Source organism: Cariama cristata, unplaced genomic scaffold, assembly GCF_000690535.1.
Source record: "Cariama cristata isolate BGI_N322 unplaced genomic scaffold, ASM69053v1 scaffold16243, whole genome shotgun sequence".
Classification (NCBI taxonomy): Eukaryota; Metazoa; Chordata; class Aves; order Cariamiformes; family Cariamidae; genus Cariama; species Cariama cristata.
Window position 1 is genome coordinate 1 of NW_009610278.1, and position 55,496 is coordinate 55,496.

At 37.5% G+C, this 55,496-nt stretch overlaps 2 protein-coding genes across 2 annotated transcripts; one reads left to right on the forward strand and one right to left on the reverse strand.

Annotated features, from left to right (window-relative positions):
- The first annotated feature begins 648 nt into the window (after positions 1-648).
- Positions 649-44,365, forward strand: CEP162 (centrosomal protein 162kDa). Its single transcript, XM_009697835.1, has 27 exons — positions 649-694; positions 1,541-1,644; positions 6,724-6,862; positions 15,561-15,713; positions 15,979-16,165; positions 17,113-17,165; positions 19,329-19,444; positions 20,419-20,449; positions 20,849-20,971; positions 21,704-21,892; positions 22,052-22,133; positions 22,993-23,257; positions 24,439-24,706; positions 26,441-26,583; positions 27,341-27,568; positions 28,234-28,371; positions 28,973-29,085; positions 29,883-29,988; positions 31,581-31,707; positions 32,625-32,788; positions 34,274-34,378; positions 35,451-35,675; positions 36,862-37,532; positions 38,379-38,520; positions 39,929-40,027; positions 41,785-41,919; positions 44,114-44,365. The coding sequence occupies exons 2-27, from the start codon at positions 1,585-1,587 to the stop codon at positions 44,330-44,332; spliced, it is 4,281 nt and encodes a 1,426-aa protein (XP_009696137.1). The 5' UTR covers positions 649-694; positions 1,541-1,584; the 3' UTR covers positions 44,333-44,365.
- Positions 44,366-51,317: 6,952 nt separating this feature from the next.
- MRAP2 (melanocortin 2 receptor accessory protein 2) lies at positions 51,318-51,788 on the reverse strand. Its single transcript, XM_009697836.1, has one exon. It carries the CDS (start codon positions 51,786-51,788, stop codon positions 51,318-51,320), a length of 471 nt encoding a protein of 156 aa, XP_009696138.1.
- Positions 51,789-55,496: the final 3,708 nt, after the last annotated feature.

Here is a 55,496-nt window from a genome sequence, read left to right on the forward strand (position 1 = left end):
GAGGGCTGGCGTGATTAAAAGATTACGTGAAATGTGTTAGGCTGTATAAGCTTGCCTTCATCCCTGTGGTTTAGCCGTACCTTCCCAAAACTGTGTTACAGCGTATATGCGAGCAAGTGACTTCGTTGTTTTGTGTACAAAGTCATTTGTGAGCCTCCAGTTCTAACAGCATGGCTGTAAAGTATATTTGCTAAGGGTACTGTTTGTAATCGTCTGTTACGGACAGTGACATGTTTGTTGTCCTTTTGAAAAATAAAGTTTTATATTGTTAGTTTTTATAAAAGCTGTCATTATAAGGTAGAAGTACAGATAATGTCAGAAGAATCAGTTTGTTTTTCTGGCAAGGCTGTAATTAAGTGTTCTCCACTTGCTGAAGTAGTTGGCACAGCTAGTAAATTGTAAAAGCATCTAATGTTTAGCATCTAGTGTTATTTGATGTAAAAGTGTAAAAGGATACTGGATTATGTGTGTCGTGAGAGATAACATTCTTAATCTTCTTACCATGTTTTCGGAGATATTGTCCAAGTGCTTACATAAGGTTATCTTATTCCATTCAAAGCCTGGGCGGTCTGCTATAACTTTTTTTTTTCTTTTTCTGACAGCCAAAGCCAAAGTCTCCGGTGGTCTGTGGATGAATAAGGAGTGAAAGCAGGAAGCAGTTGTCACGACTCGCCTGTCAAAGTCAGTTTACTGCGTAGGTAACAATCCTGTGTACTGAGAGGGCTCCATATTGGGAGAAGTTTTATTTAATGGTAAAAGCATTTCTGCAAATGTTTAGCCCTTTTATGTTTACATAGCACTTCTCAGCCTGGAAGATGCTAGGGTAGTTTAATGCTGCTATACATATGCAGTTTTGAAGGTAACCATATGTATTGAGCAGTGAGATGTACAAAAGCTTTGTAGCATTTTGATTATGGGGCATATTTTATACCTGAGAAGTCAACAGAGACTTGGGAATGGCAGGGGCAAGTGCCGTTGGTTTTCTGTGTCAGGGCAGATCAAACCAAATGTCATGCTCTAGTCTTGAGACTTTAGTGTATTTATTGTTTACTAAGCACAGCAGAGATGATGAAACAAAACTTACAATGCCAGATGTCTCCAGTTTTGGAGAAGAAACGTAGAAGGGAATTAAAAACCCTTAAAATGGATGGGAAGTATTATTGCAGTGGAATCTCTTTTGATCATTGGCACTATGCTTAATTGTGGGTAGCTAAGATTGCTGTCTTTTGAAGAAAAATGTAAAGATGGCGAAGATAATCATGTTTTATTTATCTCTCAAAGTTTAAATGCTGAAACTGTTATTTTGGAAATTAGTCTTTTGATTATAAGGAATTTGGGTAATCCAATATTTGCATTGATTGTCTCATTCAGTGAATAATTTAGATTAGGTGTGGGAGGAATGAAATTCAGCATCTCGATTTTTTTTTTTAATTTTTTTTTTTTTTTTTTGCTTATAGCTCTCTATGAAAGCAGCAAATCACTACGTTAACTCTAATTTCAGAATGCTTTTAATTAACTTTATTTTTATTTTAAATCTTAGTTTTTAAACTCAGTTGTTTGGAAGGTAACAGCCAGTTGCAGATTATGGCTCATCGATTTTCAAAAGAAGAATTAGACGAGCAGTTTGAAGAGTTTCTGAAGGAGGTATGTTTCAGAGCAAGGTCACGTCTCTTTTCTCTATTAAAATACAGAAGGAAAATTGAGTGTGGAAGAATATGAAATGGAAGGTGCAGCTGTGCTTTTGTCATATAATTCACATAGCTGTCCTATGTGTGGGTCTTTGCAAGTTCTTAACTTCATTGCTAAACTTAATTCATACTATTTTGCTGTATTGAACTCAAGAGAACAGTTTTGTGATTAAATAAATATGTTGTCACTGCTAGGCTGTATCTTCAGAAAGAGCTCTCACTTCTTGATTTTTGTTTCAGTTTAATTGTGTGTGTTATTTAGTAGCAGAAGCTTCAAATTGATACATAATTGAAAATGAGAGGAAAAACTTTTCCTGTATGTAGGCACAAGCTACGTTTTAAGAATTTCCTTATTTTTCTGTGCAATACCTAATTTCACTGAATTCTATTTAAAAATTCTTGTATTAATCCTAACAAAATGAAGTATGTTGTAGTGATTAGAAAATTTTAATTTGATTCCTTGTATTCCTCATGGTGCTTGATGATTTTGAGTACAGGTAAAATCATGCAAGTCTGTGGGTTATGACTTCAGCTAACAGTTTTTGGACGTGGTCAAAATGCCCTGACTCAGTATGGTTTTTTCACTGCAGTAGATCTGTAATTTCAGAATTTGCGCTCTGATCTATCGGACACACAGCGTGGTAATCCTAAGATATAAATACCACATACATAAGGCCTTTACTAGATTCTGTTACTGTACATAAGTGTAGCTTATGGCAGAGAATATTCTTGGGTTCTCTGTTATATGTAATGTACACTTAAAGGATTTTTTTGACTTAGATGCTGCGCTACGATTTAATTACTTGTGAAAAATATAGGTGCTAGATTCTATAAAAATCGCACTTTTTTTTCTATCAAAATTGTACTATGTAGTAAAGATCTGTAGTAAAGATCTATAGTAACCAGAGGCTTCTTTTCCAAGAACATTTTAGCTTTCCCAGCTAAGTCTGTAACTCTGCCTTAACCAAGCAGCTTGTGAGGTGTTTTTAGAGATACCGAATAAATGTAACTTCACCGAGCAATACTAAATTGAGAGAACAGAAAACAGAAATGCCATCTGAAAATGAAGATTCACAAATAACTTAAAAGTAGATTTTGGCCTTTAATTTGATGATGTAATTGAGTTAACATTCTTGAATTCACTGAAATTATTAATGTTAGTAAAAATAGAAAATTAGGCTCTGCACTTCTGTCAAAATTTCTTTACTTACTATTTTTATGAAGTGAGTTGCTCTGGGGAAGGGAAAGGAGGTTTATTCTTTTATTTATTTTGCGCATCTGTCAAAACTCTGCATATGATTACTTCTAGTATTTTGTCCCTCATTTGACGTGCTCTTCTTGCTCCTCAGCTATTGCCCGCATTGAGAATGCTCAAGTAAGAAAAAAGTCAAAATGGCTCTATTGAATTATTTTAAGTGGTTTTTGACATGTTCCAGAGAACGTAACTTTTAACAACTCATGTCTTAATTGTTTTTTATCATTTCAAGCGAAAATGTTTGTACAGTGTTTAAGCTTGCTTAAACACATATACTGCCAATCCAGTCATTAAAAATATGCATTGTTTATGTTTTGCCAGCTAGATACAGACCCAAATAACAATGACATTGTCCACTCTCTGCTACTATGTATGCATGCATCTTCTGTTATGTCCCTCCCTTTGCTTTTGCTTTTTATAAAAAGTGTGCAACCTTTTAATGTTAGAAAGATGAGAAACAGGTGAGCTCCATTATTTGAAATTGCTGTGTAGGTGATGTTTGTTTTGAGAATATAACTGGGGGAGCAAATAACAAAAACTGTTTCTTAGTAGTTTGAGGAAGACTTAATACTGTTTAAGCAAATCTTTTGGAGGAGAAATGGAGCAAGATGGTTTTTCTCTTTAACTCATAGTTACTAAAACCGCCTTTGTTGGGAGGAGGTGCTGGTTGTATGTATATTTGCGATTAAAATGAATAAAGTTAAAAGAAAGACTACATACAGTTGGGTGATGCAGGTCTAATATGAGAATTAAACTAAAGTCTTTTGGTGTATGCACTGAACTTTAAAAGCTGTCAGTGAAGAGGATTTTCTAGGCTTTTGTCATTATACAGAAGGAAACACAAATGTGTAATAACAATTACTGCATGTAGGATAGGTCTTTAATGATTCCCTCTGCCTAGTCACGCTTATTCCCAGCCCCTGGCTAGAATGGCCTGTTGTCATCCATGATTTTTCTCTTCCTCCATCATTGTCTGTGTGCCTGTGACCCTTCTGCTCCCCAGCACCAGTATCTTGCTGTAGCGTGCTTCCCCTATTGTCACTTTAATTTCCCTTAAGCATCATCTGTCATTGGTATAGCTCCTAGGTTTTCAGGGTGTTGGCTGTGAAGTTCCTTTGGGACATGCAACATGAGGAGCTCTTTCTAATGCACAGTGTTTCAATTAATTGCTTTTTTTTGATGACAATTTCAGCAAAGAAATCTTTTGAAAAAGCCATTGTCTTCCTCTAGTCTTCTAGGCTGACTTTTGTTCTACTTGATATTCATGGATAGCTGAGAAGGAAGACTTTCAAAAGGAAAGGCTATACCATCTTTACTAGAAAATCTGTAGAATGGTACCTGGAAGAGAAACATTGTACATTAAAACATGTTTGAAAAACATTTTTAATTTTTCTTAAAAGATCAAATATATTAAAATACTGTTTTGTGCTAAAAATATAATTTGGAGTAGACTTGTTTTATCAAAAAAGACTTGTTTCATGAAATAATTAGGACAACTGGTCATGAAAATCTGAGTGTAGATCCAATCCTATATTACCTATCTACTTTCTTAAGTTCCTTCATGTGTATAGGAGGTGGTAAGCTGATTATGTGCCATGTAGTTGTCCCAGTTCTTAAAACTGACACTTTTGGCTTTTATTTAAGTTGAGATTAAACAACAGACACTTTTTTGAAAATTTTTTTTTTTTGCCTGTGTTCCTGAAAGGCTGACAGGTTCTTTTATAGAGGAGGGGAAGGAAGAAATCAGTACCACTTACTGGTACTGAAAAGCCATTGCGAGTCCAAAAAGTTGCTTTATTTATTTATTTATTTGCTTTTTTTCAAAGGAAGAAAAAACATCTGTAAGTTTCGCTGTTGAGACAACTGACATGTTGGGAAAAATGCACTAGTAGTTTTATGTCAGCATTTCTTTCCCAGCTGCTGCAACTTTACTGTCTGCAGTTGACAAGGTAGCTGGACACAGAAAGTTTCCAGAACTTGAGAACAGCCCGTGGGAGTTTCAGTTTCTTTAGTTACAATACTCTAAGGAGTACGAGCATCGCTGAAGTTCTGCTTGCAGAGTAGAGGATACTGTTAGTTGTAAAAGAAACAGCAAGTGATAACAGAGCTTGCATCAAGCACCTGTCAGTACTTCTAGCTAGCAGGAGGCAGTCCGACCTTTGGGGACAATGGCACTAGTACTTGTGACTAGAGTAAGGAAGTTGTTATTTATAAGACATTTATTAAGAATATAAAGCTGTTTTGTTTGATGTCACTGTCCCAACTTAAAGAAATTGCAATACATCCTGTTGTCTAGCAGTTTCATAACTTATTACAATTGTGTTTTATTAAAGTGCAAGGCTCAGAGCACTTACATTTTCTCTCTGAGACTGTATGACAGGCATTTGGTTTTCTCAAGTGAAACTGTAAGCTCTAAAGATGTTATTGGTCAGAGATATTCATGAGAGTATTATTTTCTTATTAATTTTTTCTTAATGGTAGTTTTGGATAATTGGCATTTTAATTATGGGTGTTCTTTTTGGGCCCATAGAAATGGAAGGGTTAGATATATAGTAAAGGTAGGCTTTCATGGTCGTGCGTTTTCTGCAATAGGAATCAGGCAGTGCACTGCAGAGGCTTGTTTTAATAAAACATCCTCTTGTGTTTTACATATTAAGTACCCACAATCCTGTTGCCTCTAGTATTCTGTTTATACTATCACATTTTCTTGTTTGTGACTGTTACAAAAGTGAAGCTTTTGAAATTTTCCAAAATGATGCATTTCATATGTGAATTCTTTGTTTCTTATGCTTTACGGCTTTTGCTAACTATTTACTGTGTTCTTTAAGGCACTTCAGGACAATTGGTTTCAACCATTATGGTTAAAAAATTAGATAAAAAGTATGCCACTTTCCTCAACACCATGTTTACTGAGTTTACGCACAAAGAATACATAGCAGATAAGGTTGCAGCGCACTAGTTAGTGACTATCTTTGTTCAATGTCTGGACAGCGAATTGTGGCTCTGAGCCTACTTAAGCCACAAAGAGCTTTACTGAAGGAAAAGAGCAGAGATGAGTTTGTTTTTTTTTAAAAAAATGCTGCATCACTTCAAAAAAAGTGCTGTTGTTTTATGAAGCGTCTGTAGGTATTTTTCCTTCCTGTTACTCTTCAGTAACTTGAATTCATAGGATGTTCATACTCATAGACTTTTTTCTCCATCGATGTAAGCCATCAGTCAAAATCGGCATGGATGACTAGCACATATGAAAGCTTAATACACAGAGTTGGGTAGGGATGGCTCTGGCATTTCTATTAATTTCCATGAACGCAAAATATAAAATTTCTGAAGTCTCATTTACTGGGAGCTAGAACATTGCTTATGAGAGTTTATTTTTAGAATATGAATAATGTTGTTCGTGTACAAAGCACGGTCAAGGCAGAACTGTTTCTGTTCTACTTCATTATCTCCAGGGATGTAGTCAGAATTTTGGTTCTTGTGTGTTGTAACTAATTAAAAAAGATCTGATTATGCTGTTCATTTGAATGTGTACTCTAGTAAGTGGTTAACTTTCAACATATCCAAATTCTGGCAGTGAGGTTATTATAATATGCAGTATTATGCTACGTGAATGTAGTTATTGTTTCTTACTCAGCTTTGTCATGCATATATGAAAAAGGCAGACAGTGGGGAGTTCGGAGCAGCATCTGAACTCAGAAGTCCAGAGCTGAGTGGCTGTAAGACAGTTAAACAATGTGAAAATGTAAAACCTGACTTTAATCTTGTATACAATTGACTCAGTCTCTTTCAGATGATTCACTTGGAAATTCAAAGAAAAAGTCAAGCATTCTTGAGGCATTGGGACAGCCCAGGAAAAAAGAAACAAAGAAAAAGGATTCAGTGCCATGGTGGATATCTGAGGAAGATTCTGATGATGGTGGTAAATAATGTCGTTTTGCAATTTTTTTGGCCACAGGGTGTCAGGCTAGTTCTTTCTCATATTTCGTATAGGCCTGGTTTCAGATTAAGTTGATGCCATTCGAGTGCTTTAGAACGTTACAATGCAAGTTTGTAAAATATAAAACTCAAATGTATTTGTATTTTTTTAAAAGGGAATGTGTTCAAGTTGTAAGCAAGCTCTCTGCTGTTTTTTCTGTAGCTTTCAAGTCTTTAAAACTTGTGAGGAGTAAACACATTCTAAATAGTGAGATGATTAGAAAATGTAACTTACGAATTCTGCTGAAATATTTGTAGGTGTGTTTTGTAACCTACCTGTTCCTTATACTGACTTTTTATAGATTTCCATTTTCAAAACTGGCAAGTAAAAAGACTGATTTGTATAATCTTATGCTAATTGCAACATTTATAATAGGTTGGGGAAGCACAGAAAAACTTTTCAACAGCAGCTGATGCAAAGATGTATGTCTGTCGATATTCTCAACATTTCCCTTGCCAAGAACCCTGGCTCAAGGGGAAAAGGGCTGTGATGACATGATTGCTAGTTCAGTATTGACTTGGTCATGTAGTTCTGGAAGAAAATGTATTATTGTTTGCAAGCTTTCCACCTCTGGGTTTCCATTTCTCCATTGTTTTCTTATTGCATAGTAAAGCCTATGAGCAGTTAGTTTCCACAGAGTGACTGCCTCTTGTTCTTGTAGTAATTGATGGCTCCTTATTTTCGTGAATTGTATAACTTACAACTGGAGCTTAACAGAAATTTCCAGAAATCAGTTTTTCATATGACAGAATTAAGATACTGCTGGTAGTCTCCAATTTTAAGCATAGCTCTGTCCTGTCAGTGTTGTCATAGTTAGGAGTCAAATCTTAGTCAGCAGTTGTGCCATTTAGGCATAACCCTAATAGGTGTTGTCTGGACTGCTTATCTGTCTCTGACCTTTTAAGATGTTGCTGGAAAACTCACATGGATATAAGAGAGTTTCTGTCAGGTAGTTATGAGATATTATGATTTCCTTACAGCTTTACAAAAAGTGGAAGGACAGAATGTTCTTGCTGGGCAAAGTGTAAGAATTAAGTGGTTAACATGACCTCGTTTTTCTACATACTATCAAAGACCATTTTCAGGTGACTTTAGAAGTTCAGCATTCTTCCATGTTTTTTTCTGAGATGCTTGAGGCAACCCATAAAGCACTTCGATGCACCTCATGCTACTTAAACCAAAAAACATTGGAATAGGTACTTAAAAGGCAGGGTGATTACAAGTTTTGGAGAACTGCTTGCATGGATTAAGTACAATGCAAAGCAAATCAGAAGAAATGCTGTGATTATATCAAGTTGTTCCCATCCAAACCAATTCCACCACTTCTATTTTTTAAATTAAGAATATTTTATAAGCTGTGTAGTTTAACTAGAGGTAAAGCTGTTAGAACTGAAATGTGCTTGATCTGCATTTTACTGATGTATAAAATAAAGAGAGAGTTCTGGTAAACTTTTTAAGGTCTCTCTTAAAAAAGCTGTGCCTACCCACTTTTGCCAGCATGGAATCCATTTACTTGCAAAAGAAGCTAGCTTGTTCATATTCATAATCTTGATAAGGGGCTTGATTTTTTTCAGAAGGAGTTGAAAGTAGTCTGTGTGTAATGCTTTTTGAATCAAAGGTCCAATATATCTTGGCAGTTGGACATAATAAAACTGAGAATACAAGAATGTGGGGCAAATACGCTAGATCTGTGCACCGAATTCTTCCCCAAGCACTGTTTTTGCCAACCAGATTATTAGTTTTATTTCATCTGCACCTCTCTCACCACTCTCTGCATAGAATTCCATGCTTGTGGGACATGTGCAGTAAGCCATATCCCACCTAGTACTTTAATATTGCCAAGCAGAGAGGCCTTTAAGTTTTACTAGAGGGCTTTCCAGGTTCTGTCTTGGCAAGAAGAGGCTAGCTCTGTGGCATGTAGCAGAACTCCTGGTTGTATCATCCCATGAGGAAAGGCATGTATTTGTCACACTGGACACTTGCAAGTGGTAGCAGTTGTATTAATATATACTGTGATAGATTACGAACTGCGAAGCACAGAAGCAATCTGTACTATGGTGAATGCCATTCTGCTAGCTGAAGTCTAGTTGTAGGGAATTAACTTAGAGTCAAAAGAGAACCATTTGCAGAGGCCAGCTTGGCCACCTTCAGTATAAACGGAGTTTTCCTCTGCGGTTATGAAGGTATGTAATTTTTGTGTGGCTATAACTGAGAATGATGAATCCCACACATAAAGGGGGATTTATACATGTGTGTACACGCTGCAAACTATGCTATGATTTTAGTTCATGTAGATACACTTGCAGTGGTTTAAAATGACAGGTTAGGTGATTGTAAGGGATTCAGTGTGGATAGACTTCTAGAACTGCTCCTTTTTTCCTCTGTCTGTCTCTGTCTTGCATGCTTCCAAGTACTTTGTCAAATACAGTCTTCCCAGATCTAATATTCTTCAGCAGGTGTAGATTGTGTAATGTGTGACTCAGATGTATCAATAACGGATGAAGGCACAGCAGCATTGCAATAAAAGTTACTGCACAGGTTGACTGAGAAGAGGACGATTTAGATTTGTACCTTTTTGTAAGGTTATTAAATGTGCCCTAAATAGCAAAATAATTGACCTGCAGAAAAAATAACAATATTCTGTGATGATAACAAGCTGAATTTAATTTCTGAAAAGTGTAATGTTGGCATGCTTTGAATTTTGTGGAGATCCTTGTGTGTTCTTCTAGGCTTGAACCTCCATGTTGGTTGCAGATAGGACTTTATTAACAGCCTGTGAGCTAATAGAATTATTATTTTTAAAGTGTTTTGTCATCATGAATCAAACTTATGTAAATGTATAAGTCTTACCTCCACCAACAGTGTGGCACTGCATTACAAATACATGCTCCATATGTATGAGTTGATGTGTTTGGGTAGTACTGTATAGAGATATTGTTACATTAACAAAGTGCAAAATATAGCTAATTAGCTAGAGTAATGCACCAAGCTGGTAAGTTGTTTCCAGTTTGGGGTTTTCGGTTTGAGTTACTTTGATGTCTACATCATGCTTTCTTGAAACACACAGAAAGAGATGGCTGGAAGACTAAATATGTACTACACTTTTATTTGTTGTATGATTGTTTTTTTCAAGGCACCTTGTTGCAGAAGTGCCAGGAAGTAGATGGAGATTTAAACTAATGGTGTGTTTTCACTTGGTTTTATAGGCTAATGGTAAACAGCATTGACTATTTCTCTTCATTTGGCTGAGAAATATAAAGTACATTTTAAAATAACTCAACTTGTGACTCTAGGCACGCTTGAACTCTTTGTTCTTCAGCTTTAAACCGAAATGTGCAAATTATCATTGAAGGTACTATCTTCCATATTTGACAGGTTAAAGACCTACCTCTAACTAATGTCCTTTCTACTTGTTTTTGTCATTTAAATGATAAAAAGAAATTGGATAATAAGAATTCCTGTCTTGTTTGCCTGTGAATATTGTGAAATCCCACACATTTCTTGCTTGCCTGTCTGTTCTTGCTGTTTGTCTTACCTTTCAAGCTTTTCAAACAAGATTTGTTAAACTGAGAAAAGAGAAGAAACTGATGGAAAGCCATGCTGAAACTGTGGAAAACAGTGAGCAAAAGAGTCCCCATTCAGATTCCCAGTCTGGTATTTGATTAAATATGTTTTGTTATATTTATTCAATATCAGCCTTGTATTACTAGTGCGTTTCCTGTAGAAAATCCTTTGCAAATTGTCCATTTGAACATAGTGTTCTCACTGAAAGCAAGCTGCCACTTACTTCATTTGTCATTTCCAGAACAGACGAATAACTGTGTGAACTTTTGCTCGGTTGTCATTACATCATACATCACTACTTACAGTGATGTAGTAGGACAGACAGTATTGAGTGTAAGCCAGTGGAGGAGTGGGGAATGACTTTGAAAATCTAACCAGAAAATCTCACACTTTCTGTATTTCATACTCAAGAAATATTAATACTCTCTGTTCTACTTGTTTAATTTCAAAGTCTGCCATCAGATAAGTATTCTACTTATTTTCTGTTGATGATTTTTTTCTTTTTTTTTTCCCCCTGCTGACCAGTGGGCTGCTCTGTGCATGCTGCCCCTGGAATGGAAACAGTACAGTTGGTGTAATAATGACAAACTAAATTGTTTAATCTGCAGGATTATTTTAGTTAATGTAACTTCAGATTCAGCCTTTTACATGAAGTCACTTTTTATGCTATCTGAAGAGAAATTCCGAAGAATAATTAAGTTATAAACGTTGATCCATTAAATACTTTTGTGTAAATGACAATAGCAGTTAACTTGTATGTACTAGTTTAAATGTGGCTTTGGTGTTAAATTCAAGCAGATCAATAATATTTTGGAGAGCCATGACAAAGAAATATTTGGCACTTGGTCTTTAGATCATGTTGGTGATCTGCTATGTAGCCTATAGAACATTTCCCTGTGTTAGCTTTCTAGAGCGTATATACTACCCTGTTTTCATAAGCCTCATTTGCACAGAATAGCTATAAAGCATCTCGGTCTGGGAGATAAACACTAAAACTGAATCTGTTTCTCAAATTAGGCTTAATATTTGAAATATGAGCAATAGGAGGACTTTGGTAGTTACTTCAAATTACTGTTTTAAAAGGCTTCAGGTGTTTGCATTATTTACAACAGAAGGCATGCTGTCAATGCTTTTACTTTCCCAGTAAATGTGGGAGAATATAAATCTAGAGAAGTGATGCCTCACGAGTGGACTTGGACATCGGTTGAGAGAATGAAAGACCCATGCATTGTATCAGAATGGATTTCATACTGTTTCTCTTTTTGCACTGCACCTGCCATATGCTCGCCAGCTTCCTGTAGTCATCTTGGACCTTTCTGAGTTGTGTTAGCTTCTGGTCGCACATCCTCATAGTCCTGTTTCTGGCCTGATCCCCTAGACTACTCTTGCTCTCTCTTGTGTCAAGGTAAATTCAAAAGACCTGTAACTAAGAGTTTTCTCTGAATTAGCCAATTAGAAACCCCCTGCACATTGACAATTTGAACAAGGAAAAGTCTGCTACAGTGCATCTGGCTAGCCTAAGGTATATCATGTGTGTAGTGTGACTATCATCTAAGTGTCATGAGAGAGCACAGTTTTCAGCATAGGTACTGTTACCTAAAACTTAATTCTACTAATGTGAATGGAAGGCGTTTGGTTGTATTTTCTGCTAAGCAACTCCTCACAAGGGTTTGAGCAAACAACGTGCAGTTCTTCTACCTGACAGTGATAAAGACAGTAGTAATTCACATTTATGTACCTATGTTTTTCCACTCTTCTTTGAACCGATCTAGATGCTTTCTTTCAAAACGTGTAGTACAAAACTTCTTTTATTGTTGAAGTAGTTTTACTAGTTTTCTTTGTTTTCAGGTAATATATTGAGCTCCTAGAACAGTGTATTTGAATGCCAAGTACATGTGGAACAAGGAGGAGTTTGTCTTTTTTAAAAATAAAAAAACAGGGGAAAAAAGAGTTTTGTTCTCAGAAGTTATAAGTATTAACTTTAACTTTTAGTTATAGCTAGAAAATTGTAGATAATTTGATCTAGAAGAAACTGAACTGCATTACTTTTTCTGAAGTGTCAATTTGAATTCTGACTTCTTATTTTTCTCTTTATTCCCTGTCTATTATGTATAAAAACGTATAAATGTTTGCATACACTTAAAAGTAGTTCCCCCTAAACCTTCTTCCAGTGCATCTCGCAGCAAGGCTTTGTCTAAATTCACAATGCTGGAAAAATTTCATAAGAACAAGAAAGATTCATACTTAAACAAAGAAGAAGGAAGCCTCACTTCTGACAGTCCAGACAATTCTGAGGGTAACAAATTTACTGTATTTTATATGATACTAAAAAGGTAAAATGGCTCAATTCTGACAGTCCTGGTCAGAATAAGGAGAAAAGTTGTTACATTTTGAAAAGATGTTTGTCATTGTTTGTAGGTTTGAGTACTTTGTAGTTATGTTTTTAAACTTTTCTCTGTAAGTGTGGTGGTTAGAAAAATATTTCTAGTGAAACTCAGATTCTTTTTAGTTAATTTCAAATGGCAGGACTTTGAAAAAGAATACTGTGTATCATTAGCCTTACAAAATATTGCATGTGAAGATACAGGTAGTGAAATCTTTGGAGTTCAAGAAAACTGCTACTTCCAGAAGGTTTTATGAAAAGTAAGAAATACGTCCGTCCGTGTTCCCCCCTCCCCTCCCAAAAAAAAAAAAAAACAACAAACTTTTGCAAGCCCCACAGAAATCAGTAGGACTGGTCAAACAGCCAAAAAGTGAAAAGAGACTTTGAAATCCATCCAAGTTGATATTTTTTCCAAGTTAGATAGGTTTCTCAGAGTTCAGATTGTGTAGGGTGAGTGAAAAAAGACATTCTTGCTTTCATTAGCAACGGTAGTGTCCCCTGTCATCTGGGGTGGGTGTCTGGGGAGGGGCTGAGTTGCAAAACTCAATGGCTGCAAAACAGTGTTTGATTTTCAGGTTATTATGTGAGGTGCTTTTTATTTAAAAAGCTCTGGTCTGGTTTGAACTAGCCAAATATTTCAAAAATATTAGATGGCTCACATAAATCCCATGAAGTCTTCAAGATCAATCTAAATCTGTTCAGAAACTTCATTGAGTTTGAGGTGATTTAAATAAAATGACTCAGGAAAATGTTTTTCTTTAAAATTTTGTTCTGTTAAATGTTCTAATTGTCTTTTTACTGAAGTATATTCCCATCTCCTTTCTTGTAAATCTTATATAGGAGGGCAGTGACAGTTTATTTTTGATTCTGCTAACACATTCTTCTTGAAAAAGTAATGATGCTGGAGGTCTGGTGAGATTATGGCTAATCTAAAGGTCTGCAAAAAACTTGTGACCCAGCTGCAGACTCCTGTTTGCTGTCTTGATAACTAGACTGGAGTGCCATCTGGGTAAATTATTTCAAATTACTGCATTTAGTGATCAGAGAAATGGACTATTTGTACTTTTTCATTTCTCTTCAGCACTTTGAGCTTTCCATTTTATACTTTTCAATGTGGTAGCAAAATATATTTATTTAGCTATTAACTTTGTATACGTATGGAGCTTGACCTTTAGTCAGTGTCTCTGACATTTTGTTGCGTGCGAGGGAAGTCAGTCAGAGCCCTGTATGGAGGACAGAGTGGAAGTTAGATACAGGAATGTGGAAGTCATTTCCGAGATGCAGAATCTTATGCACTTAGCCTCCCAATAAAACGTGCAAGGGGACTTTATCGTTGAAATCAAGAAAAAAAACTTTTTCTACTTCTTAACAGGGAGGCTCTTATAATCAGAATGCATATGCTAAGGGGTGCCCAGCAGGGAAGGAGAAGGTGTTCAGACTCTTACTTTCCTCACCCTGCCTCACCCTGGGTACATTTTCAGTACTGAAGGGAGAGGATTCTCCGTGATATAGGCAAGTATGGCATTTCTTAAAAGGGACTTGGTTGGACCTGTTTAGAAGACCAGAGTACCAGCCCAGAGTTGAAGCACTTGATCGGCACGTGGAAGACTGCTTTAGTGTTCTTGATCTGAGGGGTTATTGATGTACGCATCTCCTGCAGTCCCCTGCCAGCAGGAAATGAGCTGTTGTCAGTGTCTTCACCCCTCCTGGTGTGGTCGGTACGAGAACACAGCTACAGTCTAAACATCATTTGGCCAGACAGAACGAAAAATTCTGAGTTTATTTTACCAACCGGAGATTCATGTTGGAAAAGACAGACATAGCTTCTGTTCCCTTCTGTGAGAGCTGTTAAATCATTTCATGTGTCATTGGATAAAATGCATAAGCAGCTTTTTCTCCTAGCCCTTCTCCTACGAGAACCTCTAAAGAATCTAGGTACAAATGTGTGTGTTTTAGGGGCAGGCAGAAGGGACTTGGTACTACTTTTTAACTAGTAATGTACTGCAATATTTGGCTTTTAGTTTTCTGTAAGGAAGTAGATAAGACAGCGTTCTGTCTGAGAGCAGAATTCACACAGAAAGTTGGTAAGATGCTGTTGAACCCTCCCAACAATGAAATTACAGTAAGGAGAGCAACTGCATGTTGTAGTTGCATAAACATACAGAATGGAAGAACAGGGTGTTCATCAGTGACCTTTAAGTAACTTTGTTTACTATCTTTTTTCCTTAAAGCATTTAACTGGCAACAAATGAAATGCAGCTGCTAAACCAATGGCTACAATTTTCAAAAATCTGTGGTGCTTTCTCTGGGGTAGTAGATCAAACGAAATGAACAGGCTTTTAACAAATGTTTGTTTCTGCATAGGGTTTGTGTGTGTGATTGTCTTCCATGAGTAACGTTACAGTAAGTTGATTTTTACAGCTGTTATATTTGCCCCGTGCTGAACTTTAGGTTTGTGTGCAGATATGAAGGATAGGAAGACAACGTATATAATAGCCTAATTAACTCTAATTAAACAAGGTTTGCATATCTCATAATAGACATGGAAGTTATATGAATGTGATTTGTGAGAGTGTATCTTTGCAGGGGCAACATGAAATTAAAATTCATGGTTCTGGAAGGTGACTGAAAGACTGAAGTGTCATACAAATAGCTTTTAGATGACAGTCAAGAATATTGCATCTTCTTTCCTAGGAATGCTTGGAGCCAGTGGAAGCTTTGTGAAGATACAGAACACTTCACAGCCTGTGGGAGAAAGTTGTGAGAATAAGCAGGTGGAAAAGATGCAGCTTCAGAAAAGTAATGGGGTTGCTGTCTCCTTAAGTAGAGACAGCCTGGAGGCAAACGGTGAGAACTGAGAGCGCAATCATTTCATGAAGTTAGATAGATCTAAATAAATTACTATTACAAGCAGTTTACCTTAATTTGTTGCAAGTTGGGATTGTTAATTTCTGTCAGCTGCATCTTGTGAACTGAAGGCTCCTGGTACTAGTTTGTGATGATTTGATACCGTTAATATGAGTCTGTTTATAGTTGCTTTTAACTGTTGTGACTATTCTGTGTGGACGTACAGCACAGACACAGTTACTTTATTCTTTGCTTTGGAATTTAGATTCAGTTTTAGCTTCTGGCCCTAATCAAAGTGCCGTGGGAGTTGGATTGGATACCTTGGAAGAACAAGAAGAAAAAGAGATCTTCTTTGCCAAACTTGAACGAGAAGCTTCCTCTACTATTGATTATTCAAGATTAAATAAGGAGCTCGATTCCAATGATTCTGTCATACTGACTCCGTTTGTACGGTAATTTAGAGGGAGGAAAAGTTGTGGACTGTATTAGTGGGCACATGTGGTATGGCCACTGAGGTTTCTGTGGGACAGCATCCTGTGTGATTTCAATCACTTGTTTGTTTGTTGTGGTTTGGGTTTTTTTTGAAGACAAGGACAGAAATGAGCTTAATAAAGAAAAGAAAGGAGTAAAGTGAGAGCATGACTTGCCGATGAGTGGACATAGCTGCACAGTCTTGTGTATAACACAGTAGTAACAAGTCTATTTAACATTCTTAATTGTAAGGTGTAACTAAATGAAGAGTTAACAACTGATAATAACAAGGAAATCGATCGGGAAAGATTCTGTGTCTCCTTTGACACGCTGTTACAGATGAATCTAGAGGAAAGATACACAGTCTTCATAGACTAGGGCAATCCATTTGTAATCACTGATGTGAAAATAAGTTGAAGCATGTGTGAGGGAAATGGATGAAGGGGCAATTCAGGCTCCTGTTGCTAAAAACGCTGAGTGCAAAGGAAACTTCCAATATGAAAATGGTTGGAGGGTCAGAATTCTGGAGAGGTTTAGGTAAGGACAAAACTTTAACTTTACGGGAAAAGGGGAAAGAGAGGAGTTTGTTGTTAATGCAGAAAAAGAAGGTCAGAACTGGAAGCAAACCTGATGATAAAAATTTCTTTGAGAAGCTAATGTAGATGTTGGAGGGAATGCAGAAAGGGCATGATTTTAAAAATTAGATTGAGAATTTTAACTATGGACTGTTGTGAAAACTTATGTGTTTTTTTTTAATAATTGCTGACGTTTATCCGCCCTTCTTACCTATGATTTGATATGATGGACAAAATGAGGGTTTTTTACTATTTTATTGCTAATTGTAAGAAGTATCAAAGTTTGGAGTTAGGAAAACAGTGTATTTATTTGCTGTCCAAGAAAAGAGTAAAATTTTTGTTTCGTTTCTCAGAAATGAAAAAACTGAAAAAGGAGAAGAGGAATCCGCACATGAAGAGAAATCTGGTAATACCGTCTTTCTAAATTGTTTATTTGAAAATTCTTTCCTTTTTATGTTTGGGGTTTTTTTAATTGCTGTGTGTACACTAAGAATTGTGAGAACCTCATTAAACAGAATAACAGAAATGATAGCTGTGGATTAGTGCTCCAGTTCAAATACAGAGTCTTCAGAAAACGTCACAGTAGGGGATCAGAGGATAGCATGGGATCTTCATCTTTGTAGTGGGGTGTAATTTGAAGGTCTGGAAAGAGGAAACTGTACTACAGTCTTGTAGCTTGTTCTATATGTTGCCTTTGGAGCTAGTCAGAAAACTCAGCTGCTTCTAGGTTTCAGATTCACAAGACAGTCCAGCATCCTCACTAAACTTTTTTGTTCTGAGTAATATGTAAACCAATTGACTTCTTTTTCCATATCACCCTGACTGTTGTGGGTAAAGCTTTTATTTATCTGAAAGCTAATGTAATTTTCCTATTAATGATTTTCATTTCTCTGTGGTTCTTACATCAGCCTTTTAGGCTGCCTTTGCATTATGACTATGCAGCTGTTATTCAGACAGAGGGTTTTAGGGTTAGGGGTTTGCTTTTGGTTTTGTGCCTTTTTTTTTTTTTTTTCTTTTTTGACAAAGATTTTTAATCTACTGTGACCTAAAAGACAAACAGAAATGAAAAAACCCCCAAACAACTATCAATCAAAAAAATGAAGAAAAAGTGACCCTGATGTTGAAATATGGCTTAATGTTTGAGTTCCTTTGGTATCTTAACTGTCATCTGTATTTTTGTACCATCTTTTCATGCCTGAGTTTAATCTCTGTTATTTGCAGTATTACTCTTACCTGTTCTTTCCCAAATTTCCTTACTACACTCCTTGCATCTTGCTTATTTGTCTTTCAGTTGTCGTCTCTCTTTATTTCACTCTTCATTGCTAGCATATGATAAAGAGTGTAATTCCTGTAATTTAATTGACAGATTGTATTTTCAAATTTATATATTTAGCTGAACTTTTGAGAGGACCTGTTGTCAGGCTTGAATTTCCCAAACATAAAGAGGGTGTATTTGTAAACCTTAATCACAGTAAATCTTTTCTTCTTGAAGGCTTGATTAATCTGTAGGCTGCAACAGATCATGATGGTTGTACCAGAAATGCTACAATAATTTTGTAGCATTTTTCGTAACAAAACAATTGAAATTATCTAATTGTTCTGGTCAGTTTTATGAAATTGACACTTCTGATTTTTAGGAAAACAGTTTGTATGGAATACCTGGAATGACCAAACTGTGTGGTTTTGTTTAGTCTTTGTCAAATTGCTATTTCATGAAATAGCAAACAAAATAGTGGATAATACATGTGCAGGAATAGTATAAGCACTGTGTATGTCCCAAGTCAGTATTAGAAAGCTATTTTCAGCAGATCAGACTTCTCAAGGTCCAAAACCAAAAAGAAAGTTGAAATAATGACTGTTCATAGAGTGGTTTTTACGTATGAGTTAAACTGTGTGTCAGTTGTATTGATAACAAAACACAGAAAGAACTCATTATAAACCAGTGGTTTGCAATGCTTCTAGATTTAAGCGTTACAGATAATGCAGACACTGAAGCCTGTAACCACAGGAGCTGAGTCGAGGAGATACAGCCACAGGGAATTAGAACTCATGGAAGGTTCTTGGTAACTGAAGGAAAAGCATTTGGCTTGCCTGTAAAATTCATTCTGTGACACACTTCTGTTTTTAAATAATGCTTACTCTTGAGAGTGGCTGTTGGGCCACCAAAGCAGGTCAGAGGAAGCAGAATTGCAGATTCTGAGCCTAAAAACTGCTGGAGTTGTCAAGGTGGATGTACAGAGTACTTAGTCTGCTAGGGGGGGAATTGCATCATTTCACCTCTAAGTGAGAGAAAGTGATTGAATAAATTCAAGTACAACTTGAGGAGACAGAGGTAAAGTATATCTGATCACAAGACAAACTTCATTTGAATTTAGAGATATTATGTGTGTCTTTTCCTGTAGTTCTGGTACCGCACCCAGTCTCTAAACCTTTCTGTTGCCTCTGTGAAAGGAGTAATAGTGGCAGTAGCTGTTCTTGGATGAGAGACTGGGGAAAAGGAAATAGCTTTCCCTCACTGCTTTATCTTCCTTCAATATTCTTTCTATTTGATGTTTATTTTGGTCTTCAGGCAGCTACAGTGAAGATTTTGAAGAAGAAACAGATGCTAATCCTGCCTTTAAAACTGAGGGAAATCAGGTGGATCAAAACATCATGTCAGGAGTTGATTTAAGTCCTCAAGAACAGGTATAACTTACCAAATGTTTATATTACTTGCATGAATTGTAAAAGCTCTGCAGTGTATAAAATTAAACATAGTAAACCTTTATATAGTATGTACTATCTGAGAGAAAAGAGTATAGTGGTCCTGGGACTATATTGTTCTGTTAAGGATATACACTTTCCTGTGATAAATCACTGAAAAGATTAAGTTCTTCAGAGGGTTTTCCTGCTTACTTCTTTGAATTAAGAATTGTGGATGCGAGTACACAAATGATGAGCTCAGGCTGGAGCCTTATCCTCAGAATGGGTAGTGATTAATGTCTCTCTCGGAACTATTAACATGGTGTCAACACCAGCAAGTGACACAGACCGAGGGAGTTTCTGTACAGAGAAGCAGTTTGGACCAAGGACCCAAAATCTACCCTGGATGATCTTTGGGGCTGTTATTGTCAACTGGCTTAGTCAGGTCTTTTGAGGTAGAGCACATGTGGCTGGAGCACAGCAGGTGCATTCCTCGAGCACACATTCTGATTTGGTTGTTTACAAAAGGAGTCTATAGAGCACTGTGTGTTCACCTGTAAAAGATAAATGTGGGGTTTTTAGTTCCTTTATGTAAGTTTATTAAAATAGTATTTTTAATAAATGTTTGAAAAGAACAAATAGAATGGAAATAATGTACTTACTGCTACATTATTTTCTTTTCTCAAATTACAATGTAAGACAACCAGAAAGGTGACAAAATATTATTCCATTTATGTGGGGTAGCGTTTAGTTTCCAGTCACTTGTGGGAGGGTTTATAGAGTACAGGATGTTGAGGACCTTTTGGCATCCTAAGGAGAGTTTTAGAAAAGTGCATATTCTTGGAACACGAAGAACAGCTCAGTTCTAAGTTCTAAGAACTGTTCTTAGGTTTTAGACCAACTTTTAAAGTTCAACCAGATTTTTTTTCCCCCTGAAATTCAAAAAATAATTTTTTTTTTTTCTTTATTTTTGTTAGGAAGAAGCAAACGCTGGCATGCTGGCTAAAGGTAAACTATAAACTTTGATCAGTAGAACAATACTAAATGTAACTTCTTGAAACTTGCTTACCTGATTTTTCACTATTTTGATATTTTTCACCTGATTTTATTGTGTTCTGGTGAAAGTCTGTTGGACTCAAATGATTAAAAATTAACCTACATGTTGGCACTTCAAAGTGATCAGCAATGTGATTTTTTCTATTGCTACATCTAGTCAGTACTCAGATGTTGATGCTTACAATCAGAGTTAATCAGTTTACCATTAATGGCATTAGAATAATCTATATAGCAATTTTTTTTGCATGTTTAGGACATCAAGATAAGGTTTGGTATACTTCTAATTCCAGTGTAAACAGAGTATAAATAACAGAGTTGTGTTTTCTTTAACATTTATCTTCTTGGTTTTAGTTGTATTACTTGATTCACAAGATTCAACTACAGAACTTCAAAAGGCCGTTGAAACATCAGATGTAGCTCTAGGTGAACCTTATCTGCCTGAAGAAACGAATGGAATTGAAATGAACAAAGCAGGTAAGGGTTGCTTTAAAAAAAAAAAAAACACCAACAAACAAACCAAAAAAAAACCCAACCAAAAAAGCCCCCCACATAACAAAACCCAAACCCCAAAATCTTTCTTTAGTAGAATAGGTGGCTCTGATGTCTTCATTTGTTCTGAGGTTATCAGTGAACATGAAGCCCTTGGCTTTTAGTAACAAAGCTTGAAAGGAAGAAGTATTTCAGGAAAAAGTCAAGTTTCTGCTAAAAATACACCTTTTTACACTTGGTTATTGTGAAGTTGCTTTTGACATTGCAGTTTGATTTTTAAATACTATCTCGTTTGGTTATTCATCATAGCTAAAATTCTTCTGTGACAGCATTGAACGCAATTATAAAATGCATTCTCATATCAAACTTTGTATAACAGTATATGCCACTTGTATCCAGAGCGTGGCTCTGATTGCATCTGTTAAAATAGTTATATCACATATGCTGTTAGTTTTAGTACTGATAAAATATTGAGGTGGGAGAGGGGGTTGGAGAGGCATGCAAACTGTAGATGAGACTATTTAGTATGTACTAATTAACCTGGCAACTGTTTTTTTTAATAGTAAAAATGAGATTTTAAAATATATTTTTCATAACTAAAATTACTGTTCTCTCCACATAATAGAGCAAGCTAATAACTGAAACACGGGCTCCACTGGGATGTTTCCCAAAATAGAAAATCCTGTAGTGTCTCTTACGAACCTGCATTTTTCACAGGCACTTATGGACAAACCACCAGTGACATCGAAGCGTTACACCAAGCATACCATCATGTTGATCAATCTTTGGGAGACACTGATGAGCAAAAACTGCATGATTCTGCAATGGCAGTCTCGGAATGCTTAGTGCAAGGTGTTTCACAAAACAGTGACATCTATTCAAAAAACATGTCAACTATTGAATCAGGTAAATACCTCAAAGGAAGGCATGTATTGTACAAGCATGTGATATGAGTGAACTAGTAATTTCTAATACTCCATTTATGAAACATTTTTAAATGTTGTCCTTTTCAGAAATATTTTTCCAAAGTTGTTTTTTTTGGTTCTGTTTTTTTGCGCTAATTAGATTTACCTACTGTGGAAGAATTGATGAAACCAATTAAAGGACATTCATGTAACATCAGAAGTTCTGATGCAGAGCGTGAAAGGTATTTATTTCAGAATGCATTTTAGGAATTGTAATAACTTAAGTCCACTAACTATTTGTAAAAAACAGCTTACTAAATAACTCATCCATCTTTTTCCCTAATTAAATACTGAAATTTCATTATGTCTTGCACTGGCATTGTCACATTTGCAGTAAATTGTAAAATGAATGTACAGGGTTAGTTGGTTTAGACCAGGGATTCCCAAACTTTGAGTGATAAGCAGCAATGTTTGCCAAATCATTTGGAGGAGTGTTCCTCACTCTCACAGCTACCACTGCTAGGATTGCTGCTTTCTCAGTCTTCTGCTCTTTTCCCTCCAACATATACGGATTTCAGCCCCCATCCTATCCCAGCTCTCCAGCATCCATAATCAAAGATCAAATCCTCTTACTCCGCTTACTCTCATGATTCTTACTAACCTATGCTCTGTATCTCCTTCTGGTTTGCTCCAGCTGTTGCGTCTAGAGCAGAGAGCACAGGCCCTGGAACTGTCAGAAATAGATTATGCTTAGCAAATGAGTTTGGGGAGTTTATCGTGTTTTTCTGCACCCGGCAGAAATGACCATTCATTGTTTTATTGGCACTAATTGTGTGCTTGCAGGTGTTCGTCTTGTAGCCGAGTTTGGTACCTCCACAAAACCAGTCACTCCTGGGAAATGGCTCTTGTTCCACTGCGTGGGAGTGAATCTGTATGACTAAATCTGCAAGTTTGTTCTTAAAAGAAGCCTGGTGGCTCTTTCAAATTCAAACACCCTTTACAGCTGGTGCCTAAAGGAAAAATAGCCCACTTTCTCCAGAGTGATAGAAAAACAGAGGGTAAAAGTCGTCTTATATGTGACTTTATTCCTTTCTCTTGTAGTCCTGTGGAACTGGTAGGCAGCACAGCAAATGACCTTGTCAGCCACTTGCCCTTTAAAGAGCACTGGAATAATACAATTTGGGAGACAAACTTACTTGACAAATTTAACAAAGAAGAGAGTGTCTTTCTGCAGACAGTTGTGAATGATGATAACTTTCAGAGGGGGACTGAGAAAGAAATTCAGACCGGTGAAGTACAGCCTGATGTACTAAGAGAAAAAATTGTACAAGACTCTCTGCTTTCACAAGGCAGCAAAACTAAACAAGTAAGTAATATCAACCAGATTGTTATTATATGGAAATACATTTAAAATGTGTATATTTTTAGACTGCCTGTCATTTGATTATGCTCTGATGTTTCAAAATTGAGAGACTGTTGCTGTTTTTCTTGAAACTCTCATGTTACCATTGCTATTGTTAGAGGTATCCAAATCCAGTGGACTTGGGGACCAGCGGGATTCTTCTTGTCCCAGCCCAATATGCACAAGGCTGCTGCGGTTCCATGTCCCCAGCTCAAGCTCGTAGCGAGTCTGAGCATGTGTTCCCATTGAGGGAACACGTATAAACACACATGGGCTCAGAATAGAGAGCGTACCTACAGAGAGGACAGTTAGAAATACAATTCAGTGAGAATATAGGAGAGACTGCAATGATCAATGTTGGGCTTAGTCAGACAAGCGTACTGACCAGCAACCTGGTCATGTCACCAGCTTCTTTAATGTTATTTTCCCCTCTATTTCCCACACTTGTTCCTACTTGATCCACCTTAATCTCTCCCTTCACCTGTTTTTTTTCCTTTCCCTAAACATCCTGAAGTTTTGCACATTCTCACAATCTTTTCAAACAATCCATAACAAGATTTACACAATCCCAAATCTTCTCCCTGCATCCCCAGATTCTCTTCTTGCATCCCCTAAATTAGCCCCACAGACCTTTAGGCAATTACCTGTTCTGACTGCAAGGCATTGCAGGGAGAGAGGTTGTTTGGCTGATTCATCCTGGTGGATTTCCCACCAGGCCGATAGGCCAAGCTTCTCATTTGCTGGTCTTAGGAGTTGTGTGCTCTGTTTTTGATGACCAAGTTTAGCAGGGTTCCTCTGCCTGCCACTGTTCCTCTCTTCATTGCTGAGTTTCTGTGTTCAATGTGATTAGCATTCAGTCACAAGCTACCTGCTTTGGTAAGCTACAGATCCTGTAACGTAATACAACTTCCCAGAACAATTAAACGGAGCCAGTACAAAATACTTGCACTACATATACTTCTGAAGTAGTAAAATTCTGAAAAATGACATACTATTAATTTGGTTAAAAATAATGCTTCCCACCACCCCAAGTCTTACAAGTGTGTAGTTCTGGTAACTGGTTCTATGTTCTTTTGGTAGTGAAAGCTAGCTTCAGATTACATTAGAGCCTAAACCTTGTTTTAAACAGATGTGCTCTGTCACAGGCTCTTCGGTCATGTTCCTTGAAGAATGAAATATCGGAATCAATGACAACTAAACCAATGTTATACAAGAATATCAGAAGTCCAGCACCTTTACATAAAAGGAAATCTTCATATGGTCCTCATGGGGTGGTTAGAAGTTCTGGGTATGGGAAACGTACTTCACTCTCAAAACAGTCTTTTCCAGTTAATGAAAAGAAAACACCAAAAGAAACTTTCAAAAAGACCAGTGTGAAAGCCAAAAGTCCTGCAGATAGAGCAAGATCTAAAGGTAATTCTATCTTAAGAAGTCTGAGTTTTAAGAGCCAGAGAGCTTTGCTGTTCATGCTTCATATTTAAAGAAAAAAAAAAAAAACACATTTCAAAATGTTGTAGAAGAAATCTAAACCCAAATGCAATTAAGTACTGATTTTTTTTCTGTATCAATATGAAGTTGCTGGAAGAGAGACACTTAAATAAAGCTGTGCACTATAGTCTTGTTTCATTTCCACTCACATATACCACCACTATGTTTGAGACTTACCTATTGTTCACCGGTAGGACCAAAACAATAGAAAAAGCTGGTGTTCAAAAATAAGTATCTACAAGTTACATTTTTCCTTACAGTAAGTGCAAAGATTTGCTAACACACTGACTTCTGTGTGTGATGCTGAATTTCTATTCTCAGCTGCTTCTTTTTATCTTTGCTTTCCTAGAGGTCAAAGAAAGCACTAAAAAGAAAGTCATATTTTCTGTTCATGTCTCTTATGACAGTAAGGAAAGCAGAATACCAATGTAGTCCAATGAAAGCTGAGTTGCAAGTAAAGGACTGAACTTTTTTTATTTTGGGCTGAAGTCTGAAGAGTTTAATGAGATAATTCAGCTTAGTGTCTGTGCAGATGATGTTTGCTATCTCGGAGGCATGGGATAATAACCCCACAGATGCCTAGGTTTTAGCACACTTCTAGCATGTAATGCTTTTAAAAACCCTGCAAGTAGCGTTGGGAAAAGCAGTTTAGGATTATGTTGCCTGTTTTAGGGAGATGCTTCAGTGGCGGTTGTCAAACTAAGGGACCTTAGTGCCTCAGTGCATTGCTGTGGCACTCCCTGGAGAAGAGAAGGGTGTACAGCCAGATTCAGATGGTGAAGTGAATGATGAGTCCCGAGAAAATGAGGCCACTAGCCTCATTCAAACATATTCTTCCCTCTCTAGCTATAACCGTTCTCCGTAGCAATTTCAGGTGACTTCAGAAGTTAATCTCACCGGCTTGCATTCTGCAGGGACTTCTGTAGCTAGGAAGAGAATGGCATTGAATCAAAGAACTCCCTAATCATCAGTGCTAAGAGAGCACCTTTGTGAGGGGACAGAGTGAGAAATGTAAAAATACTAAATTTGGAAAATGGTCATTGCCTGTTTGTTTCCAGGTATAACATTCCTAAGCAGGACCTCTTAGCTTAAATTGCTAGAGGCAAAAATGAAATGCCAGTTGTACTTACTATCTGTATTTCAGAAGACTAAGATGTGGATAGTTCCATGAATGTTATTTACTCTCTAGGGGAAACTTCCCTGATTTTTAATTTCCAGTCAAGTTGCTATTTGCTGCAGCAAATGAGTGTTGCATGTCTTTGTATGCTGTCTGCACTCCGAAGTCCATTTTGAAAACTGCTGTGTCTTGCCTTCACCATAGCTTGAAATATGTTGTATTTCTGTATGTTTAGATAACTGACCACTTCTCAAGCAGAGAACTGAGGTTAACCTTGTTTCATGAAGGATTTATTGTCCAGCTACTTGTTTCAGTTGTTTCCTTGCTTTTTGTTTTATCTTGTCATTGGTTCCTTACTTAAAAACAACTACAATATTTTCCTTAATGTCTCATTGCTCTCAAATTTCTACATTTAATTCAAAATTCAGGTTGTAGAATACTTCATTTATATGCTAAGCGGTAGATCACGGGAATAGATTTTTTGAAAGGACATTAAATTCTGAATTTAATTTTGTTCTATTTTACTTTCTGCCTAAATGAAGAAGCCTTATTTGCTACTAGGATAATAAGATCTGCAACAAGTGAACCAGCTTTGAAGGGAAGTATTAACAGAGTTATGTCTGACCAATCAGTTGTTAATAATCTTGGACACCAGGCTGTGGAGCATTGTAGACAATATCAGCATGTAAGTAATAATCAGCGATGCTCCTAATTACAGTATGTACATCTTGGTTTGCAAGCCTATTTTGTCAAGACTTCTAATAATTATCACAAGATTGGCAAACGCTGAAATACTGAATAAAGACTTTCCTTTAGTCAAATACTAGGTTCTGCTTTTAAAATATGCAAGTACAATCATACTGCTTCTCAGTTGCTTGGGTGGTTCTCTATACTTAGAATGGTTATTAATTTCTAAAAATTACTATTTTGTGGTAGAAAAGGGGGAAATTTTAAACAAAACTTTTACTTAAAAGTATTCTGTTATGAATGTTAAATAGTACCACTGTTTGGGGCACTGAATATTTAATAGTATCTTCTGACTTCTCCAAGATGACTACATTTGCAGTGCCATGATGGATTTTCCTTCTTCCCTATCAACTGTATAGAAAACTTATTCATTGAATACCTAAATCATTATGGCTTTTCAAAAAGTAAGATGCATAATAGAATAATTCTGGTAGCCATGTAGTGGCTCTCATATGAGAGGTGGTTTTTTTCGCGTTGTTTTTTTTGGCTTGTTTTCCTCATGCATAATTTGGAAATGAGAAAGTAGCTCATTAAAGTAAATGCAGGATGTTTTGCTATTAGAATGTTGTTTTCTTCTCAAGTGCCTTATGTGATTGTTGAGAGCCAGACAACCCAGTTAAATAAAATTGTTTACCAAAAATTCCACTCGTCGATCAGCTCAGTGTAATGTTTCCCTGAATTTTTCTCTTCACTAGGATGTATCGTTTTCTCCTATCAAAAGTTGTGATAGAGAACTATATTTGCTAAAACGAGTACAAGTTGCAGAGGAGGACCTGAACGCAGCTCGTGATTTGATTCAACAGCTAACCAGCACGGTGTCACAAAAAGAGAAAGAAATAGAAACAAAGATAGTAGAATTGAAAACACAGCATGAAAAAGAGCTTTCTCAGTTGGGTCAGAAAAACTATGTTCTTCAGAGTAAGGTACTTTATCATCTTGTATCTCATTACTATAGAACAGGAGAAACATTGCTTCTGAAAATTAATGTTATTTTACATGAGTTGTTAATGAGCAGAAAATCCAGATTTACACACACGCTGCTACTTTGTAAATGCATACCCGCTGTTATGTTTATTGCATATAAGACCTGATCTTTTTTTTTCTACAGAGAGAAACTCTGTTATCCTGAGTTCCTTTAGTTTGCTATTTTGAGAGTTCTGTGGCAGGTTTTTTACAAAGATTTAACTCAGTCTTATGTAAAAAAAAAAAAAAAGAGATTAACAGATACCACTTGTTATAGATAAGTACTGTATGTTGAGATGCTGTTTATTTTATGATGCATTTTTCAATGTTGTGTTTTGTCTATGTGACATATTCCTAGGATTATTCCATTATACCCTACTGTCTAGATACATAAAAACAGAAGAGGGAGGGTAAAACTTTGTTATCTTTTCCCAAACCTTTTATACTTTGTTTCTGTTTTGTAATGCTTCTATAATATTCCTATAATAAGATTGGTTTATTGGTCTGCTTTCATATCTTAATGAAAACATTGACCTATTTGTATTATGAAAGTGTAGTCTTGTAGAGAATTCCATATTGCTAACAAAGCTTTCTTATTAATTGTGTGTCTTTTTCTTTCTGAAAGTTAAGAAGTATGGAAGAGCTGACTCAGGAAAAGAGATGGACCCATCATACAGCAACATTTCCTGTCACTGAAGAAAAACTGGCACAAATACAAAAAGAAATTGAAGATCAAGAGGTCATTATTCAAGGTTATCAACAGGTATTGAGCTGTGTTCTAGCCAGTTTCAGAAACAAAATCATTTAATGGTTACTACTTTTCTGTTGAAAGCAGTTAGTTTGCTATCCAGAAGGTGGGTGAAATTTAGGTGTGAAGGGCAAACGCATTGCACATTTTAAAAGTGTTTCACATGTCTCGTATGGGCCAAGTTTTTCCACTATTCCAGCTGATGCTCAGCAGCATTTCTTGGTACGGGCACAATGTCTTGCCAGTGTGGCTGTGAGCATCCCGAATTGGTGATGGTTTGTGTCTACAGGACTGGAGCACGTGCAGGCTGAGCTCTGATCTATCAGCACCCATCCATGCTTTTAGAATATAGTTCAGATAGCTTTGCAGAGGAACTGGCCTAGGCTCTCCAGAGTGAGCAGACACTTGGACAAGGTTGTAGAGGTCACTGTATACTACTTTATTTAGCATAAAGATAATAAAAGGAGATATCCATGTAGGAAACTTAGTAATAGAACATTTAGTGTTTGTTTCCACTGTTTCAGTAGGCAAACTATGCAAGTCATACACAACTGTCTTTTAACTGGGTAAAACAGTAATTTATGAACATTCTCTAACTTTATCTGTCTCAACTTAGGAAAATGAGAGGTTATACAAACAAATGAAAGAGCTACAAATCCAAAACAAAAAAAATGAGGAACGAATGTTTAAGGAGAATCAGTGCTTAATGTCTGAATTAATAGCCCTAAGGTAGGCTCATTTAAACATCTGACCTAAAATCTCTGGAGTTTTCAGCTGTGTTTATTACTTTATTTTTGAAGAATCACTGCAGAGTCTATCAGGTGTATGTTTTCCAACGTTTCTTGGGTTTGTGGTTTTGCTTTTCCTTTTGAGAATTGATTTATGTTGATTATGGGCACTTAATTCTTTGTCTTCTTGCTGATGTTGCAGACTTGTGGGAAGACTAGAGTCTTCCATTTGGGGAATATTTCAGTGCTGAAATTCAGATATTCATATTCATATCCAAATGTGTAATATGAATACTACACTTGTTCTGGTATTACAGCTCTGCTTATGTGTCAGAATGTTTTGATAATGTTGTAAGATACACAGAGGATCAGGGGCCACAAGAGATCCTGGTAGTGAAGGAACCATGAGATTCACTGCACTGTAGGTCCTGTAAGATTTGCATCCTGTGCTAGTAATGAGGATTGTGTGTACAACCTAGCAACTGCGGGTACTCCTAATTTACAAATCTTTGCTTGGGAGAGGCCCGTAGACAAGTTCCACTGATGCAGCGTAGGTTTTGTTTCCCTCCCTTGTGTAGTCCCAGCAAGCCAAGTTTGTGCAAGGTGAGAAGATTTCACCTTGCAGGTGAAATTTTTTGGTATAAAGATGTACTGCATAGTTGCTTCTTTCTTTGTTTTGAGTGTGCACAGGTTGATTTTTGTGGTACCATTTTGGGGGAGGTTGTTTGTTTTTTAGTACGCCACTGTTAGTATGCCAGATCACCACATTGCATAACTGTTTTTGCTGTTACTGTTTAGAGAAAAGATAGAGAAGACTAATATCCAGTCACGTATCATGCAGGATTCTGAACCAGCCAGAAATCAGAGTTTCACAGAATTGATTTCAGAGCTTCGAGCAGCACAGGTAAGTATATACCAAGCCTGTATTTCATGTGTTCTTACAAAAAACACGTAACCATGCGTATTGTAGACTAATAATGTAAATTAAGCAGTGAAGTATGCTATTCTTCTACAGCATTAATTATTTGCCATGCTTGTATATCACAAGTGTCTCATCAAATGAACTTTCGGAAGTAATCCCCTAAGACATAGATTCACTGAAAGTAGTACAGTGTTGCCATGTTTTCTGGCAATTCTAAAATATCTTGCGAGAGCTTGCAGAGAGTAGTTGATAGCTTTATAGTTTTCCCGCATAAGACAAATGCAGAAGAATGTTTATCCCTGCTCTGTACCAAGTAAGTTCTAGAAAAGAACATCAGAGTGAAAGGAATCTTTTGTTACTTATTCATGTAACTTTCTTTGTAGTCCTACAAATGCTTGTGGTTTTGAGGGAGTATGTTTAGTAAGCTTCATGTTAAAATTAAAGGTTTTCAGGAACTTCTGTTGCTCTGCTTACTGCAAGTTGGGGGGACTGTTCTGGTACATACTTCATCTGATAGTTAGACTAGAAATTAAAAGCTGCTTCTTCTGGTTTTTGGAAACAACAACTGGTTAAGTAGATGATAAGAGGATCTGAATCCAGTGAGCTCCAGAACCAGCAGAGGCGTTCCAGGTCTGATAGAGCTGACTGAGCTCTTAAGACTTTAGGGGCTCCCCTAGTTCCAAGCTCATGGGTGCTGCTGCTACGTTTCCCTGTCCTTAGGTCCAACCTGTAATGAGACTCAACACAGGATCCAAAGATGGAGAGAGACACACAGACCACACTAAATGTGGTCAGGCACACAGAGGGCGTAGAGTCTAGTGCCTTTGCTTGCACCACAAAAATACAGACAGTACTGTTGGAAACACAAGGAGCACATGTGGCCTGATCCTGTTCAGCAGATCAGAGTAGGAGTTCGCTAGCAGTAACGCACATACATGCACGCGCTGGCCCTTGCTGGCCCTGGACGTTTGGTCTGTTTACTGACCAAGTAATCTCAAAAATCTCAGTCCTTCAGTTGCTGCTTCTTGTACCTATGGATTCCTAGGACCAAGGGTCTCCATCTCCACAGGTGGCACTGGTACTGAGACCTTTCGTCCTACTTAGTCTTGAAGTTTGCCAGTGATCACGCATAGACAGAACAGAGAGTGCCTGCAGAAAATGGTGAGAAATAGAGTGTGGTAAGATGAAGTGCTGGACAATACACGTGTCCATTTAAGCTACAGTCTTAAGTCTTAGAAATAAGTAAAGCCGTTTTCTTTACTAACCCTCTCAAAAGGCAGATGTTTTCTACTTCTAAGGCCGTTATGTAAGACTTATTTTAAAAAAATAAATAAATATTTTTCCTGAAAACCTTTAATTTTAACATGAAGCTTACTAAACATCCTCCCTCAAAACCCCATGCTCTGCTATAGCAAGGCCTGAGAATAATACCAAAACTAGAAAACCTCATTGCTGCTGTGGTCTGACACAACTGTTGTGATGTAATCATTTTATGGTGACAAAGTGTGTACAGGTTTTTTGTATGACAGTGCGTGTTCAGTTTTTCTTGTCTTACTGTTTCCTCTAAAACTCAGAAGGAAGAAACTAAATTACAAGAAGAGATAAGACGTCTCAAACAAGATAAGCAAGCTCTTGAGGTAGACTTGGGGCAGGCAAAGAAGGAGAGAGATTTAGCAAAAGTCCAGATTGCATCCACATCAGGTAAAGCACCTTCATTTTGTTGAATAATTTTGCCTACTCTGTGCTTCACTACATAAATGTAACCAAAACTTGTTTCTCATTAAAATATTACTTAGTCAAATGCAACTAGACCTTTTCCAAATATTGTCTAAACTTCTAATAAAAGCATACAGTGAAGGACATGCTACAGTACCTTTGGCACTCAATTAGAAAGCCTTTTCTTGTATCCAGCCAAACTCTTTGTTGTTGCCTATTAAGCTTGGTTTCTTGCCCGTCTTCCAGTGGGCATGGAAAACAGATGATTCCATTTATATGACAACTTTCTTCGTAAGAAAAGATTTACTGTGTTGCATCTTAGTCTCCTATTTAGATCTTGCCCATTTTTCACCTATAACTTATACCTTGTGTCTTTTTTTCAATGTTCTCGTCAGAACTCTTTCCAGTTTGACTTTAGTTTTCTTAATGAGAGAGGGCCAGAAGCTGGACTCTTTCACTTCCAATATCAAGTATCACAAATGCTAAGAGCTGTAATATTTACCTCCATGTCTCTTCTTAAAATGCTTGATCCCTAAATGGGAGAAGTATGGTCAATACATATCTAAGCATATATTCTATATTGTCATCCCTGTTGTTACTGAAAATTTGTTTACTAGAACATGATCAAGAATAGATTCCCCTGGGATTCTGTTTTAAATACTTTCCATGGTAAACTGTGGACCATTAAGTACTACTATATATGACAGAAAAAAGGTGGGTTTTTTTCCAATACTGTTGCATTTAAAATCCTAATTAGGGCCTGGTTTTAAAACTTTGCTGCAGTAACAGGATTGTCAAAAGAGTAAATGTATGAAATGTTTTGAGAAGGATAGTGTTGACTAATTAATTCTTCAATACATAATTACTAATAAAACAATATTACGGATGTTTTGTTCTTGTAGATGAGAAGTCTTATGAATTTAAAGTTATGGAAGAATCATACAAACAGGAAATTACTAGTTTAAAAAGAAGGCTTCAGTGGTATGCAGAAAATCAAGATCTTCTGGATAAAGATGCAGCCCGTCTTAAAGATGCAAAAGAAGAAATTGAGAAACTAAAACTAGAGGTGATAATGTCTAGCTTTATCTAAGAAATTGGAACTTAAAATTATTTCTTTTCTAGTGATGAGTATAATGTAATTCTGTCCTTCACAATAATCCCTTTTTTTCAAGAAAAAGCATGTAAACTCTTTATAACCTTTAAATCCAATGTGGACTCTTTATATGCAAAAATTGATATTACTGTGTATGCAGTGAGATTTGCAAGTGCAGAATGCTTAAAACCTGGTTTGCTTCTATTGGACATCTTGATGCGCCTGGAAACAAAAGTAACGTGTTTCCTTAAAACCTGCGAATTTCTTGACTAAGAAAAGGAAGTACATTGTTACATTAACAACTTGGAACATCCCTCTTGTCATTCTCTTTTCCTCCTTTTTACTCCATGGTAGCATAGGCAACACTTTTTCTCTTAAGTACCGGTTCTAAATTCTCTCTTAGAAAAATTCTCTGGTTGCTGTAGTAGGGAGGAAAAAGCCAAAACACTCAAAATATAAAGCAAGCAAAACTAATACATGAATATTGAATAGTTCTGAGATTTGCATTGCCTGCTTGTCAGTAGATTTGACTTAGGATTCACAGAAATGAAGAATTTTACCAGTGATAAAATAGAATTGATCTTGGAATTTTTTCATGGTGTTTTATTAGAGCGATCACAGATGAAAGGAGGTGCTTCTGAAGGAGCAGCCAGGGAAGGAGATCCCTTAAACACCATCATGTCAAACTTTGATCAACGTATCATTGCTGTGAAAGAAAATATTTTTATTTGCATTTTCTCCAGGATGGACTGGTGTTTAAAAACAATGAAGAGCTTTGACTATACTGGCATAAAAGCATTACTTATGCTAACGTTGCCAACATGAGAGAGAAATCAAGATAGGAATAATTCCAACTGTACAAGGTGTAACTTCCCTGTACAGTGGTTGTAGTGGCTGATAAAGGTAGGAAATTAAATTTTAAATTAAAGCTTTGAGTCTTCATGGCCAGACTTTGTGGGAGTGCAGGAGCATTAGCTATCCAGTTCCTTCCCCTGATCCTGGGAGTCAGCATTTCTTTAGGCACAACATAATGTTGCCTTTTGGCTATTTCTGTATCTCATCACGGAGCATATCCTTGCAAATCACAAACCATTTCCTTAACTCGCTCTGAATTCATGTAATGCGCTGTAGTACTTTATATTATAGCTTATTAACCAAGCCTGCATACTGGAAGTATGGGAGAAAGAAGGTTTACTGATCTGAAGACAAGAATGTCCCAGAGCTGAAGTTCTCTTCTAGATTTTCATAGCTACTTTCAGCTCCTTTGATCTTAAGTGGCTTGAAGAGTCTGTAACTTAGTTTAAGAACCTGAAGTATCAGTACAGAAATTACTATTACCAGTTTTTAACTTGCAGAATACTTCCATTATATTGTGTGTGTTTGAAGTGCTTACTTCTGTACTGCAGAACAATGTCTCTGAATATATATTTCAATTATATTTTCTCATAAATTGGATAGGTTGAGAAGCTCAGAGCTGAAGCTGGAGATCAGTGTGTGCAACAGAAGAAACGTTTGCGAGACAGAGCAGCAGATGCTAAAAGAATTCAGGATCTTGAGCGACAAGTATGCAATAATAGAACGGTGTTTCATTTAACCTTTATTTCAGATAAACACTTACCAGCCCTTTCATAAAGATAAAGCATTGAATGAAGCCCTGTGATAAACTTGTGCTATGGAACACTCTTAACACAAAAAGCTACAATTATTTACTTACAAAGAGCTCTTCTGCTACTATGTTCTAATAAGCTATTTACCGATAGCCCTTTTAAAATCCTTTAACATTAAAATACTGTTTAGATTTTCTTGGAAAGGGACAGGAGGTCAAAAGCATACGCAAGCTTGCTCTTTGTCTTCTAAGACTCCTGTCTATGTTCAGTAATCCCTTAACATTATGACCACTTTCAACCAAGTTGATTCAAGACTAGGTGTTTAAATTTTACTAGATTCCTACAAGATTCATGAAAACTGAGGGAGTAAAGACCTTAAAATCCATGTTTCTACTGAGGAAAAGTCAGATGGAAGTGGGCCTTTCTGAATTTTAGGAAATGGTAGCTGCAGTTGGTCGGGATGTGGGACAAATGAGAAAGAACCTGTGCGGTATTCTAATGTGAAGAATATCTTATCCATAGATAAGAGGGGCTTGTTATTAGTCTTGCATGCAAGGTGTTAGTTTTATTTTATTGCAGACTCCAAAATAAAAGGCATATAACGTGTTATTGGGAGAATAATTTCAATACTGTTATGAAATATCTCTGTAACAGTTGGAAAAGTAGAATGTGAATGTAAGTCTAGAAAAAGAGCAAGTGCTTTAACAGCATTAAGAGCCATATAGAACCTAAGTGCTAGGAAGTAAATAAAAGGTCCATTTGACATAAGACAATCTGAAGACCAGAGCAATATTTTGTTTAAGATGATATATCAAGTCAGTCAGTAAGAGATGATGAGTCTTGCTTTTCTGTAAACAATAACATAAATGTAAACAATGTAAAAAAATTGTCAACATATGCATCTCTAGTTTTCATTCTTCACCTAGCTTAAGTGGGTGACATTTGTTAACATTCTGTCACTTATTTCCGTTCACTTTTCATTAGAACTTTATTATTTTTGACTTCTGACTTAATTTTCTTTTTGATAGATCAGAGAAATGGAAGGAATTCTGAAAAGAAGGTACCCAAATTCTTTGCCTGCTTTGATTTATGCTGCTGCTGCTGCTGAGAAAACTAATGATCATTCAGCTAAAACAAACACAATTGATTTTTTGGAGAGACGAATAAAAAAGTTAGAAACAGAACTTGAAGGTAAAGATGATGAAGCTAAAAGAAGTCTCCGTACCATGGAACAACAATTTCAAAAAATAAAGGTAAAAATTGAGGACTTGTTGAGTAGTCTGCTCTGCAAGTAACAGTCACAAGGTTGCTCGGGTCTAACACAGAGTAGTGGTGAAAACTAAAGGCAAAGACCATATTCAAGGGAAAAAATATTCAAAGAATTTATAATCAGAATTTCAGTAGGTTTAGCACCCAAGATGAAAAGAGCATTGAAATTGTTAGACTAGTATTGAAACCAAGAGGACAAGTTCTTGAGGTATAATAATTTAATTCTTACAATTCAGATAAGTTCATTTCATCCTGTGGGTCAGGTAGCTGCTTACCTAATTCCTTCTTGTACCAAAGGCTGTCCTTTCAAAGGTCTGCCGACTGAGCATTTCTGCAGGGAACGTCTGGGAACACTAAACATTCTTTCCAAAAATTGCATGGTAGCAAGTCTGAAGACTTGTGTTAGGAAGCATGGAAGTCTGACATTTTACTTCAAGGGAAAGGTGAACTGTGCAGGTGTTTAATGAGCAGGAAAGGAAAGCATTGCCCAGTTGTTCCTCCTTTTTTCCACGTGAGTAACTCATCATGCTTTGGAGGCTGTCCAGGCTATATAAGAAGGGTTAGGTTTTCCTCAGCTCATTAGGAAGAAAGAGTCTGTGTCTCTCTGAATTCGTACTTCTATATTCGTATTTAGTTCTTTTTTTTTATTTATTTATGTCCTCTTAAAATTTAAGATGGTTTTAAAAATGTGAAGTACAATTTTGAGGCATGTGACAGTAATGTTTGCAAACTGACACATGGCAAATACACAATGACAGATTTTTAAAAAATTAAAAGACTTCTTGCTGTACTAAAATAAGATGTTATCTTGCCTATCTCAGTTGGTAACATCTGAAGAGAACTCAATTATATAAAAATGAATAACTTTCTTGTAAATTCAGTTTTCTTTCCCATAGTTACTACACTCATTGTGAGTGGAGGATTACTTTGTAGTAAATGGTCTGAGTAATTCTGCTTTACAGCAGACTTAAGTTTGCTTCATGTGATTTTTTCACTTACTGATTTCTGAACCAATTGAGTAGTGTTGTTAAGGATACACATCAGTATTAGGTCTTGTGAAATCTTGCTTCAGGTGTGCAGAAACTTTAAAGAATAATAGGAAGAGCTAATAATAAAAGTACACTTGAGGAAACTGCTTTTTCTTCCCCTCCTCCCACTCCCCTCCCTTAGATACAGTATGAGCAAAGACTTGTAGAGCTTGAGCAACTACTTGCCTACAAATTTATGAGTGAATCACCAAAACTGACTGGTGATAAAGCCAATTCTACAGAACTTGAACAGGAGCTTCAGAATCTAAAGAAGACCCATCAGATCACTGTTAAAAACCTCCAGACAGAAATTGAAAACCTTAAAAGTCAAAATTCCCAATTAAAACTCAGAAGTAAAAAGGATAATGAAGACTTAGAATCCACGGACAGTCAAATGAAACAAGGTAACACAAAAGACAGACTGTTAAAACTAAATGAAGAACTAGTCACCAAAACCAGAGAAATACAAGACCTTACAAAAACTGTAGAGAAACTTCAAAAAGAAAGGATGATGATGTTGTCTGATAATAATTTGAGAAATAAAACAGGTAATAAGGAAAACTCTACAGAGATCTTGAAAAAGAATACCTCAGCGACAGATAAAAGGAATTCCAGCAACAGTGAACCCTTTCTAAGCATTTTCAATGATGACAAAATATACCAACCGCATACCTTTTCTGATTCTAATCTCTCGGAAGTTCTGCAAGAAAATGCACAGCTGAAAGAGGAGCTAGAAAGATTGTCTCTCGAAATGAGCGAGCAGAGAGTGAAGTCTCAAGCAACACTGGCTTATTCTGAAAATAACGTACGAAGGTAAATGCTCAGCATGTTCCTTTAAAAACCTTGTTAAAGTGTTGGCTGATGCTGGATTGAAGTGACACATTGCCATGTCAGCCATGTGTCGAGCTAGCTTATACTTGGCCAGTGTTCTCTGTAAATTTTATTTTTACTGTTTGGTTTTGGTTTGGGGGGGAGGGGGGTTATTGTTTTTTATTTTTAGAGCGGTGCACTGTCATGATTCTTTCTACAGGCAAACATGGATTAATCCTTCTTATTAATAGTACAACTCGTCATGCTTTTGAGCAAAAAGATGTCACTGTAAATCATTGCATCTTAGATGCTTTGCGTTTGTGTTGTAGAGCGTTAATATTTGATACACATAGTTTCCTTCAAACCAGGGTATGCTTTCAGTGGGATTTACTTGACCAACTGTAGAAACTTTACACTTCACCTAGCCTCCCCTAGATCAAAGTAGAGGAAATGTGGCATATTTAGATTGCAACACATTCTGTCCTAAAATAGATACCTGAAATAGGACAGTTGCATTATGATTTAAAAGCACCTATTTTCTCTCCTTTTTTTTTTTTTTTTTTTTTTTACAAGAGGAACCAAAAAAGATGATCGGCTGCGTTTTCTGTATTCTAAGTGCCTCCAGTTAAGAGGCACGCATCCAGCATTGTAGGCTTCCTCACCTTGTCATCCCTCCAGAGCTGTAGAAGTAATGGTGGTGCTATCTTGTGAGGTTTTGCTATGAAATTTCAAAGACATGCCGCCTTTAAAATTTTTGATATTTTATATGTTCAAATGAGAAACTTTGCTGCATTTTTGAACTATCTTTAGCTTCTTTACTACATCTTCTTTTCCTCTCACTCTGTTCAGGATACAGGAAGACACAGCAGAATACATTGCATCTTTGAAAGCTTCCCATCAGAGGGAAGTGGAGAAGATTCTTTGCCAGCATGCAAAAGAGTATTCTACTTCTAAAGTAGCTGAACTAAACAGCAGAATTTCAACACAAGAGGTATGATACAGTAGATACATTCATCACTTACAGATATCTGTTAAAGTTATTTCTTTCTATATTACTGTAAACTTTATCTTTCTTTGAAGGTATGGTTTTAAAAATGGGCCTGTGCCACTGTATTCCCAGGCTGGCTGAGGTTGGAAGGGATGCTCTGAAGGTCATCTTGTCCAAACCCCCTGCACAAGCAGGGCCACCTAGAGCCAGTTGCTCAGGACCATGCCCAGATGGCTTTTGAATATCTCCAAGGAGGGAGATATCCTGACCAGATCCTCTGCCACCAGGGGTGTATCTTCCTCCTTCCAGACTTGCCCCTAGTCTCTGGGGCCTTGGATTCCTGAAGGCCAGTCTTGCTAGTAAAGACTGAGGTGAAGAAGGCATTCTGTATCTCAGCCTTTTCCATGTCCTGGGTCACCAGGGCCCCTGCCCCATTTATCAGCAGGCCCACGTTTTCTCTAGTCTCCTGTTTGCCACTTGGGTACTTACAGGAACTCTTCTTGATGCCTTTGCCGGTCTCGCCAGATTGAATTTCAGGTGGGCTTGGGCTTTTCTAACCACATCTCTGCATGCTCGGACAGTGTCTCTGTATTCCTCGCAGATTACCTGTCCTTATTGCCACTGTCTGTACGCTTCCTTTTTATGTTTGAGTTTTGCCAGGAGTTCCTTGTTCATCCATGCAGGCCTCCTGGTGTTTTTGCCTGACTTTCTGCTTGTTGGGATGGACTGCTCTTAAGCTTGGAGGAGGCGATCCTTGAATGTCAACTGGCTTGCTTGGACCCCTCCTCCCCCCCAGGGCACAATCCCATGGGACTCTTCCAAGCAGATCTTTGAAGAGGCCAGTCTGCTCTTCTAAAGGCCAGGACTGTGATCTTGCTTTTTGGCCTGCTCCCTCCTCTCAGGACCCTGAACTCCACCATCTCATGGTCGCTGCAGCTGAGGTGGTCTTTGACAGTCACGTCCCCAGCAAACCCTTCTTTGTTCGCGAGTTTAAGGCCCAGCAGAGCACCTCTGCTCACTGGCTCCTCTATCACTTGGATCAGGAATTTGTCATCAGCGCTTTCCAGGAACCTCCTGGATTGCTTGTAGAGAACGTGGGCTCTGTGATTATATTTGTGCATTAAAATTTTGGGAGAAGTTTTATACACGGTATGAAGGTAGAAAGCTATTGCATTCAGATTATTTCAGAACCTTTTTTAACAGAGGAAAGTAACTTGAAGATTGAGACGTAGAGGATTGTTAAATAGCACGCATGCACACGTGTTAGAGGTGGTATTGTTAATACATGCATCACTTATACCTGCAGTACTACAATACTGATTATATTTTTGGTGTATTTTTCCCACATAGGTTTTCACGTGTTGTCATGGGTATTTATGTTAATGACAAACTACTTTTAATGTTTTTGTAGATATTAATAAAACATCTCCAAAAACAAATCAGTGAACAACAGAGACATCAGGAAGCCCTTTTAGTTTCACAGATGCGAGAGGAACTCCTACAAAAAGAGGTATATTTAAATTTGGAGTTGGGGTACTTTATTCTAATAAAAGAGCTTTCATTTTCATCCTTATAAAGCCTCAAATGAGCACAATGAGACAAATGTTAATAATTTATTTCTTCTGTGACTGCTTTACAGATTATTAATGACAGCGATGGTTAAGAGAATCCTGCCTGACCCACATGTTACAGGCTGAGTTCTAGGGGCTGGCATCTAAGAAAATGTAATGGAGTGCCTTTGTTACAAATATCACTGCAAGACTATACAGAGAGAAAAGTCTTGCTTTTGCCCTCCAGCAGGATTGCTGTGCTGCTTGTAAAATACATTTTAAGCATTAAATGGTTAAATAAGTTGAGCTGAAAAAAGAAGGCAACCAAACCGGCAAATGGAATTAGTCATGATAGAGAAAGGCACTACCATTTGTGATAGGATTGAGTCCTCTGTCTAAAATGGTGGTACCTCAAAAAAGGCAAACTTTTTTTCTGAGGCTCCCTGGAACATTGTTATTTGAATACTAATTTCAGAAACGCTGTTTATGGATGTTTTCCATTAACTGTGTAGTTCTCTTGCATAACAGCTTGCATGTAGCACAGCTTTGTATTTAACATAGTTCTGTTACTGGCAAAAGACATGGAGCCCATTTTCTCCTGGGGCTTTTTTCCCCTCATAACATCTTTCCTGCATGAATTTTTCTTGTATTTAGTTAAGTACTTGAGATCATGCATCAGCCCTTCCCTTCAGTGGGGCAACGTAGCAGCCAAGCAGCAGCCACTCCGTTTCACAGACCTTGTCAAACGAAGGCTTCTGCTCCTCTGACAAATGGGGCTGAAATTGGCCCACAGGTTCAAAGCTGCCGGAGTCATGGACAGGCAAAAATGCAATAACACCAGCCTTGTTATTTTAGAAAACACATTAAAAAATGGAAATAATAGTAAGCCGTCTTGGAGTCACTTCTCGGTAAGAGTGACAACATCTTACGAAGACGCGATGCTTGAATTCAGCAGCCGAGCACCAAGGACAGCTGAGTGCTTGAAGAGGGTCAGCAGTTCTCAGATACATTGGGTGAGGGGAGCTAAGGGTTATAACAAAGGACAGAGACTTCAAAGCTTTCGCTTTAGTTTACTTATACACGTTAAGAAAGGAACCAAAAAAGACTTATGATGTTAAATGAAGAAATATCAAGTTACTTAAAATAGGCAAGGAATAAGAATAAACCGGTAGGGCTTTATAAGAAAACTTACCTGAATTTCGGGAGGATCAGGAAATCAGTTGTAAGTCACTGGTAGAGTTGATTTGACCTAGCAATTATTAGACCAAAGGGGGTTTGTAATTGTGTCTGTTAGCAGCGTGTCTTTTCTTAATTTATTCCTTAGATATACTCTGGTACATTTTATATTTTATCTTTATCCAGGGTGTGAGAAGGGATTGTGTAAGAACATCTAATTGTAATATTCTCTATTAATTTTTTTAGTATGTTTAGAAGTATAAAATTTGACTGTGAATAATCACTTCATAACATATTATGAACAGGATTTTTCAAAAAGGACTAGATTTTCATATCCTCAGGCCACTTCTTACAAATGAAAGATCTAAGTCCCTGAGCCCCTGGTTAAGCTTTTGAAGAAAGGAGATTTCTCTTTTATGCCTTCCTTTCTGCAGCTTTTGAATGGAATGATTAAACAACGCAAATACACTTTGAAAGGACTCTGTTTTATACGCTGCTTAACACAATGATAACAATTTTCATCGATCCTCTCAAACTGTAGGTGACGAAATTGTTGGAAGAACTGAGAGAAGCTAAGGAGAGCCAGAGTCCTGAAATGAAACATTTCTTATGCCTGGAAAAGAAAATCAAGCATATAGAGACCAGACATGCAGAAAGAGAGCAGGAAATTCAAAAGGTACACCAGAGTATATCTGCATTTACTTCTCAAGAGCAATTTATCGCTTTTACTGTAACTTTATGGGTTTTGCACAGCCCTGTTCAGCTCACACTGCAGGGGATGAAGTACTTTTTGATACAGCCGTGGTTTTGTCTTTGGTGCCCGCTGATGTGAGCGAATGTAGATACAGTCCTCGTCAGCACGTCCTTGCTGTGGTAATCAAGATTGCTTGTGCACGACTCGCATTTCGGGTGCGTAACTTCCTCACAACCTGATCTCAGGAGGCCTTGCTTTTGCAGAGGGTTGGACCGCATGACCTCTGGAAGTCCCTTGGATCATTCAGTTATTTCATATTTCAATTACACAATGAAAGCTAGCTATTGAAAAATTGATGAGAGTTTGTAGTGCAGAGTTTGTTAAGCTATGATATATTCCTCAACTGAACAGTAATTTTATTTTCTAGTTCTAGAAATCCTATTCAGAAAAGCTGCATTAAAAGTATAGCAAAATTTTGTAGCAGTCTACCACATACTGGTTTTAATATCCAAACCACCAACAAAAAAAAGCCATTAGCCTCCACAAACTAAAAAAATTCAGATTTTGAAGGTTGGATCTTTGTGATACAGCTTCTTGTATCTGACATTTGAATCGGTAAAACAATTTTGCATTGATATTTTTTTTTCCATCTTATTTTATGTCATGGCCTCCATCCTGATTTTTTTATCTATCGGGGGAGCTTCTATCATCTGAAAACAGTTTTCTAGTTCATATAGAACTTTTTTTTTTCTCAACACTTTCATCACTTAAATATATGACCATCTTTCATTAGTGTTTTAACTTAGGTTTTACTTAAATATATGAAGTCAAAGAAGGGCAGTTGGACTGGCCGATCATCAAACCTGTAGTAGTTCTTCATTTGTGGAGTTTATTTTGCGGTTTTGAGGCTAAATCTCAAGGAATACACTTTCATGTACAGTATTGTGGTAGAAGGTTTTATTCTCATACATTTCTACATCAGATATTGAATTTTCTTTCCAAAAAGAGCTGTGCATAAAACAAGTCACTGGATTAAGAACAAACCCTGCTGCCACCGATGATTTTATTAGTTTTGTTCACATTCTGTCTTGCTAAAGGCAACTGTAGTACAGTTAATTTTTTTATGCTATTCATTTGCTTTTGTATTATGTGAGAATTTCTTTACCATTTCTGTAAAGTGTCTGCTGCTGCCTAGCCTGTGATCTCTCTCCACTGAATTCATTGCCTGACCTATAGTGTTTACTATAGTATTTAGTGAGATGTTTTGTAATGTATTTTAAAAATAAAAGTAATAGTATAGGCAACAATTACTACTAAGTAATTTCCTCTTTCCTGGTGCTACTAGCCTTGTTACATATGAAGCTTTTGGTTTTGTTGCCTTAGTTTTGCACCCTTAATCATCTGCAGTGGGCAGAGAACAGTCCCCCAGGTGAATGGTAACAAAATGAACAATGTAGAAAAACTAATTGCTGAAGAAAGAAATAACAGGTTATCCTCAGATTCAAACTACAGACAGTAATTATGACCTTTAAGGGACAGAGTTTTCCTTAAAGAATCTATTGGAATTAATAATGGTGTGGAGATTTTGATACCTTGTGACACTTTTTATTTTGGGTAATTTAATAGGATTATGCCATAGATTCATGTCAAAATTAATTCAAACTTTTATCTGCAGCAGCTTCAGGCCTTTGTTGTCTACAAGATATTTCTGATAATTCATAGAACCTGTGGGTTTTAAAAGTACAATGGCAGCCCAGAACACGTCAGTCAGATTTGGTTTGTTTCTCTTGCAGAGCGTTCTTTTAATTAACACATTTAAATGGTAATTCAAAAGGTTCATTTTGATTACAGAGGGTTTTATGTTACATGCTCAGCTTTGTCTTAAATATTCAAACTTTTAATTGCTGCTTTGGAGAGGGTAAGTTAAATTCTCCTGCGGCTCATTAGTCAATAAGAGATTCTACCCTTCTGTCATTAATGCAACTGTTTAAAGGAATTCATTGCTACCAGAATGATTTTTTTGTAATATTCAGAACAAATTGCTTCCACTTAACGTGAGCACTGGGCTTTGAGACTGAGCATCAAGTATAACGCAGTGGCGTGTTTTTGCAAAGGGGCAGGGCTGGCTGAGTCCTTGCCTAAGAAGTCACAGTGCTGACTTGCCTCTCATTTGCAGGCAGCCCAACGAACGCACCACAGTACTGAAGCAAGGCAAACCCAGGAGGTTGAGAAGTGGCGAAGGCTGGCACAGCGCAAGAATCAAGAACTGGAAAAATTTCGAGTGGAACTGGATTCCATATTAGATGTTTTACGTGAACTGCAGAAACAAGGGGTTGTTATTCCTGCACCTCAGTCCAGTGGATGCAGCGTGACAGAGAGCTGTTGGAAGACGTGATTAGGTAGGAGCTGATTAGAGAAGCAGAATTTTAACATTCAAAGTTATGTATAGAAAATAATATTGAAAATCATCGATGTAAATTGAATTACATTCTGATCTTATCTGGAGTCTTGCTTGTCCAAAGGTATATTTTCATTGAGCAACGCCCCAGTCATATTGTACTACTTATATTTTGTTAGTAATAAAGTTACATGCAATTTTTAAAAAATATTAGGAATATTGAGGTTATTCCATAGATTCAGTTATCATTGAAAACCATTTGATGCTTTTTCGGATACTGTAGAACATGCCTGAATACTTTTAACATTTATTTATAACTTGTCTTATAGTGATTCCTTTGTGAACAATGAGTACTAATGCTGTTTGGCTTGTATTTTTAGTGTATAGAGTTATTATTTTTCACTTGGTAGGGCATGAAAATCCTCTTTTTCCAACCTTTTGCTTCTCTCCCTCCAATTCATAAAACATTCCTTCCCTTAGCTTCAAGAACCCTTTCAACTTTGTGACCGATTGGAGGGCTGGAGCAGGGCAGGCAGTCTCTGGTGATGCTCAGATTCAAACTATTCTCTGTTTACTTTTCAAGTATTTCCCACTGTGCTGGTAAGAATGACAGCAGAGTGGTCTAGCTGAATTGTTGTGGGGCAGATATGAAAAAAGCCTATATAGCAGAGTGTGAGAGCAGTTGTTGGTATCCCTTTTAAAAGGGAAGGCTGTATTGAGTAAGATTTCTTTTTTTTACAATGGCCTGTTCTGGATCTGGCATAGTAGTGTCTTTATAGATGATCCTGACAGAACAAAGAGGCCAGCCAAAGGTGAAGACAAGGTACTAAAGCTCAGACTGCAGGGATATGTTAGCGGGCAAATTTAGAGTTAAAATACTGAGCAAGTTGAAAAAGGAGCTGTAAAAACCTGAAACAACTATAGCGGTCAGGAGTGACAAAGGCAAAGTAGTATGCTTAAGCAGGAATAATCCACTACCCAGGTACCGAACGTGGCTAAACTTTCTGCTGAAGTGACAGGCATGGTAGGTAACCAGCTGGATGTTGGCAAGACCATTGCCTTCTCCCTCTCCTTTTACACCCTGCAGGAGTTACAGATCAAAGTGTTGAGCCTGTAAGATATTAGCTAGCGTAGCAGCAATTCCTACTGTATCACTGACATGTAACTTGTACTTCATGTGCTAAGCTTTTGGTCCCTTGTTTCAAGAAAGAGCTGGACCAACTGGAGGGAAAAGAACCGTCAGCAGTCTGGAAAATGTAACCTTAGGAACCGCAGAACCCACAGGGCTGCCCTGCCCCGGAGAGGAGACTGGGGAGGGAAGATGAGGATGGCCATGACACTTGTCAGATATGAAAAAACCTCCTGCTAAAAGGATAGAAAAAGGAGCAGCAGTAAGTCAAATTAAAGAAAATTCAAGATGGATAGCTATTTGGTGGCTGGAAGGACAGGTTTTCAAATAAATCAGTAAAGTCTCAGCACTGCAAGTCCTTAAGAATTCCACAGCACATATATTGAGGTTGTAGCTCAATCAACTATACTTATTTAAGGCAAAGAGAAGATAAAAGCTAGAATGTGCTCTTCTGGTCCCTGAAGTATCGGTTGAAGGAGCATTTAAGTCAAATGTGAAATAGTTCAGGCCTGTGTAGTTGTATTTATGTATCGTGCTTCTGCAGAGACCAGCAGTAAACATGCATTTTGTGTTATACAAGCATGTGACTGAGCATGCATAAAGAACAAAATAGTATAACAAATTATACCCTGAAGGCACAGACAGTAATTAAGTGCAAGGATTATTTTTTTAGAGGATACACATACACAGACATAAAGTGAGAAAGAGTGTATACACATTATATAAATCGGTATAAAAAAAGGATGGTCAGTTGGCAATGAATACAGTAATCTTGGTTGTTCCATATTCAGATATTTTCAGTATGGATGTTTTGTCCCCCAATAATGAAGTATTAGTGTGTATTCATAAAATGTGTAAATACAGTAATGCTTTGTATATGAAATATCAGCTATGTGTAAATATACTGTATTTTCTTGATTTGGGACTTTTGCAACTGAAAAGGATGAAATTGGATAATTTCAACTTACCCTTTATTTCCTGTACAATTTGCTGTACATGTAACAGTGTATTGTGTGTCACCTGAAGTGTAATTTCTTTAAATTACAGCAAGCCCTGTGTTCCCAGAGAGGGGGCTTGCCTTAGTGGTCATGCAGTTCATTCAAACACCTTTTAAAATTGTTACCTGGTATCTTACATAGTTTGAATTAAATTTCAAATTAAATTCTCTCTATTTTACTGAGCAGGGACAGTATTAGTTACCATTACTGTAAGCGATAAGATGGTTTATACTGTGTTCTCACATGTATTTATGTAGTTGTACACTCGCTGAAGCATGGTCTTTAGTTTTTAGACGTTGCTGGTGAAGGGGGCACAAGACACAGTAACAGACTCCCCCTGGCCTTGAATGGCTGTGGTCACGATGTTCTTTTTGGAGAACTAAGGTCCAAGTTTTAACTTCTCTGCTAAAGTTTTTGTTCTTGACTCTCCAGCAGTCGTGACAGTACAGAAAGGGGAAGATACCTTGAAACGGAACAAAGGCTGACAGAAGTGGTCATTAGCTTTTACTGTATTCCACTGAGGATTTCAGAATTACGTATTCCTCGTGTATGTCTTTCCTCTTCTTATGCCATACTAGTTCATCATGCATTTCCAGGAGGCATCGTAATGGATGGATTAAAAGAATTGTAAACATGGTTTCTTTCAATTGTTGCCTGATGTTTAACTGGAATTCATTTGTTTACAGCAAAGCAGCTGGAGTCTAATAATTTGACTTGTCATGTTTGATGCTTTTAGGAAATCAAGTGAGCAGCTGGCTGGGTGACCCAGTAACCTAGATCACAGAGAAGACATTTGCCTCAAGAGAGGAAAACGGTGTGCAGAGGAGTCAGATCTCATCGTGGCATTCATGGCAGGGACATACGCAGTGCATTCTATTTCAAGTTCTCTGAAATACATGTCAAAATTTTTCATGTAACAAATTAAACAGGTTATCATAGATGAAGACTTTATTTGATAGTACATAATACATTTTGAAGTCTGCCACTCTATCCAGTGTTTAACCTATTCTGGAACAAAGAAAACAGCACTAGCTGTGCAAAGCCAGCTCTGCAGGGAAGGGAGGCCATACATCAAGTGCTGCCCTAACTCTTTTGAACAGAAAGTCCTCTGACAACTTTGAACTGTAGTGTTTGCCTTTCATAGAGCTAACTATGTACCTCTTGTCCAAAAATAAGAAAGCACAGGCCTCCAACTTTTGCTGTGGTTGGAGAACATGTGGTAAAAGGCTCTGGCTCCGTGCTGGCCTTGCTACCTGGTAATACGTGAGCCGACAGAGTAATAAGAGTAATTTAGCTTTGTCATCTTTCACTGCCAGGAGGACAGGGCAGAGTACAAGGGAAAAAAAAAACAAACAAACAAACTTAAAAACCACTTAAATTCCTCCTTTGCCAGGCTTGGGAAGGGCTTTGTGGGGTTCTTTTAATCACAGAGTGACAAAAACATCAGTATTAAAGTATTTGAGATCTATAGCTCAGGTGCATAAATACTAAATTGCATGACAAATACACATCATTTACTTCACCTTTTAGCCTCAGAGACCATATACCACTGGATTTTAGTAGAGAAGTTCATGGTTTTACCTTTCCCTTTTCTCTATGACAAGGCACTTTCTGATTTTACATTGTATTGTTTTGTCTTTTTTTTAAAAAAAAGGTACACACCAAAAGTTTGTTTACACCAAAGAACATTTCACAAATATTCACCTTTGAAAACTGGAATACAGAACTTAACCTGGTATGTTCTTACAGAATACAATACACATTTATGCAAACAAACATTGTAATTATCATAGGGGAACTCTCCACAAAGTTAAATCTACCACAGGTGATGCATTTATAGTGAATTTTGAAAAGAGGCTCTGAAACAGACAGCCCAAGCAGTAAGAAAACTTGCAATAATTCTGTTTTCAAACACCATTAAATTCCAAGTACTCCTTTTGAAGGATTACCCTGGTCAAAACACTTTCTATTCACTTCATAGTGAACCAACTCATGTTGGTTTTCTGGGAAAAGTTGAAAATTTTTAAACTTGTTTGTACAAAGTTGGTTATTACATCAACCCCCTTTCCCCTGAGACAAAACATTGTGTCTATTAGTTCTTCAAAAGGAAAAAGAAAGAAAGAACAGCTTTAAAATAACTGCTTTTGAAGACTGCAGAAAGTTTCTGCATTTGCCTTTGACTCTGCTCTAATGCGGAGGCAGAGCAAAAGTCTGAATCAGACTGCATTGCTGCCACAGTGCTTCTGAAGTCAGGTGGGAGCTGGGCAGTGGGGACTGCCAGGTTATTTTTCTGTAAAAAGCAGTGTGAAGGACTTTATAGAAGGGAGATAAGATGGAAAAAGCAGAAGAACCATCAGGGAAGAACAGAAGCAGGAACTAAACACTTAATCCTGTAAAGGTATCTAACACATGCTTCAGAAGGACCCTAGGAACACAATTCAAATGTGCTGTAAGTTCAGTTGGCATTATCCCTTGATCATTTTATTAAATACCTTTCATCTACGTGTTAAGTGTCACCAGCATCTGTACACATGAATACTTCTTTGTCCCCAAAGTAGCAGTTATGCACCCAAATGCCACAAAGATTTCAGGTAGCAGAAGAAAAGCTTATGTTAGCCCACTGGGAATAGCGAGCTTTTCTTTTTCTAAAACCAGACTTGCATTATTTTGAAATATAGCTTTAAATGCTTTAAAAATAAGCTTCCTTTCTCAATTGCAGAGGAGATGGATTTTACGCAGATTTTCCCCTCATTTAAGCAGCATTTCAGTTTTCAAGCATGGCAAAGGAAAAAAAAAAAACACAACTTTAAAAAAAGAATAGATCAAAATCACTGAAGGCAGCTCACTCATCAGAAATGGGCTATAAAAGCCATGTTTAATAGAAGTCCCAGAGCTTGTTAGCAAGAACAATATTGAGCTTCAGGTCAAAGTTTAACCACCAGCTAGCTAACAGTTGTTTGAGGTGCCTCAGAGCAGTTGCCTCATTCAGAAGGCAGATTTCCCAGACTTCGGAATTTGGGAAGAGAAAAGGGAAATCCAGAGCTACAGCCTTCATACTTGTGGTTAAGTACTTACTGGAAAAGGCCTGCCCCTGAAGCAGCATGCTGGAGACCTACACTGCAAGCTGGGCAGCCGTCCTCATTTATAACACGGTTCACTTCACTCTTCTCATGGGAACTATTTTCAACAATAATCTGCTAGTTTTAAACAGTCTCTGCTTTGCTTTAAGTAAGTATAATCCCATTACTTTAAATACTGGGAAGTAGTGCAGGAGTTACATTTGAAAACAGGAAATTTTGGTATAAGTGGTTTATAGTAAGGGCACAGGAGATAAAATAAAAGAGGTTTCCTGACTCTGTATTCTTTAAATGCACAACCCAGTCATTATTTTTCTATTTATCAGGTGAATTAATCAGCATTTATGTGTCTGAAGCATGTATCAGCAGGCCATCACTACATTTTCACTCCGACACAAACATACTGTATACAAAGCAGGTTAGTTTCAAGAAAACCCAGTTAGGCACAGTATCTTGAGCCCACTGGTTTCATTTCAGTTAAGAGCTTCCTGCAGAGCACTCCAAATCCAGCAAAGGATTTGAACCTGGTTCCTCTGCATCCTATGTGCTTGCTCTGAAGCCATTTGGCCATTAGTTACCATCTTTTGAAGAACGCTGAAACGTAATTTAAGTACTGACTAAGGTTTAGAACCTTGTTCCTTCTTTACAAACTAAAGGCTGAAATTACACCTATTCAATTCCTTAACAAACCTTGCCCTGGGAGAACAGCCATGGTTGCAACATCATCCCAATTGAGTACCAAAAAAAAAATAAAAAATAAAAAATGGAGCAAGCACAGCTCAGCTATGCTTTTGGAGCCGGTCCTGTCAACAACTCCAAGCCTGCTAGCCCTTCACTAGTCAAAAAAGGGCCATTTATGGAGCCAAGAAGCATAAGAAGGTTCAGCCGATAAGCAAAGCATAACACCAACTTAACATCCCACTACCATTTGCATATAGTAACTCTATTCGCAAAAGAAGAATAGTTTTTATCTGATTTCCTGTGATTTAGCTCCTGAATCCTGCACTTACCAAACTGGAAGTTCACATCAGCAATAAAAAAAAAAAGGCAAATGACTGTTTGTGTGTAGAGTACTAATTCTAGGCCATCACTGGACAGCTGTCAGAATGTCACTCTGAAGTACTATCATTACAGGCAACGATTTGCTTTTAACTCAGCAGCAGTCGGTGGTAACATCTTGTAAATACTGTAACTGAACAATTTAATATGTGACGTATTCCTTCTGGAAGCTTTGTGAGGTGGGTTTAACCTACACCGAAAAGCAGTTTGGAATCAGAAACTGTGGTTAATGCTAAGCAGACATCCATTGTGCTGCTCAGTTTCACATGTCCTTCTGGGGAGCGGCAGAAGCTGCAGAACCTCCCCAGGGGCTGCCTGTTTATTCCTTGCCTCAGTCTTAATTTCAGGTTTATGCTTTTCTTGGCCAAGGAGCTTGCTTACACCTCCCAATGCCAGGCTCCAGCCTCACACTCTCCACAAGTTGTTATGGCATCCTTCAGAAGCTGGACATAAGCAGTCATTTAAAAGCAAAGAACAAAACAAACAAAAAAAATCGGGAAGCAAAAATAATGCTAGGCAAAAGGTTTAGACCACAGAAGGCATCAGAACAAAGCATTCAGTGTTTTACTTCTTGTCTAAACCAAGTTCTGTCAGCACAGCCATTCTTACATACAATAAAAAGCACAGGTCTGAAATACCTTCTATCAAAATAGCAGAAGGCCCAGAAAGGCTTTAAATTGGACAATAACAGGAACATTTACCGTAAAGTAAAAGGCTTTTCAGTCAAGGATCCGATGGGAAGATGGCATGACTGATTTGCTTTCTAAAATGATTGGTGGCTCTGAGATGAGGAGATCATCCTCACCTAGTGAAGAGTTCTGCTCAGTGTTCACAAAGTTAGGAATGTTAAATTTTGTAAGACAATGTAGGTCCTCCTCAAACTTTCCACTGCTCCTGGGCACCTCCTGGAAGTGGATATTACTCTCCACACCTGGACCTTTCTGACTTTGTTTTGCTTTGTCCAAATGTTCCACTTCATTAATACAGAAATGGAAAAGTGATTCGGATTCTTCAGCTATTTGACGAGAAAAGACCCTCTCCGTCTCCAGAGGTCTTCCAAAATCTGCCACAAAGCTATTCATGTGAAATCTTTTTTCAGAAGGTTCTGCGTTGCTAGGGAGGAAAATGAAAACTACATTAAGCACAGAAATATTCAAGTTCTTAACAGCACATTTGGTTTCAGCAACCATTATGATCAGGAAGAAAGGAAACCCTACAATTTATCTACAACAGAATTTAAAAGCCAGCACTATTTATTATTTTCTGCTGAAGCCATTTTAAGTCTTGATTTGTTGTGATAATTTTCCATGGGAATAAGTTATCAGTGCCTGCATTCTTAAATGGCACTTCTAGTAATCAATATATTGTAATAACCAGCTCACTGAATGAGCTTAGAAATACTCTTCCATATTTCCTCTTCATACCAAGTAATATCAAGTAGTAATGAGTTTTTTAAAATGGCTTTTAGAACACATTGAGAAAAATTTTTGATAGGGAAAATCTTTCCGAGACCTAGGCAGCACTGCTGTCACTAAAGGCGTAATTGGAGCACATGGCTGTCCGGACATCAAACCGTCTTTTCCACTGACTTCAGTCAAGGACATTCAGATTTCCAAATTAGGAGAGCTGGAACTAAAGACCGCTACAAAGACTGGCATTCTTAACAGTTCAGACACATAGCCCAGCAAGGACATCTTAACATCTTTCTTGGAGTTTTCTAGAAGCGTTAGCTCAAACCAGCTCCAATCCACATGGATTTGTGCAGGAGCCATGAACAGCTGAGGGTGAGAAAAGCTTAAGCTAGACGGAAGTTTTACAGATAGTAATATGTTCTTTGTCAGGCTGAATTTGTATGCTATCATCACAAAATGCAAGTTTTATTTGCATCTGAAAGGCAGTAGAGGTATTCAGAGAATGGGTAGCGAAAAATCTAAACATATTCTCAGAATGTAAGTTTTGATAAGCAAGAATTAATAAATCATACTGTTTACATGTGAACATGTGGCAAATGACACTTGAACCAGATGATAGTTGGACGCCTAAAGGTGCACACAGCACTTAGAGATTTTCAGAGAACCGCTATAATTTGATTCCCTCAAGGCTGCAGTCGGAGGAAACTGCCTACATGCTTTTGAAAGCCTCAGATGGCACCTTCAGAAACCTACCCCTAAAACCTTCAAGTTCACAGGATACCTTCCCTTAGTCTTTCAGTCATAGTTAACCTTAAGGATTCCTGCTTCTCAAATGCTGATTTACTTCCATCACATGATACGATAACGCTATCCTAACAATATCAGTTACACTAGCCTTCAAATCAAAGCACTCCTCTAGTTTGTCAAAACTGTAGTGGTTCATTCTGCATTTCAAAGTGAAGCACGTAGAAGCATAATATTTAAATTGATGCAAGACAGACCAGTAACTAAGTAATAATCTACTGTATACACACCAGGAGGCAAACAGACTGGAATAACACTGTGGTAGCCTTCAGAACTGATGACTGACATTTATGTATTTACAATGCAACAGAAAGCACCACTCCAAGTTTAAGTTGCAGACAGAAGCTCTTGAGGACAGATTTGCAAAACTATGTCGTGTTGTGGCACAGAGAGCGGAGGTGACAAATACGCACAGAAAGAAGGCCAAGTGTTATAAGCCTAGGAAGAAGCGACACTGGAAGAAAGCTTAAAACGCATCCATTACAGAAGAAAAACTAGTTATAAGTGCTTTATAACCCAGTGAGCTATAAAGGAGCAAACGCTGACTGTACAGAGGGGCACACAAGACTGGCAATGGAAACCTAATCTGAATGGAAGAATACAAGATGCAAAGAAATTTGATCATGACCCAGAATGTTGAGGACATACGGTAGAGAATAATCCTGTGCTCATGAGGAGGGAACATGTAATCTAACACACAGTGATATTTTTGGATTCTAAAATTCACAAACACTATCTTTCTGTATTTTGGGGAGGAATTTATTATTTTTTTTTTTAAACTAGACTAGAAACTTGCATAGTCTTGCTCATTACAGTATGCAAGTATACTTCAGTGTGTATCTTTTCAGAACACTCAATAAGAAAAGCAGCCTCAGAATTCCCAGTTTTACTGTGGAAGGGAGCACAGCCACCTGGACAAACAAATCCCTTTTGCAATATTTAGGCCAACAGGACCCTCTGAGTTCCAGAAGCTGCCCACAAGAGAGCGGGAAGGTGAAAGCCAGACAACTCGAGCACCATACATACGGAAAACCACTCAAAACAAGCAGTTGCCAATGAACTAACCCCCAAGCGCCCTTTTCTGGGAATCTTCCAGCCTACAATGTTGGGTTCTGGTCTGCTGGATTCAGTATTAAGGTCTGGACTCTGCTCACTGGACTTGAGTGCACTGTGAGGGTGCAGACCATTTTGCCCAGTATACTGTTCTAACAGGGGCACACTGGTTTGGGACTGACACTTGAGATTCCTCTATAGCTTAAACACTCCTTCTCTCAACACTCTCTGAGGTGACCTGGGGTACTTGAGGGATCTAAACAGATCCTCAGTACCAATCCAGAAGTGCTGCCCTGAACCTGAGGAACCTTCCTGAGTAAGTTTGCAGCAAACACATACATATGTCTTCTTTCAGTGTGTCTGCATTTTTCCAAGTGGATGTCACCCCAAAATCCTTAACCAAAACCAACTGATTTCTTAAAAATTTGTCAGTCATTTCACCTTTACTGCAACTAGTTGTACAACCTGCCTCGATAGCTGCATGAAGCTTCAAGATTACATCAGCCAGTATTTTGTACAGGTAGGTTACAGGAACACATGCGTTTGTTGCACAAATGTGTTTTTAAGGACTTTTTTTAAATGCAGAAACAAACACAGAGCACTGTCTTCTGAGTGATGAACAAGAGTACTTTTCAGGCAGAAATTCAGAAAGATTGTCAACAATTTTTTTTGTTGCACAAACCAATGTTCTACACACACTAATATGCAAGAAGCAAAAGAAATGTGCAACAGACATAATTTCCATAACTAGTTACATTTCTACCTCTCCCCATCCATATCCTGATCCTTTTCTTCTGGTCTGAGAAAGTACCCAATTCTGAACACCTTGTACAATTCTGAAAAGTACATGCTATCATACTGCTTTATATTGAGCCAAGAAAAGCATACTACTGGGAAAAAAAAAAATCACAGTATTCTACTTTGGATCCATCCATCTGAACCCAGTTACAGTTCTCTCACATTAATGGTGCTTTAAAGAACAGCCAAATTGACTTACTGAAGTCAGAGACACATCCATCAATCAGGCTGGCTTTCTCCCAAGACCTAGGAATCCCATTAATGTCTATTTCTAAACGAGGGTGGTAAGACAGCCCACTAATGAAACAAACGATGAGTCATGAAGAATCCAGCCAGGTATAAAGACAGAAGATGCAGGCAAACTAAAACCACAGTCTGCACTGGTTTTACTGGTAGGTATTTATGTTCTCCAGTTTTTATATACGTGTCAACAATAAGAGGAAACAACAGTATTCATTACCCTCAGCGTATTCCTGGGTGATCCGTTTCCAGTACTGTACACATTTGGTTATCAAATCTCAAAAAAATAGTGCTCAAATTTGTTAAAGGTGCCAACTCCGCATACATAGCGAGCGGGCAAGCATTCAAGCACACAGCTCCCAAAGCTGCAAAGAAGTTTAAAACAAATACAGAAAGGAATAACTGGGCTCTCTTCAGCAACTGAAGAAAAATTATATTAAGGTTTAGACTGGAAAAGACTTCTGGAGGTCTCTAGCCTAATGCCCCGAAAAAGGCAAGGCCAACTCTGAATTCAGATCAGGTTATCTGGATGTAGAAGCTGACCAAAGATGGAGGTTTCACAAACTCTCTAGGCAACTTGTTCCAAGAAAA

Excerpts from the sequence above, each read along its gene's own strand:
- MRAP2 (XM_009697836.1), bottom strand. The coding sequence starts at position 51,788 with ATGGTTGCTGAAACCAAATGTGCTGTTAAGAACTTGAATATTTCTGTG.
- CEP162 (XM_009697835.1), top strand. The coding sequence starts at position 1,585 with ATGGCTCATCGATTTTCAAAAGAAGAATTAGACGAGCAGTTTGAAGAG. Across the intron at positions 28,372-28,972 it reads TTATTCAAGGTTATCAACAG|GAAAATGAGAGGTTATACAA; the intron begins GTATTGAGCTGT and ends GTCTCAACTTAG. Across the intron at positions 41,920-44,113 it reads GAGAGCAGGAAATTCAAAAG|GCAGCCCAACGAACGCACCA; the intron begins GTACACCAGAGT and ends TCTCATTTGCAG.